Below are 72,089 nucleotides of genomic sequence, written 5' to 3'. Positions count from 1 at the left end.
GCTTCCGGCATAGTGATGAAGCGTCGCTCCCTACTTAAAATGGAATACCCTACGTAGTGCACTTCACAGTAACAGATAATGTGAATGAGACGCTCCTACAGAATCGGTGCTGATGGTTGAAAGACGCTTTCTGAACCGATCAGAGCTTCTGATTGTAATTGTTAGTAAGAAATGCTGTTATTTGCATTTATTCAGTTTGCGTCACACAGATGACGTGGTAATGAAACGCTCGATCGGCTTTCTAACCACTTCCTGTTTTACTTCACGACCGGGAAAAGTTTGGAGGTTTTTAATTATAAGCACATTTACAAAATAACGGATTCTGTTCCTAATGGGACGCACGCTTATAAATGTAATAGCATCTGGAAGAACAGAAGCTAAGGTAAGCAGCGGTTATGATTGTTTTTGCCGTGTTTGGGATTTTGGCCGCTGTGCCGTGATTTATCGAGCGCTTTTGTTCTGTAATGAAAACAAAACGTATCAGTTGAAGCTTTTAACTGGAACCTTCTTGTTACAGAAATTACATTCATTTACACAATGAGGAGGAAAGTAAAGACACGAAGTAAAACGGCTAAATACACTCGCTAATCTGTTGTTGTTTTTATCTGAACTTACAGATTATTTCTTTATTTCTACGCTACATTTACAATATATGTTTTGTGTAGATTATATTGACTCGTGACTCGACTCGGACTCGTATTTTGTGACTTGTAAACATCTCTGACTCCTGGTTGACTCCTAGTTTATCTTGATATGATTCTGGTGTGTCAGCAAATCAACCTCATTTTTTAACTCCTGCTAATGTCTGAACTTTTTAGTGTTTATTACTATATTTATAAAAAATAAGATTTACAGGCTCAGGAGCACACACTGACTACACTGACTATATTATTTATTACTATAAGTAGTAGTTGAAGTATTATTATTTTTATTATTATTATTATTATTATTGTTATTATTATTATTATTATTATTATTATTATTATTATTATTATTAGTGATGGAGGTAGCAGTAGAAATAGCTATAATAACAGATTAATTGTAGTATATTGTATTATTCTTATCAATTATTATTATTAATAAAAGTGGTGGTAGTTTTTTAAAAATAATAATTTTACAATTAGAATTGATTTCATTATAATTATTATTAATTTTATTATTATTATTAGGGAGGCTCGGTGGGTAGCACTGTCGCCTTACAGGTCCTGGGTTCGATCCCCAGGTGGAGTGGTCCTGCGGTTCTGTGTGGAGTTTGCATGTTCTCCCCACTAATGTAACCAAAGTGTGTAAAACATGACGTTAAAATCCTTATAAATAAAAAATATATATTATTGTTATTATTATTATTTTAATTTTAATCATTATTTTTTATTATTATTATTATTATTATTATTAATATTATTATTAATGTTATTATTATTATTGTTAATATTATTATTGTTATTAATATTATTATTGTTATTGTTAATATTATTGTTAATGTTGTTATTATTATTATTATTATTGTTATTATTATTATTGTTAATATTATTATTAATGTTATTATTATTATTATTATTATTTATTATTATTAGTGATTGGGGTAGTGGTAGATGTGATGATAATAGCATTGCTGTTGAAGAATATTTTAATATTTTTATTACTATTATTGGTAGTGATTATTATTATTTTTTATTGTATGTTTTATTTAGCTTACTGTTTTTCCATCAAGGCTTTGGCAACATAAGTGTGAATATTTGTCAAGCCAATAAAGCGCCATTGAATTAAACGGAATTGAGAGACGTCAGGCCATTGTGGGGCCCAGGTTATTCATGTCTATATGTAGATCCCCAAACCATGACTTTTTGATTCGAACCCTGAACCCCAATAGTAACGACTTAGCATATTTTTTTATGGATTTTAACTGCATTTGAGCTCATTTTTGCTGTTGGACTGTTGTGTGCTTGTGTTGGAGCTCGGTGTACATTCACAAAACAAGACGTCACCAGCTATAGTGACTCAGTTACACATAAATCCCTGCATCATGATACACGCGTCCTCATGTTTATACAAAACTGCACCTGAATAAATCAAAAAATCATTCATCATTTAGTTTAGTTCTCATGGTTTAGTGTTTGAGGGCTAGAAGACGTCAGGGATTGGGAGATTGGTGAAGGGGGTCGAGGTGACTTCTAAGAGGATTTTCACACTGTGAAATGCTGAGAGTCGCACATCAGACCCTGTCGTCCCTTAGGAGAGCTCGTGGCCGTCCACATCGAGGTCACTGAAGCAGTTTGTTGTTCTTCTCACCACATTTTTCCTCCCTTATGCTTCATCCAGAGTAAAATCAATCAGAGAGCCTCTGTATGCAGAAATAAACCTTGATGTTCTCCTGGTTAGCACTACAGTTCCATCCATTAGTGGAAGCAGATGTAAAATGTGCTGTTTTATTTTATTCTGAACTAGAGGCCATAATCACGGAGCTACACCGATCAGCCATAACATTAAAACCACCTCCTTGTTTCTACACTCACTGTCCATTTTATCAGCTCCACTTACCATATAGAAGCACTTTGTAGTTCTACAATTACTGACTGTAGTCCATCTGTTTCTCTTCACCCTGTTCTTCAATGGTCAGGACCCCCACAGAGCAGGTATTATTTAGGTGGTGGATCATTCTCAGCACTGCAGTGACACTGACATGGTGGTGGTGTGTTAGTGTGTGTTGTGCTGGTATAAGTGGACCTAGTCGGTCCACCTTGTAGATGTAAAGTCAGAGACGATCGCTCATCGATTGCTGCTGTTTGAGTCGCTCATCTTCTAGACCTTCATCAGTGGTCACAGGACGCTGCCCACTGGGCGCTGTCGGCTGGATGTTTTTGGTTGGTGGACTATTCTCAGTCCAGCAGTGGCAGTGAGGTGTTTAAAAACTCCAGCAGCGCTGCTGTGTCTGATCCACTCATACCAGCACAACACACACTAACACACCACCACCATGTCAGTGTCACTGCAGTGCTGAGAATCATCCACCACCTAAATAATACCTGCTCTGTGCTGGTCCTGTGGGGGTCCTGACTATTGAAGAACAGCATGAAAGGGGGGTAACAAAGCATCGGCCCCGTCCTGTTCTGTTCTCTTTTCTCCTGGAGCTCTTTATATGAGTTCATTACCTCCAGCTCACTGATCAAGAGAAAAACAACAAGCTATTAGATCAGATCCCTCACAGCGGCGTGGGTTCCATCATCATTCTGTCACTGGTGACCACATGAGCTGAACATGAGGAATCGGGCACATGGGCACACAGGGATGCCAGGGAGGCTGCAGATGCTCTTCAGTCTGTTTTCTCAACTGTTCTCTGATCAGTAAAACACAGAGGCATGTGAGATGAAATGAAATTTTTGTTTGTTATAATAAATTAGGTCTAAATTTAATCTGGATTTTAATGGTACTGGACAAATATATGCATGTATACATAAATAGATAAATATTATTAAATAAATATAAATAAAAATAAATAAATGCCTAAATATATCAATAAATAGAAATGATTAATTGAATAAATAAATATAAATAAATACATGCATACATATTATACAAATAAAAAAAATATATATATAAATAACTAAATATAAATGCATTAATAAATAAATAAATATAAATAGATAAATACAAATAAATTGGAATAAATAAATAAATAAATATATGCATACACACATAAATAGATAAATGTTGATAAATAATATATATAAATACATGAATATATAAATAAATATAAATAACTGAATATAAATTATTGATTGAATATAAATAGATAAATATAAATAAATATGAATGAATTAATAAATAAATAAATAAAAAGAAATAAATACAAATAATTGAATGAATACATTAATAAATATAAATGATTGAATGAATAAATAAATATAAATAAATAAAAACATGCATGCATACAAATTATATAAATAAAAAGAAATAAATATAAATAACTAAATATAAATGAATGAATAAATAAATATAAAAATACATGCATAAATAAATATAAATAGATAAATGAATAATTAATATGAATAAATAAATAAATAAATATATGCATACACACATAAATAGATAAACATTAATAAATAATATAAATAAATGCATTAGTATATAAATAAATACAAATAATTGAATGAACCCATTAATAAATATAAATAAATAAATACATGAATATATAAATACATATAAATAACTGAATATAAATGAATAATTGAATATAAATAGATAAATATAAATAAATAAATATATGAATATATAAATAAATATAAATAACTAAATATAAATAAATACATGAATATATAAAAAAATATAAATGTATGAATGAATAAATGAATGAATAAATAAATATAAATAAATAATTATAAACAAATAAATGCATACATACATATTATATAAATAAAAAAATATATAAATAAATAACTAAATATAAATAAATGAAGGAATAAATATAAATAAAACATTCACACTGCTACAGCTACTACAAATTTCTAAAATACGCCAACAAATACAAACAAATAAAAAAGCGTTTTACATGATTTTACGCTGCAAAATATATTTCTAATAAAAATATACATTTTATAATCAAGCAATGAATGTAAAGGTATTTAAAATTGGTACAATTGGTGGGATGTGTTAAGTGACGAGGTTTTTCTGAAGTAAAGCTGAGTCCATGTGGCTGCATTTATCTGAGCAGCATGATGATGGTTTGACATGCAGTGCTGCCCGAGGGCTCAAATAAAATAAATATAAAGACTTTATTTATACAAGTGAACTTATATTTAATCTCCTTTATCTTACGTCTGCTTGTTAAGTGAGAAACCATCATGAACAGGCTGCTAAAATATATGGACACCTGATCATTAGCCTGTCTGATATTCCATCCCACTCTAAAACCATTAACAATAAATCTGCATCCATTCAGTCAGAATAAGATCCTGGAGGTCAGGCGCTAATACAGTCCGTTCCCATTCATCCCACAAGTGATTCATGGATGATTGAGGTCAGTGAGGTCACACGCTCCACACATTTACTGAATTTCTGAACATCAGATACGATTTCATGTCCAGGCCGCTAATAAAAACGGGATTAATAGGAAGCAGCGGCGCGACATAGCGGCGTAATAAGATTTCTATTCACTGGAATAACGTGTAGCGTGACTGATGGTTAATGTAGCGGCGCGGCTAAACATCTCATCTCTGGAATGACATTCTCAGGAGCCGTGCGGTCGTCTGATTCTATTTCTCAGGGTTAGAATAAAAATTCTGGACTGTGGGAGGAAACCGGAGCTCCCGGAGGAAACCCACACAGACACGGGGAGAACATGCAAACTCCATACAGAAAGGACCCGGACCGCCCCGCCTGGGGAACGAACCCAGGACCTTCTTGCTGTCCACCCCTCGGTCCACCAGTATACACTATATATTCAAAAGTATTGGGACACAAACGGTATTAAAACAGAGCGACGTGTGTGTGATCCTTTCACCTGGAACAGGAGCCGCTCATCTGAGAAGCTTCTCACGAGACTTTAAAGGTGTCTGTGTGTGGGAATTTGTGCCCGTTCAGTCATGTCGGTGTTCCGATTCATCCCAGAGCTGTTGAGTGGGGCTGAGCTCAGGGCTCTGTGCAGGACTCTGGAGTTTCTTCACGTCTTTATAGAGAAAGGTCCTTCCCTAAACTGTTGCTGCAAAGCTGGAAGCATGTGATCTCCTTTATATGACTGATTTTTTACATTTACATTTTCAGCATTTAGCAGACGCTTTTATCCAAAGCGACTTACACAATGAGCGGAACACGATGAGCAGTTGAGGGTTAAGGGCCTTGCTCAGGGACCCAACAGTGGCAACTTGGTGGTGGCGGGGCTTGAACCGGCAACCTTCTGTTTACTAGTCCAGTACCTTAACCACTGAGCTATCACTGACCCCTGTAAGGGATCTCCTGACACCAGATAAATAAATAAAAACAAACATCGGAGCCCCGAGCTGTGAGAGCTGAATAACAGATTTATAAGAGCGATAACGCTGGACGCTTCTCTCTGCAGCCGGCCGCCATGATTCTTCATTAGCGTGAAAAAGACGCAGCTGTGTGTGACTCAGGCTGAATCACGCCACCTCGCCGCACTAACAGTCCTGTTTGTAGCTCGTAAATAAGATTACTCACAGATATCAGGTCTGATCTGGGTGGACGCGAGAGCTGCTGCGGCATGTAATCGAGCACGGACGACTGCAGGGGGTCTGAATACCACGGTTAGATCTTCATTCCTTCTGAGTTACTATAGTACAGACATACAGGGACAATCAGACAAGCACGAACCCTATGTGATGCCTAAAACACGCTCCAAAAAACCTTCCGGGGCGTTCCCCCCCTGTGTTCCATCAGTGTTTCTATTAATGAGATTTTTTAATGCTCAACGGTCCGTGCTCTTCTTCATTATGCACCATACAGTTTCAACAGGAGACAGATCTGGACTGCAGGCAGGCTGGTCAAGCACACGCACTCTGTGTCTATGAAGCCACGCTGCTGTTGCGTGTGCAGAATGAAGCCAGGTATCGTCTTGCTAAAATAACTACAGACTTCTGTTATTACACAATACAATGAACACGCTCCAAAAAGTCAGGACGGGGGCGTGTTCCCCCCCTGTGTTCCATCAGCGTTCCTATTAATAGGACTTTTTAATGCTAAACAGTCCGTTATTTATTTATTTTACTCCTTTTTATTTATTTATTTTACTCATTTATTTATTTATTTTACTCATTTATTTATTTATTTATTTTATTCATTTATTATTTTACTTATTTATTCATTTATTTTATTTATTTATTTATTTATTTTATTTATTTATTTTATTCATTTATTTATATTATTTATTTATTCATTTATTTGTATTAGATTGTTTTTAACTTATTTATTTTTCCTTGTCTCTCCCCTGGCAATGTTGTAGTTATAATTACAAAATATTATAATTAAATATATATTTTATATATATTATAATTACAACACACACACACACACACACACACACACACACACACACACACACATTGTGGAAAAATCTGACTGGCTGTTATTTTAAGGAAAGAAACAAAACCAAACAAACACTTTAATATAATAGCTGTTTCCCTGGACGCTTGTGCGCAACACTCCTCTGTCTATTTGAGTTTGTCTTGCTTTATTATAGGAGAAGTTTATTGATCACTTGTCACTGTCAGACAGTCCAAAATAAACAAACAAGTACCGAATGTACCAGGCGATGTGACGAGCCCTGATAAACACGCCGTCTGACGAACAGCATCAGTTCTCGGAGTAGAGCTGCTCCGGACGCTGATGGATGAGAAGATTAGTGAGGAAAAATAAATATGCAGATCAGTAACACGTCCATCCGTCTGTGTTAGAGCCCGACGGTGGGCGTCAGATTTACTCCTGGAGTTTAAACTCTGTACGTTTATGTGAGGCGCTCGTTCATTAGCTTCCAGACAGTGGCGGGTTCCTGCGGGTACAGGACAGCACTTTTTATCCTGAACTGAGTTCACGCTGTGCCGTCTGAGCTAAAACTGCGGTGATGTAATGGGTGTATCTCTGTGTAAGTAGAGCGTCTAAATAATCTGATCATGAGCTCCAGGTCTGATTAGAATCCTCTCTACTGAGGCAGCTGATCAGGTAGGTAGTGGGGAGCAGGGCGGGTCGCTAGGTTTTCACACAGACCCATAGAGTCCAGAAAATATCTATCATGCTGAATATCGAGACCTGTAAATATTGGTGACTGCCAATCCTGTAGTGTAAAAAGTATTGGGACTAGGTTATGACCAGCAGTGAGTGCCGCAAGACTCCAGCCAATGAGAATGCAGGATACGACGTGATGGGAAACCAGGGGAGGAGCTTAGAAACTATATTTTTCTGTAGCCGTTTATGCTTGTTGACATTTTTATCAGAACACATCAGCACACACACAAGCTTTACTTTCTTTGTAATCTTATGGTCCAGGTCGAGCCATAATACCTACGTTTTAATTCTTAAAATATTTATTTAACTCCGACTCTCTCTGCAGAGCAGAACTTTATCAGCCAACCGCTTCTTTTCACCTGCACCGGGCAGGTTCATACGGAGATCCGTATCGCACATGGAGAGTCTCTATAAAGACATTCTAACAGTGTCGTACAAAATCTAAACACTTTTCTCAGCCGTTCATCTCCACTGACTTCCATCCTCATAATAACGTCGATGTAAACTCTCAGCCTTTAGCCATGAGCCTCGCCGGGCACTGAAGGTTCTGCAGCTCGTTGTGTGCGTGTGGATTATTGAAATATTACTCTGGCTTTGCACGGCAGCAATAAAACTCCTCACCTACAATAACAATCTGTAAAAAAACGGAGTCAGCGTTAAACTACATGGTTTAATAGACTGGAGAGTGAGCTGAGAGACGCCGTGAGGTTCTGCAGAGCTTCTGTGATGATGGAAATTAGCATTAGCTGTTCCAAATACAGTATGTAGGTTTTACTTCTCATATCTTCAGGTAGATCTGAGCATTCAGGTGTCAGTTTGGATTTTTTTTAAATACCCACCGATGCTTCTCTCCTTAAGCTAAGCTAATAAAAGGGAGAAGGGAGCTGATTCACCGTGGGAGTCAACAAGTCAGTTTGGGAAATGAATAAATTTGAATCAAATGGCTTTATACCTGACAACCTTACAGACTCAAGTGGGCATTCAGGGTTTCCTTAAATAACCCTGATTTCAGGAGCTGATCCTGGTGCAGATTAGCGCCGCAGCTCCTTGGAAATGTTTGTTCAGATCCACAACACGTCAACCTGGGACCCGTTTTAATTAGGAGCTGGTTGTTACGTGTAATCGATTCTTCCGGACGTCGGGTGCAGCTGATGAGGGTTTATGTTTCATTCCGAGACAGCAATGTGCATTCGACGGCACGAGGCGCCTAATTAGAGCCGACAGGTACCGATTGACCTTTAACCTTCTCTGTTTTTCTTTCGTTCTGTGTTCCTGAGTCATGGGTGGACAGAGCGCCGCTTCGGTTTCCGGCCGGCTGAAACTCTCCGCCTCGGGCCACACAGGCGCCGTTCGAGATGACGGTCGCGTGATGCTCGGGGACACGTCCCTCCAGCCGAAAATCACTTCAGTCTGAGTGGAACACAAACGTCGGGTCTGGAGTAACACGTGGAGTCTGTTTTCCCGAGGGTTTGCTTTATTTTTGGCACACGACGAGCAGAAACCTGACGGCCCGGGCGAGACGAACCTCCGGCACCTCGGAGCTCATCTTCATTTCCATTCACGCCCTCTTGTTGACAGCCGGGTCTGAAGACGAGGTGAGGAAGGAAGGGAGCGTGCTCGGTGCAGCCAGCGTACAGATGAAGGGTCGGATGTGTCGTGAGAATAAGTTCAGTTCGGTGAACCTCACTGACAGGCATCTTCACTAGGTTTTGTTTGGGATGGAAGGCTTCTTATAGTGCAGAGGTTGCAGCTCTTTCAATTAATCAATGATTTAATCTCCAGTAGCCGCTCCATTCTGGTGAGAACCCAGTTATAGTTATATCACTGATTAGCCATAACATTAAAACCACCTCCTTGTTTCTACCCTCACTGTCCATTTTATCAGCTCCACTTACCATAGAAGCACTTTGTAGTTCTACAATTACTGACTGTAGTCCATCTGTTTCTCTACATGCTTTGTTACCCCCTTTCACCCTGTTCTTCAATGGTCAGGACCCCCACAGGACCACCACAGAGCAGGTATTATTTAGGTGGTGGATGATATCTCAGCACTGCAGTGACACTGACATGGTGGTGGTGTGTTAGTGTGTGTTGTGCTGGTATGAGTGGATCAGACACAGCAGCGCTGCTGGAGTTTTTAAACACCTCACTGTCACTGCTGGACTGAGAATCGTCCACCAACCAAAAACATCCAGCCGACAGCGCCCCGTGGGCAGCGTCCTGTGCCCACTGATGAAGGTCTAGAAGATGAGCGACTCAAGCAGCAGCAATAGATGATCACGTGTATCTTGTTCGACTCCCCTGTGTTGTTGTTTGTGTTGTTTGAAACAGAATAATTGGAAAGCACTTTATGCTTCTCTCTTCTCCTGCTCTCCCGCCGTACACAGAAACCAAACAGGTGACATTTTATTTAATGAGAGGGGCCAGAGGGGCGAGACGAGCCTCGCCTCAGAGCGTAAACACAACCTGAAAGCTTTCATTTAGTCTAATATCACGGAGTTCAGACACCAGGAGAGAAATTGGTTCATCGTTACACGAGTTCGTCAGGTGAAGCTGGTCATCGATTACAATTATTTTGCTACAGAAACTTCAAATCAGGCTGTTTTTATTATCACTGCCATCATTAATAAACAACTGATAACTAGGGTAAACTAGTCCTCTTAAATCTGACCAGACTGGTAATGAATCTAGAGAAACTTAGGGTGGAAAACACGGCATTAATACATTATTATTATTATTATTATTATTATTATTATTATTATTATTATTATTATTATCATTATTATTATTATTATTATTATTATCATTATTATCATTATTATTATTATTATTATTATTATTATTATTATTATTATTATTATTACTATTATTTTTTATGATTTTTTTTATTAGTAGTAATTATTTTTGTATTAATTATTATTATAATTTATTATTATTATTATTATTATTATTATTATTATTATTATTATTATTATCATTATTATTAATAATATTATTATATTTTTATTATTTTTATTATTGTTATTTTTATTATTTCAACAGTTATTATTATTATTTTTGGTATTATTATTTCTACTTTTTACTCATATTATTTTATTATTATTATTAATTTTATTATTGTTATTATTATTTTGATTAGATTACTTTATTAATCCCATATGGAAAGTCAGTAATTGCTACTCTTATTTTATTATTACTACTGTAATTACTATTATTATTATTATTATTATTATTATTATTATTACTATTATTATTATTATTATTATTATTATTATTATTATTATTATTATTATTATTATTATTATTATTATTTAAATTTCATTGTACCTGTGTATAGTGACAATAAAGATTATATTCTATATTTTATTATTTTTATTATTATTATTATTATTATTATTATTATTATTATTATTATTATACTGTATAAATCTATTGGCTTTAATCATCGATTCTAGCTGTGGGGTTTCTGAGAGCCCAAATAGAAGTGTATACATTTGCATAAAATTAGGAACAGTCGTGCAGGATCAAACTGATTAAAAATGACTCTGAATGTTTTCCGGGGTCTCAGGGACCCCAAACAGAACACGAGAGTCAAAAGAAAAGAGAAGAGAAGCAATAATCTAAAGGTAGAAGCAGCTGACTTTTAATTTACATGTTTTACATCCATCCAGAGTTACCAGGGTTTCATTATTTTATACTCGCTTCTATATCAGGAACAGAGAATAATCGCTCAGTAATTGGTCGCTAAGTCGTTTCTGGCTCTTGATTGTGCCGCCGCATTAATAGCAAAACCACGACATGTAACAAAAGGTCTGAATTATTCAGAAACGCAGCATTTGCATATGAAAATGTTCTTGTTGTTCCTTGGCTAATAGAGTCGATGCGGATCATGAGGAGACGTAAACTGGTATCCATCAGTTCAAGACAAAGCAACATGAGCTCAGTGTGTCCCAATAATTAGAGGATCACAGCGACTATGTATATTTATTTCCTTTCTAGCTACACTCACTGTCCATTTTATCAGCTCCACTTACCATATAGAAGCACTTTGTAGTTCTACAATTACTGACTGTAGTCCATCTGTAGACCCCCACAGAGCAGGTATTATTTAGGTGGTGGATGATTCTCAGCACTGCAGTGACACTGACATGGTGGTGGTGTGTTAGTGTGTGTTGTGCTGGTATGAGTGGATCAGACACAGCAGCGCTGCTGGAGTTTTTAAATACCGTGTCCACTCACTGTCCACTCTATTAGACACTCCTACCTAGTCGGTCCACCTTGTAGATGTAAAGTCAGAGACGATCGCTCATCTATTGCTGCTGTTTGAGTCGGTCATCTTCTAGACCTTCATCAGTGGTCACAGGACGCTGCCCACGGGGCGCTGTCGGCTGGATATTTTTGGTTGGTGGACGATTCTCAGTCCAGAGGTGACAGTGAGGTGTTTAAAAACTCCAGCAGCGCTGCTGTGTCTGATCCACTCATACCAGCACAACACACACTAACACACGACCACCATGTCAGTGTCACTGCAGTGCTGAGAATGATCCACCACCTAAATAATACCTGCTCTGTGGGGGTCCTGACCATTGAAGAACAGCATGAAAGGGGGTAACAAAGCATGCAGAGAAACAGATTGACTACAGTCAGTAATTGTAGAACTACAAAGTGCTTCTATATGGTGAGTGGAGCTGATAAAATGGACAGTGAGAGTAGAAAGAAGGAGGTGGTTTTAATGTTATGCCTGATCGGTGTATATGTAAATGTTTGCTTATGAGGTAAAAATCTGTACATTTCCTGCATATTGTTTTGTCTGTATATTATATGGAGCTACTAACAGCTGACAACAAATTCCCTGTGTGTGCAAACATATCTGGTGATTCTGATTCTGATTTGTTTTATTTGATGAGCTAAAACTGTCAGTGTGACAAATCTGCAGTAACAGGGATGATGAAAGAGTAAAATTAATTTTTTACACCTGTGTGGCTTAAAGCACCTTTGTGTTTATTTCTGAAGTGACTGTGGATGGACGGATCTGAGGTGTGGATGAGGAACGTTTTAAACCGGCCAAACAGTGTTGGCGAGCGCGAGCACGAGCACCGAGCGAGAGTCGACCGGTACAGATGGGTCGCAGATGGACGCTTTCTAAACACCATAAAACTCATGATTCAGCGGCTCTGTTCGCCAGCTATAAAGCAAACGTGCACCAAAATTTATTGGCAGCTCTGATGTTTAAATAGCAGGCGTATCCAGAACCGAGATACACAAAAAAACAATGAATCACGGAATCACAAGAGCGATAAACGCGGCGTAAACGCTTATTAATCAAAGAAGCGTCGTTATGTGTGATTATTTTAGATAATTACGGCGCAAGGTCGCATCGCCTGATGTCCAAGTAATGCGAGGCTGTTTAGCAGGACCAGGTGTTCAGCAGATGGATTTTATTTTATTTATTTATAATTTTTTGTACCACATGTTTGCAGAAATAACAGACCAATAAACAACAAAAAAGCTTCCTGATCACTGATGATGATGCCCCAGCGCGTGGCATTTCTGGGGGCATGGTGAAACCTGAACTTTGTGCCACACACGTTCAGTTTTGTGCCCGTGCGTCTTTGAGTTTAAATAATAACATTAAGCCGTCGTTTTTATCGCCGCCTGATAGACCGTGTGCTAAATGATGGATCCTTTATTGCACATCAGGACACTAGAATTTGTCACGTTCTCCAGTGAGTAAACACAGGCCTGGACGTATCGGGGCGTGATGATATCTGTGCCAGGTCAGCGCCCATTTATCCTGCAAAATTTAACACCGGAGCTCAACTGGAGCTCATCAGACATCAGGATGTCGGGCGGGAGGCTTTATTTTACTTTTTAAATGTTAAACGTTGGCAGGTTTTCTACCGGTCGGCTGGGTGCCCCATAGCGGGCACGATTTGCAGTGCAGACGGTGCAGCAGATAAAATCAACCACTAGTCTGCTGGGTGGGAAAAGACGGACAAAAAAACGTGGAGATCAGCGCGTGACTCTTCATGAGCGAGACCGACCGAAGTACGGGCGAATAAGAATGGGTTGCGTCGGAGGGAGGGCGTGTCGGGAGAATAAACCCTCTGAGTACGCCATTGGGGTCTCCAGCAGAGGAAGAGGAACTGGCTATGACTAAACTGGGAGAAAAATGAGAACATGCAGAAATAAAATAGTGAATTTTTTGTACCTTAACCACTAAGCTACCACTGCCCTACATGGTACGCACTTCATAAACCACTTTAACCACTGGTCAGGATCATGGTGGGTCAGGAGTCTCATTTATTTGGATGAAAAAGTGCCAGAATCCCAGTCCATCAAACCCTCACTCACTCACTCACTCACTCACTCTCACTCATTCACCCCTGCCCACATGCATGTTTTTGGGATATTGGAGGAAACATCAAGGATATTCAGTCAGATGTGGGATGAATCTCACACAGACTGAGACAGTGTGAGGAGGGTTAGAATGTAACACTGAAACCGACCTGCTGGGCCGCTGTGATGTCGCTGTCGTTGCCTTTATTAGTACCACAATATTGTTCAGGACTATATTATGCTACAAATCAATGCTAATAATTAATGAAGTATATTAATTGCTATAATAAAGAATTTAAGCTGTTTCCACACGTTGAGAGGTTGTGATTTCCTCCCGTGGTGTTTGATGCGTGTCGTCTCGAGCCCCGGGTCGTCGGCGCTGCCTCTGTAATTGGGCCGTGTTTGTTGTGCTCTCGTCGCGGGGGGTGTTAGTTCAGCGAGGATGATGCCGCTCTAATTGGCGTCGGCCTCCTCGTGCTTTGTGACGGGCTGGAATCAGAACCCGGCTCATTATCCGAACCACAACACCGAGACGCGAGCCGTGATGCGAGGGCCGGCGGTGAGTCCGGTGATCAGAGACGGACTGATGTGATGCTGCTGATCACGGTGCAGCGGCGATGAGAAAGCAAACGCTCCATCAGGAAATGGTTTTTATTTGTATTTTCTTAAATATTTGAGCAAACTGGCCTGGTAAATGTTTATTTTTAGACGTTGGGTCATAACTAAGGCCAAAGCTAACCCAAATTTAATGTTTGTGTTTATTGATTTAACATTTTGCACTGGTGCAGCGTTCGAGTGTCTCACGTTTCCTGGTTAATCTGCACTATGAGGCATCCTAGCGATCCTACAGCAATTCAGTTAGCAATCGCTAAGTCAGAATGTGAAGATGTGGAAGTCAAGCAGATAAAAACACGGGAATTTTGGTATTTGAGAAAGAACATGAAGCCTCGCACCGTCACTGGCTGTTCTAGGAATCTGGTATAATAATAATAATAATAATAATAATAATAACATTAAAACCACCTGCTTGTTTCTACACTCACTGTCCATTTTATCAGCTCCACTTACCATATAGAAGCACTTTATAGTTCTACAATTACTGACTGTAGTCCATCTGTTTCTCTACATGCTTTGTTAGCTCCCTTTCACCCTGTTCTTCAATGGTCAGGACCCCCACAGAGCAGGTATTATTTAGGTGGTGGATGATTCTCAGCACTGCAGTGACACTGACATGGTGGTGGTGTGTTAGTGTGTGTTGTGCTAGTATGAGTGGATCAGACACAGCAGCGCTGCTGGAGTTTTTAAACTCCTCACTGTCACTGCTGGACTGAGAATAGTCCACCAACCAAAAATATCCAGCCAACAGCGCCCCGTGGGCGGCGTCCTGTGACCACTGATGAAGGTCTAGAAGATGACCGACTCAAACAGGAGCAATAGATGAGCGATCGTCTCTGACTTTACATCTACAAGGTGGACCGACTAGGTAGGAGTGTCTAATAGAGTGGACAGTGAGTGGACACGGTATTTAAAAACTCCAGCAGCGCTGCTGTGTCTGATCCACTCATACCAGCACAACACACACTAACACACCACCACCATGTCAGTGTCACTGCAGTGCTGAGAATCATCCACCACCTAAATAATACCTGCTCTGTGGGGGTCCTGTGGGGGTCCTGACCATTGAAGAACAGCATGAAAGGGAGCTAACAAAGCATGCAGAGAAACAGATGGACTACAGTCAGTAATTGTAGAACTACAAAGTGCTTCTATATGGTAAGTGGAGCTGATAAAATGGACAGTGAGTGTAGAAACAAGGAGGTGGTTTTAATGTTATGGCTGATCAGTATATATATATATATATTAAATATAAAGGTGCTGGACTAGTAAGCTGAGAATGTAAATGGAATCAAAATAATAAAGTCCATCAGGTTTAATTCCATATGTCTCATCCCCATCTACCCAGTCCGTCAGTAACCGTGTCCTGACCGGTACCACTGGTCTCTCCTGACCTGTCTGAGTCTCAGTGCTGAACGTACATTAAGATATTGTTGTAGACTGATCTGCAGGCGCTCTCTCGATGCTCTCTCTCCAGAGTTATGAGGGGTGTAAATTTGGCAGGAGCTTTTGATGTCTGAGGTAAGTGTGTGTCAGCGTAACGATATTTCCACATGATTTTCCGAACTCAGTCTGCGGGGAGAGTAAAACGAGTGAATCCTGAGGCGCAGAGAGCTCGAGTCAAAGTGGAGTCGGAGAGTGAGACAGAAAATAAGACAGAAAATAAAGAGCTGTAACAAGTGGCTCCATTGGCAAGGATGTCAGTCTGATAAAGTTTCAGCTTTTTAAGAAAGTACTTTTAATTAGACTGTCAAACGGAGAGCTTATAAACTTCAAATCTCAGCTCGTCTACCGGCAGCTGATGGCTTAGCTGGGATCTCTTCTAAATACCTGGATACGTTATCACTTATGAGTCCTTGAAGAATGTTCAGCAGGCTGGCCACTCCTGAGTGCTTTAAAATGTCCCTCATTTAAACATGGTTTAAATCGTGGTTCAGTGGAGTCCTAGAGCTTCAGAAATGCTGCAGTAAAAGAAGAACTACCTTAGTTGAGACCTTAGCTGGGATCTTTTTAAGTTCCTGGATAAGTTGTCACTAAGCTCTTGAAGATATCTTGCAAGCTGACCACTCCTGGGTGGTTTTATCAGTGTTCCGAACTCCCTTCTGCTGGAGATACGAGCTCCCATTGTGGATTCTAACCCTCCTCACACTGTCTCAGTCAGACAGAAAGACAGATAGACAGGCAGACAGACAGACAGACAGATAGATGACAGACAGACAGACAGACAGACAGACAGACAGATAGATAAACAGACAGATAGACAGATGGTTTAGTGGAGTCCTAGAGCTGCAGAAATGCTGCAGTGAAAGAAGAAAACCCTTCTTAAGTGTTATAATTGAGGAAGTTGATGTAGTAAATGTAGTCAGTGTTATATATTTATATATGAAATATAAAATTGTGTCCCAGCTAACGCCGGACCGTCTCAAACAAAATTTGCTTACTAATTCCGTTTGGCGGAGCAGTTAATTGAATAACGGCGGACACGATCGCGGCGGTGTTATACCGTAAGCGCCTGTGTTGTGATTTTAACATCGGGACAAAAGCCTCTATAATTAATGTTGTAGGACAATCGAAGCAAGTCGGCTGTATCTTCAGAGGCGTTTTCATGCTAGGTAATCTTCATGATAATTAATACCGCTTGCACGCGCGTAATTGCTAATTCATCCCTCCTCGACCTTCAGAAGCAATCTAAGATGTTTGAATACAGCGTCTATTGCTTCATCGATATCCGCTCAGACAGTCATTGTTCCGTCCACTCGGCTCTCTCACGGATTTTTAAAAATCCGCTCCATGTTCTCAGGCAGAAAATTGGCTAATTAAACCTGCTCATCTCAGCTAATTTAAAAGGAACATTTCTCTATTGGTTGTTAGTCGGTTCATCCAAGACACGAGAAAGAGACATGAACCCAAAACGTGCCTAATATGCGTGAATAATCCATAAATAGTGCCGCCAGCGCACAGCCGAATCTGAGCGTCCTGGAGCCGTGGTTCTCAGATTTTGAGAACCAAAAAGCCGATTTTGAGAACCAGAAAGCAGATTTTTGGGGTTCATCACTTTTTACTATTTTTTTATTTATTTTTAATTCTTGAATTCTTGAAAAGCAACCAGGGGAATAATGTTGTCTTTACATCATACGGAGTAGGAGGTATGGACCTTAAAGTATGATGCTACCCTATAGGCTATATTGACCATGAGGTCAATCAAGCAGAGCTTGAGCGCCGGAGTACCCAGAGGGACGGGCGACTATCTGTTGACCAAGACTCGTTCTAAAATTCATGCTTTGATCTGTGCATTTTATTTGATTGAAGACATTAAATAATAAGAAGAAAAGGGAAACATCCTTAACAAATACCATAACAAAACGGTTCCAGGAGCTTTGATGCTTTTTGACCTGTAATCAAGACACCGCATGAGTGCTTTGTGTGCGTTATTCTGTTACCTGGCAACCCTTGCTTTGCACTACTGCTAAATTCACAGATAGGAGGTGCTGAAATTTTAATAAATCCTGATTTGAGTTTTCACTCTTTCATGTTTCTGGGTTTTGGTTCAGTGTCACCCCCGTGTTCGTGTGGTTTTCCTGTCAGAACTCCGGTTTCTAACAGCATCCCAAAACATATGGAGGGTCATAAATTACTCATGTTTGTGATTAAATGAGCAAATGTGTCAGCGTGTGCAGCACTCCTGCATTTACTGAACCCTGACCAGAGTAAACAGGAGAAACGAGGCAGTGTTCGTGGAGGCTGAAACGCACCAATCTGGCAACCCTGCTCATAAGACGCCGGTGCTGAATGCACAGATTCGGGAGCGCTGAGACCAAACCAAACTCCCCATCATCATCATCATCATCATCAGCCCTCAGATCTGTCCTGCACATCCAAGTTGGGTCTCTCTTCAGGATAACCTGCGTACACTCCTGCCTGGTGGGATCTTTATGGATCTGATGGTGATCTGAAGATCCTCTGGGAAGTTGATTAAATATTGCGCGGATGGATGCAGAGCTGATCAGGAGGAACCACATGGAGATCTAACACATCTGTGAACACACTGGATATTTTTTCTATGTATTTATTTTTCATTTTTACTCAGAATGACCAGAGGAAGGAGGAATTTGAGCTGTTTATGGGGAATGTGTTTAGAAATTCTGATCATCTGGGTCGACTTGGATCCGTCGGATACGTGGATCGTGAGCACTAATCCTTTCTGATTTGATCCCTTAAGATCAGGATTTACGGATTATTATTATTATCATTATTTTTTATCCTGTTTGCTCGGAATTTGGATTTTTTTTTACTTCATTTGTGATCAGAAAGCTGCTTCGCGTTTCGATCCCGACAAAGTGGAAGCAGAAATCTCAACCTGGTGAGTTCAAATAAACAAAATGTTTTTGCGCAATTTGCGACTATTGCAATAAACACAAAAATAATCATTTTATTGCAGGCAATGCAACTGATTCAGGGAAATGCATGCTTCTGAGTAGGTATCCGTTGCATAAAAGAATGCATTGCTGTTTTGTGTGTCGTACTTTGAAGAAAAGCTTGAGCCCGACGTTGCAAGATTTGCGGTTCGGTTTATTTTGCCGCTAATAGAACTACAGGAGTTCATCTAGCAATCTGCACTCATGTCTCTTATTTTTTTGGTTTGGTTCCTTTAATTTCACACACTCGTGTCACCTCATCATCACGACTTCAAACGTTTGATCACGATTTGTATTTATTTTGATGCTTTTGCGCAGAACTACGGTGCAACATGTTGCGCAATTGAGATAGATGCGGAGGGACCGCCGGTGTTCTGTCGATTTATCCTACCCATCGATTTGTCCTACTGAGCATGCGCACATCGGTTTTGACTCGTTGCGGGGAACGCCTATAATTCTGTGCTACCTTTGCCTAATTTATTTGTTCTAGCGGTTAGTAACGTATGGTTTCGTTTTAATTCTTTAAAAAGTTTAAAGTTTAAGTGTATGTAATGCTGTTATTATGTGACTTTAAAAAAAAAAAGCTATATAAAAATATTCAAAGTGCTTAAATGAGCTGTACTTGATTGATTACAGTTAAATAACTGTGTATCTTAATAATGCTGTGTTAACGTTGTATTTAACCACGTTTATACATGCCTTTGGTAATTTTAGATGCGTTTTTCATACATCTAGAAAAGCCAATCATTTTTAAATAACCATCTGCGACCTTAACATTATGACAACACAAAATGTATTAGGTTATTTTTCAGTTTTGTGCTTTATTAGCAGTTCAATATGTACAGTAACGGTTGTTTGAAGTTAAAGTTGAGTTTAAAGTGAATTACTGAATGAATATGTTGAGCATTTATTACGTTTTTTATGTACTCAGTTATTTGTATATGTACAACTATTTTTTGCTGCTCCCCTGTCAGTTTAGTTCTAATTATTTGAGATTAAGATGTTCTTCGGGTTAGAATATTATTTACTACAAAATCAAAATGTACATACATCATACATACATCATACACACATACACATATATATATATATATATATATATATATACATACTGTATATACATATAATACTCACTACATAGCCAACACTACATATACACACTACATAGCCAAAAGAACTCGCTTGTAGTTCTACAATTACTGACTGTAGTCCATCTGTTTCTCTGCATGCTTTGTTAGCTCCCTTCATGCTGTTCGTCAATGGTCAGAACCCCCACAGAGCAGGTATTATTTAGGTGGTGGATCATTCTCAGCACTGCAGTGACACTGACATGGTGGTGGTGTGAGTGGATCAGAAACAGCAGTGCTGCTGGAGTTTTAAAATACAGTGTCCACTCACTGTCCACTCTATTAGACACTCCTACCTAGTTGGTCCACCTTGTAGATGTAAAGTCAGAGACGATCGCTCATCTATTGCTGCTGTTTGAGTCGGTCATCTTCTAGACCTTCATCAGTGGTCACAGGACACTGCCCACAGGGTGCTGTAGGCTGGATATTTTTGGTTGGTGGACCAATCTCAGTCCAGCAGTGAGGTGTTTAAAAACTCAGCACTGCTGTGTCTGATCCATTCATACCAGCACAACACACACTAACACCATGTCAGTGTCACTGCAGTGCTGAGAATGATCCACCACCTAAATAATACCTGCTCTGTAGTGGTCCTGTAGGGGGTCTGACCACTGAAGAACAGGGTGAAAGCAGGTTAAAAAGTATGTAGAGAAACAGATGAACTACAGTCAGTAATTTTAGAACTACAGAGTGCTTATACATGATAAGTTTTTCAGGATGAACTCAAGTTCATATGCATGTATAAATAGCTGGAGGTAATATTGTTATTGAATATTTTAAACTAGTTAGAATTTTGCTAAACCAGATTTTGCCACTGTCTCCATTAATTAATAGGAATTATAAAGCCAAGTGAACTTCATGACAGCAGGGCTGAGTGGTGATTTAAGACAATGCAGAGGATTACTGCATAAGTTGCTCCATGCTGCAAGACAGAGCTGACAAGAGCATGATTGAAATGATAGATATTTAGAGCAGCTATATTATACAGATATACAGATATATTTTATCTAATTTTACCTTTATTATTAAAAAGTTATTGTGAACATTATTTACTGATTTGTACAGCATTGTTACCTGTTTTACTCAGGTGCAGTGTGACAGTAGATGGGTACATTTTAATGTGCAGAATATAACAAATCACACCCAAAATACATATGTAAAAAATGTAGACACATCCACCAGAGACTCAGGATGTGTTGTTGTTAATAAACTAGTTTAAAAATTACACAATTATTTGAGATGTATGGGCTGTATAGTGGCTCAGTGGGTAGCTTTGTTGATTCACAGCAAGAAGGTCCTGGGCTCCATTTACAGGTGGATTCTTTCTGTGAGAAGTTTGCATGTTCTCCCCATGTGTATGTGGGGTTTTTTTTCCGGGTGCTCTAGTTTTCTCCCACAGTCCAAAGACATGCAAGTGAGGTAAATTGAAGATACAAAACTGTCTCTGACTGTGTTTGATATTAAATGTGTGAACTAATAAATCTTGTGTAATGAGTAACTACCTGCCCTGTCATGAATGTAACCATGATGTTAAAATCCTAATAAATAAATTAAAAATTAAGATAAATGTCTGAGAGACAGGTCAATAAATCAAGTGTGCTACCTATCATTTGTAATAAAATATAAGCCCATCGAGATGTGCTAACACTATTTATAATAAGACATAGATCTATCGAGATGCGCTGTCTATTGTTTATAATAATATACATACCTATCGAGATGTCCTACCTATTGTTTATAATAAGATATAGAGCTATCGAGATGTCCTACCTATTGTTTATAATAAGATACATACCTATCGAGATGTCCTACCTATTGTTTATAATAAGATACATACCTATCGAGATGTCCTACCTATTGTTTATAATAAGATACATACCTATCGAGATGTGCTACCTATAGTTTATAATAAGATACATACCTATCGAGATGTCCTACCTATTGTTTATAATAAGATACATACCTATCGAGATGTCCTACCTATTGTTTATAATAAGATACATACCTATCGAGATGTCCTACCTATTGTTTATAATAAGATACATACCTATCGAGATGTGCTACCTATAGTTTATAATAAGATACATACCTATCGAGATGTGCTACCTATTGTTTATAATAAGATACATACCTATCGAGATGTCCTACCTATTGTTTATAATAAGATACATACCTATCGAGATGTCCTACCTATTGTTTATAATAAGATACATACCTATCGAGATGTGCTACCTATAGTTTATAATAAGATACATACCTATCGAGATGTGCTACCTATTGTTTATAATAAGATACATACCTATCGAGATGTCCTACCTATAGTTTATAATAAGATACATACCTATCGAGATGTCCTACCTATTGTTTATAATAAGATACATACCTATCGAGATGTGCTACCTATAGTTTATAATAAGATACATACCTATCGAGATGTGCTACCTATTGTTTATAATAAGATACATACCTATCGAGATGTCCTACCTATTGTTTATAATAAGATACATACCTATCGAGATGTCCTACCTATTGTTTATAATAAGATACATACCTATCGAGATGTCCTACCTATTGTTTATAATAAGATACATACCTATCGAGATGTGCTACCTATAGTTTATAATAAGATACATACCTATCGAGATGTGCTACCTATTGTTTATAATAAGATACATACCTATCGAGATGTCCTACCTATTGTTTATAATAAGATACATACCTATCGAGATGTCCTACCTATTGTTTATAATAAGATACATACCTATCGAGATGTGCTACCTATAGTTTATAATAAGATACATACCTATCGAGATGTGCTACCTATTGTTTATAATAAGATACATACCTATCGAGATGTCCTACCTATAGTTTATAATAAGATACATACCTATCGAGATGTCCTACCTATTGTTTATAATAAGATACATACCTATCGAGATGTGCTACCTATAGTTTATAATAAGATACATACCTATCGAGATGTGCTACCTATTGTTTATAATAAGATACATACCTATCGAGATGTCCTACCTATTGTTTATAATAAGATACATACCTATCGAGATGTGCTACCTATAGTTTATAATAAGATATAGAGCTATCGAGATGTGCTACCTATAGTTTATAATAAGATACATACCTATCGAGATGTCCTACCTATTGTTTATAATAAGATATAGAGCTATCGAGATGTCCTACCTATAGTTTATAATAAGATACATACCTATCGAGATGTGCTACCTATTGTTTATAATAAGATACATACCTATCGAGATGTCCTACCTATTGTTTATAATAAGATACATACCTATCGAGATGTCCTACCTATTGTTTATAATAAGATACATACCTATCGAGATGTGCTACCTATAGTTTATAATAAGATACATACCTATCGAGATGTGCTACCTATTGTTTATAATAAGATACATACCTATCGAGATGTCCTACCTATAGTTTATAATAAGATACATACCTATCGAGATGTCCTACCTATTGTTTATAATAAGATACATACCTATCGAGATGTGCTACCTATAGTTTATAATAAGATACATACCTATCGAGATGTGCTACCTATTGTTTATAATAAGATACATACCTATCGAGATGTCCTACCTATTGTTTATAATAAGATACATACCTATCGAGATGTCCTACCTATTGTTTATAATAAGATACATACCTATCGAGATGTCCTACCTATTGTTTATAATAAGATACATACCTATCGAGATGTGCTACCTATAGTTTATAATAAGATACATACCTATCGAGATGTGCTACCTATTGTTTATAATAAGATACATACCTATCGAGATGTCCTACCTATTGTTTATAATAAGATACATACCTATCGAGATGTCCTACCTATTGTTTATAATAAGATACATACCTATCGAGATGTGCTACCTATAGTTTATAATAAGATACATACCTATCGAGATGTGCTACCTATTGTTTATAATAAGATACATACCTATCGAGATGTCCTACCTATAGTTTATAATAAGATACATACCTATCGAGATGTCCTACCTATTGTTTATAATAAGATACATACCTATCGAGATGTGCTACCTATAGTTTATAATAAGATACATACCTATCGAGATGTGCTACCTATTGTTTATAATAAGATACATACCTATCGAGATGTCCTACCTATTGTTTATAATAAGATACATACCTATCGAGATGTGCTACCTATAGTTTATAATAAGATATAGAGCTATCGAGATGTGCTACCTATAGTTTATAATAAGATACATACCTATCGAGATGTCCTACCTATTGTTTATAATAAGATATAGAGCTATCGAGATGTCCTACCTATAGTTTATAATAAGATACATACCTATCGAGATGTCCTACCTATTGTTTATAATAAGATATAGAGCTATCGAGATGTCCTACCTATTGTTTATAATAAGATACATACCTATCGAGATGTCCTACCTATTGTTTATAATAAGATATAGAGCTATCGAGATGTCCTACCTATTGTTTATAATAAGATACATACCTATCGAGATGTGCTACCTATAGTTTATAATAAGATACCTATAATTTATAATATGATAGACATAATTTTAATAAGAACAGATCGATAAAACTTAAATATTTACTACAGGAATACATTTCGATAGGGTAGGACAAATCGACAGATAGATCTATAAATCTGCGCTACGGTAGGAAGTTTCGATAGGGTAGGACAAATCGACAGAACACCGGACGTGTTTTGCTTATGCGCAGTTTTTTTGCTCTCTCTCTCTCTCTCTCTCTCTCTCTCTCTCTCTCTCTCTCGCTTCATCCTTTAATCCTTTTCTGTTTTACCTCTTGATTCTATCCTCTCTTTCCTCGCCATCCTCTTCCTCTAATACACTGGCATGTCTGACTCTGCACAGCGCTGCTCAGGCAAACATGTAATCATTCGTTCGTTCGTTTTTTTGAGGAATGCTTCATCCTGGTCATGGTGGCAGGGGGTCCAGCACCACCCAGATAACACTGGGCGTGAGGCAGTAATACCTATCAATTGCACGTTTGTGCCCTGAGTCACTTACAACATGCAATACAACTTGGAACATCCAGCCAACCTTCTGAATGTTTTTATTGATTGATTGATTTATGGAAAGTAACACCAAGCAGCCGCCACCATTAATGAATCAATGGGGTTTATTGGTTGATCATCTCAGTTGCCTCTTTTTTCCATCTGCCCCCTGTTTGCCCCCTTTCATGAGCCATAACATTAAAACCACCTCCTTGTTTCTACACTCACTGTCCATTTTATCAGCTCCACTTACCATATAGAAGCACTTTGTAGTTCTACAATTACTGACTGTAGTCCATCTGTTTCTCTACATGCTTTGTTTCCCACTTTCATGCTGTTCTTTAATGGTCAGGACCCCCACAGGACCCCCACAGAGCAGGTATTATTTAGGTGGTGGATCATTCTCAGCACTGCAGTGATACTGACATGGTGCTGGTGTGTTAGTGTGTGTTGTGCTGGTATGAGTGGATCAGACACAGCAGCGGTGCTGGAGTTTTTAAACACCTCACCGTCACCGCTGGACTGAGAATAGTCCACCAACCAAAAACATCCAGCCAACAGCGCCCCGTGGGCAGCGTCCTGTGACCACTGATGAAGGTCTAGAAGATGACCGACTCAAACAGCAGCAATAGATGAGCGATCGTCTCTGACTTTACATCTACAAGGTGGACCGACTAGGTAGGAGTGTCTAATAGAGTGGACAGTGAGTGGACACGGTGTTTAAAAACTCCAGCAGCGCTGCTGTGTCTGATCCACTCATACCAGCACAACACACACTAACACACCACCACCATGTCAGTGTCACTGCAGTGCTGAGAATCATCCACCACCTAAATAATACCTGCTCTGTGGTGGTCCTGTGGGGGTCCTGACCATTGAAGAACAGCATGAAAGTGGGTAACAAAGCATGCAGAGAAACAGATGGACTACAGTCAGTAATTGTAGAACTACAAAGTGCTTCTATATGGTAAGTGGAGCTGATAAAATGGACAGTGAGAGTAGAAACAAGGAGAAGGTTTTAATGGTAATCCTGATCGGTGTATCCCTTGATAGACAACTTGGTAGCTCACTAGGTTCCTCTACTGTGTTGCCTAATCAGTGTTGGTGGTGTGGTATCAAACTGTACACAAGACAACGCACAATGTCAATCAGAACGACCTTGGTGCACTAGCATTTAAAACAACACGCTAGTTTGCTGAATTAACCAGAGGACGGCGGCGGCGGCATGATTAGCTAAACATAGCGCACCAAGCGTGACCATGCAAGAGAAAATCATCAGCTGTCTGCGTTCCACCCTCGAAGATTTTTACTCCTCTAGGATGAGGAGGAGGAAAGTTTATGACTGACCCCTCACACCCCGGTCACTCCCTTATCCAGCGGTTTCCATCTAAGCAGGATCCAAGATTGATCACACTACACGACTGGATCTCCTGCACTCGGGAGTCTTACAAGTCAGTGTGGATTTCACACTACACGACTGATCAGCGATAGGGGGTCACACACTACACCATCTATCACCAGAATGAGTCGGTCCGGTCTCCCAAACTACGTTTAGTCACGAAAACACACGTGAGAAGGTACGAGGGGTTTAATGATCCCCATGTAAAATCGAGTAGAAAAAATAAATGAATCTGAGTGAATTTGGCTACGGTCCTGTTTTATGGAGTGGATGCCCTGTCGACTGAATAATGGGGTACAGCGTGTGATTAGGGGTCCATCCACCCACCATCCATCCACCCCTCCATTCATCATCCATCCATCCATCCAGCCAATTACCCATCCATTGACTTACCCATCTATCCATTTATCTATCCATCCATCATCCATTTATTCACTTTTGTGACCTTCGGTCTCCAAGCTGCCCAAAAGCTTTTCAGAAGACCTGATGATCTTCCAGGCCCTTCAGTTGTTTGGTAGCAGAAGGGTCATTTTTGGAGCTCTGGAGCAGGTGAAGTCTGGGATTAAATCTGCTCCAACAGCTTGCAGCAGAGATGAAACGCAGACACAGACCGGCCGGGACTTCCTAAACGAGACGTCATTAATCTGCAGGTGGAAAGATGGATGGAGTTATGATTTACTGAGACTAAATGATGCCACTGCTGTCGGGGAGTGAAACCACCTTAAGATGAAGAACAGCTTTATTCATCATACATACAGATACACGTGTAGAGTAATGAAATTCCTTTACCATGTTTTCAGGATTGTTTGAAAGCTGGGATCAGAGAGCAGGGTCAGGTATTGTGCTGCACCCTTGGAGGAGACAGGGTTGAGGGCCTTGCCCAAGGGCCCAACAGTGGCTGCATAGCAGAGCCTGGATTTAAACCAACAATCTTTTGATTGGTAGCCCAAAGCGCTACCCACTAGGCTCCCACTGTCCCCAGTGAATGTCTCCTGTCTCTCACGACCAGTGGAGGATTGTTCCTGTCTATGGTTGGGCAGTTTGTTTTGGTTGCTTTCTGGGTGAAGCTTTATCCTTTCAGCTCTTATTGATTTAGCTAAAATACTGAGTGATATTTAAAAAAAAAAAAAAGAAGTTTTGGGTTTGCAGACTTTGCCTGGTGCAGTAAAGCTTGATATTTAAAAACCAGAAGCATGGAACAGTTGGTGTATCATATGTTTAAGGGTTGAGTGGCAGCCGTGAGTGAAAATTTGGTTACTAATAATTATATTTACAATTGCACTTATTACTTACTTTGGTTTGGATTGATATACTATATGTCCAAAAGTATTTTGACACCTGACCATGAGCTTGAGAGCTTGAGACCATGAGAGCGCCCTCTATATGATCATTTCAGCTAGAACAGCAGGCGCTCTTGGCAGCATTTGTATGGCTGGGCGCTGATTGATCAGTTGATGTTCCAATGCTCCAGTTATCCTGAGTGCATGTCTTTGTATTGTGGGAGGAAACCGGAGCACCCAGAGGAAACCCACACAGACACGGTGAGAATTTGCTAACTCCACACAGAAAAGACCCTGGGGAATCAAACCTAGGACCTTCTTGCTGGGAGGCGAAGGCTCTACCCACTGCGCCAACGTGCTGTCCTTATTTTAGCAATTGTATTATTTTGTACAGTGTAAATGATGGCAGCTGTGGTAACTCAGTGGATAAGGTACTGGAATAGTAATTGGAAGGCTGTGGGTTCGAACCCCACCATTGCCACTATTGGGTGCTTAGGCAAGGCTCTTAGCTGTTAATTGCTTGCATTGTTTTCAGTCAGTGGCAATCTGGTCCCACCGCGGTTTACAAGGTGTAACGTAAAGCCTCCACAAGGGGGCACTCGTGTACAAATTCATTTTTTAAGTGCCTGATAAAATTTGTTTATTTATTTAATTATTATTATTTATTATATATGTGAAAAACCCTGTTCTATGTAAATGACAGACATTGTGCTCCAGTAATGCTGGATTTTGTACTTAATTGCATCTAAGTGTGTGTTTATATAAACAGTATAGTATAGTGCATATATACTGTGCTATTATATTATATTATATTATATATTGTATAAGATTGCATTCCAAATATGGCCTGACTTTTAAACTGCGAAGCTTTTAAAACTTAAACCAGTTAAAGCCATGAAGATCAGCAAACCTAAATAAAACAATATTTAAGGCCTCGAGTTTCAGGATCACAGTGGTCTTGATTATTTTGAAGCAGAAGAAGAAGCTTGGCACAACCTTGAATCTTCCCGGAGTTGGCACCCCGACCAAACTGGGCGTCCAGACAATAAAGGCCAGGCGGGTAATAAAGAAGCCAATTAATTGTTACTCTAAACGAGCTCCAAGCTTCTGTGCCAAGTCATAATGGATCAACAACCATCTCCAGCACTAATGAATCAGGGTTTTATAGCAGGGTGGCAGCAGTGTGGAGATTCTCTGGTCTGGTGAGATGAAAGCTGGATTCTTTAAACAGAACAGCAAGCAAACAGATCACAAACAGCAAAATATGAAGGATGGTGGTAGCATCATGCCTCACATGTTGAGAGACACATAAATGGAGCCAGGTACAGTACTACCCCTGAATAAAACCCCCTCCAAAGTGCATTTACACTTGACTAAGGTTGTAGCTCAATATTCAACATTCAACGTAACAGTGATCCAAATCATACCATCAAAACAACACCGCGAGTCTTCGAACGTCCTCGAGTTCAATCTAATGTACAGCTTAAGTGTGTGAAAAGTCAAGGGGTCTGAATACTTTCGGAAACACCTTTGTATGATAACCTCCAGTCAACAGGTTATTTGCCAAAAGTATTTGGACGCCTGACCGTGAGCTTGTTGGACGTCCTAGAGTGACCTCTATGTGATCTATGAAGACCTTGAATGATCAGTCGATGTTCCGGTTCATCCCAGAGCTGTTGAGGATGATGCTGGAGCTTTTCTTTTCTTTTCCTATGAAATAATTAATGTTTCCCGTCTGTTCTGAATGTCTCAGGCCGGGCGTGGCACAGGATGGGCCCTCTGCTGGGAGCGAGCTGCTTGCTCCTGCTCGTCCTGAACGCCTCCGTCGCTCCAGCCTCCCTCTCACCCGAGGACTACGCGGCCGACGAGGCGGAGCGCAACGGCAACGACGTTCTGTTCGACGACTACCGCGGCAAGGGCTGCGTGGACGACAGCGGCTTCGTCTACAAGCTGGGCGAGCGCTTCTTCCCCGGCCACTCGAACTGCCCGTGCGTCTGCACCGAGGATGGGCCGGTGTGCGACCAGCCCGAGTGCCCCAAAATTCACCCCAAGTGCACCAAGGTGGAACATAACGGCTGCTGCCCCGAGTGCAAAGAGCTCAAGAACTTTTGCGAGTACCGGGGCAAGACGTACAAGATCCTGGAGGAGTTCAAGGTGAGGAGCGCTCTTGCTGATATATTTATTTATTTATTTATTTAATGAAACGCAGCCACACTTGACACGATCCAGCCGTGTAGAACGAACAGTAGATGCAGTTACATGATTAAAATGATCTTGTTGTGTACGGCCTCTCAGAACAGCTCTTATATTTTGTTGCATGAATAATAGAAAATGTTTGTTTACAATTTTGGTTTTTTATCATGTTTACCATCATTGCATCATTTAGTTGGAGTTTGCATGTTCTCCCTGTGTCCTGGGTCTGTGTGGGTTTCCTCCGGGTGCTCCGGTGTCCTCCGACAGTACAGAGACGCGCAGTCAGGATAATCGGATTGTCGGAGGGAGCGCGTCGGTGCCATCGGGATCTCCAGGAGCGTAAGAGTAACTGGCTATGACTAAATTGTGAGATAAAAGGAGAAAGAGACAGTAAGAATGAGCAGTGGTTAAGTGGTTAAGGTACTGGAGTAGCAATCATAAGGTTGCTGGTTCGAGCCCCATCAGCACCAGGTTGCCACTGTTGGACCCCTGAGCGAGGCCCTTAACCCCCAATTGCTTGAAATGTATTTAGTTTATAAGTATAAGTCGCTTTAAATGAAAGTGCTGTTGAAGTATGGACGGACTTGTTGTATGTGCTCTGTTGTGGGGTCACCTGTGGGGTTTATAGGTCGTCTGGGTGATTTTTAAAGGGTTTATATGGTAAAACGTCCCAGTATAAACGCAGCACCAGTTAATGATTCGACTACTGCGTTTTCTTTACACGTTTTAAATTCAGGATGCTGGTAAACTGGTTAGGATTAACCGAACCCAGCAGATTTACCCACACGCTCGTCCTACAGAGCAGCGACGATCAAACTGCCACCTCGTGCACCACGTAGGAGCTCATTCATCCCAAAACGCCAGATTTAATGTGTTCTCCCGGCCAAACAACAAACACCACACGCAGCACCACCCCGGTTAGTCCATTTAGTGGCCGCACTAAAGTCTGGCTGCTTTTCAGGACCCGCATTAAACCCTGTAATGAAGCATTTTTCACTGAGAGTGAAACGGGAACGCTGGTACGACTCCATCTGCATTCAGATAACAGCTTTCTTCATATTTACCTTCGACAGAACTCACGATGCTTTTAATCCAAGACTCTGGCTTTTGGATTTATGGCTTTGGCCCCACAGGACCACCACAGAGCAGGTATTATTTAGGTGGTGGATGATTCTCAGCACTGCAGTGACACTGACATGGTGGTGATGTGTTAGTGTGTGTTGTGCTGGTATGAGTGGATCAGACACAGCAGCGCTGCTGGAGTTTTTAAACACCTCACTGTTACTGCTGGACTGAGAATAGTCCACCAAACCCCGTGGGCAGCGTCCTGTGACCACTGATGAAGGTCTAGAAGATGAGCGACTCAAACAGCAGCAATAGATGAGCGATCGTCTCTGACTTTACATCTACAGTACAAGGTGGACCAACTAGGTAGGAGTGTCTAATAGAGTGGACGGTGAGTGGACACGGTGTTTAAAAACTCCAGCAGCGCTGCTGTGTCTGATCCACTCATACCAGCACAACACACACTAACACACCACCACCATGTCAGTGTCACTGCAGTGCTGAGAATCATCCACCACCTAAATAATACCTGCTCTGTGGGGGTCCTGTGGGGGTCCTGACCTTTGAAGAACAGGGTGAAAGGGGGTAACAAAGCATGCAGAGAAACAGATGGACTACAGTCAGTAATTGTAAAACTACAAAGTGCTGGAATAATCTTTAGTCAGTCTGAACAATACTGCACTTCGTCATCATTCATTAATTAATAATTAAGTATGCAGAACAATCCCAGATCGTTATTTAAACCTGATCAGTGAGGTGAGACGTGTCTGTATTTATTATACATGTATATAATCCTCCTCAGTCCTTCAGTAAATCATCTCTATCTGAAGCTCATCCATCACGTTAAACATCAGCTCCATCATCCTCACGCCACACTAAACAATCCGCCCGACAGAGCGATCCATCCACGTAGCGGTGAGCAGCTTCCTGTTTGTTTTATATTGATCTGATAGAGATAACGGGACGATCAATCATCCACAAACCCTGTCAGATTCAGCCCGACAGAGCAGCGTTCACTGTGTCTGGGTAATAAAGTGTTTTCCAGTCTACCTCAAACAGACGTCTGTTCTCATTCATTACTGCCACGAGCAGGAATATCACAGAGAACCAGAAACGACACCAAGTATGTTTCTGTAGTTCTATATTTATTTATTTATTTCTAGTTTTTATTTCTTTCTTTAGTTTTACCTGTATTTATTTCTGTATTTCTTCTTTTATTTATGTATTTATTTATTTATTTTTGCCTTTATGTATTTATTTAGACTTTTATGTATTGATGTACTCTCACTCACTCACTCACTCACTCACTGTCTTATCCGCTTATCCAATCAGGGTCACGGGGGGGGGGGGGGGGGGGGGGGTATGGAGTGCTGGAGCCTATCCCAGCTTTTCAATGGATGCAAGGCACACAGTAACACCCTGGACGGGGCGCCAGTCCATCGCAGGGCAGAGACACACACACACACACACACACACACACCTATAGAGCAATTCAGTGTCTCCAATTAACCTGACAGCATGTTTTTGGACTGTGGAAGGAAACCGGAGCTCCCGGAGGAAACCCACACAGACACGGGGAAAACATGCAAACCACACAAAAAGGACCCAGACCGCCTCGCCTGGGGATTGAACCCAGGACCTTCTTGCTGTGAGGCGACAGTGCTACCCACCGAGTCACCGTGCCGCCCTTGTATCGATGTAGTTATTTATTTATGTATTTCTACATTTATTTATAGAATAGAATAGCACAACGAAATTTGTTGAGCATCTCCTTGACGGAACATGTATGTATACACGATCATATATACACACACATGTATTTACAAATAAACATATACACATCTAGATACAAAAATAAGCGTGTGGTTTTAAGAACTTTACAGAAAAAAAGAAGAAGAAGGTTATTGCAGTCCCTATAAATTGCACATTGTTTCCTAGGATGTAAAGTTTAATAGTTTAGTGTTTTTATGGCGGAGGGGTAAAAGCTTTTCTGGAGTTTGGAAGTACGGGCCTTGATACTCCTATAGCGCCTACCAGAGGGCAACAAGGAGAACAGGTTGCAACAAGGGTGAAATAAGTCCTTAATGATGTTTGTGGCCCGACGCAGGCATCGGGTTCTGTAAATGTTCTCAGTGTTGATAGCGTTGATGTTGTTATGGCGGCACGGTGGCTCGGTGGGTAGCGCTGTCGCCTCACAGCAAGAAGGTCCTGGGTTCGATCCCCAGGTGGGGCGGTCCGGGTCCTTTCTGTGTGGAGTTTACATGTTCTTTCCGTGTCTGTTTCCTCCGGGAGCTCCGGGTTCCTCCCACAGTCCAAAAACATGCAAGTGAGGTGAATTGGAGATACTAAATTGTCCTATAGGTACCGCGCCACTAGGATGCATAAACCGGTGCACTGTAGTGCCGGTTCCAAGCCCGGATAAATAGGGAGGGTCGTGTCAAGAAGGGCATCCGGCGTAAAAACTGTGCTAAATCAATAATGTGGATCACGATCCGCCGGCGACCGCTAACGGGAGCAGCCGAGGAAACAGATTAATTTATGTATTTCTACATTCATTCATTTATTTAGACTGTTATTTATTGATGTATTAATACTTTTATTTATTTATGTATTTCTACATTTATTTATTTATTTAGGCTTTATGTATTATTTATTTATTTATTTATTATTTATTTAGAATTTATGTACCTATTTATTTACTTTTATTTATTTATTTATGTATTATTTATTTAGAATTTATTTACTTTTTTTACTTTTATTTATTTATTTATTTATTTATTTATTTCGTTAGTTAAACAAATTTTCACTTCATGAGTCTCAGCCACAACGGTCGCTAACAGGTGAAATAGATCACTGATATAGAGAAAATGACATGCTTCCAAATTTGCAGCAACAGTTTAGGGAAGGTCCTTTCCTGTTTCAGCATGAGAAACTCTATAAAGACATGAAGAAACTCCAGTGTCCTGCACAGAGCCCTGAGCTCAGCCCCACTCAACAGCTCTGGGATGAACCGGAACATCAACAGCCATACAAATGCTGTCATCTTTTAACTAAACGGGCACAAATTCCCATATACAGATGTACCTCAAAGTCTTGTGAGAAGCTTCTCAGAAGAGCGGTGGCTGCTCTAGATGAATAAATCAAAACAGACGTAACTCTGCTTTAACACGGTTTGTTTTTTATAATGGAACGTCCGACACGCCCGTGGTCAGGTCATCAAGGGGGTTCCTTCATTTCCCGGTTTTTGCACCCCTGATGTTTCCGTGAGTGTCGCCTCTGCATGGCTTGTTTAAGGCGTCGCCCCGTATCTGTTTAAAGCTGCTTTCACTGATAAACATAATTAGATGTAAACAAATGAAAATAGAAATTGAACCGTTCACAAAAATATTGATCAGTAACTGGTAATAATTTAGATAAGCTTCTTTAATTAACGGTTCGTCATCAGTCTCGTTCATCTTAACGAGATCTACGCCCGGAGAATGGCGTTATATATTTTGGGATTAAAAAGCGCGGTGGTAAAACATGCTAACCCGCTAGGGTGAAACAGCCTAGCCATTGGTTGACGCACCCAGGACTGGCGCCCCGTCCAGTTGAGAGCTGGAATAGGCGTTTATTAGACAGCAGGATCAAAAACCCGTTTATCGGTTGGCACACCCAGTGTCGGTCCCAAGCCCATCACAAATGGGAGGGTTACGCCTGGAAGAAACGGTTCCAAGTCTCGGTGCGAGAACCTGATCCGCTTTGGTGAGCCCAAAAAAATCCCCCATTTGATAAAACATGTCAACTTTAAAAGGTTGCCCATCTCCGCCGTGTTGGCACGGCTATTAGAGCGCTTAACGCTGCCAGGGTGCCAGCTCTCACTGCATTAAAAATCAAGCTTCAGTCTGACGGTTGGCGAAACCCCAACTGATACCAAGGTACGGCCAGCTCGTGCTTCGGTTTTGATTTGTATTTTTGTGTTTAATTAAATGCCAATCAAAACACCAGCGTAGGAGGTACATCAGTCAGCGCTGGCATGCTTTTGGGATGTGAGGAAACCGGCCTACCCGGAGGAAAGACAGCACAGGAAGTAAACAGAGATTTGAATGAAACCCGTGCCGTCAGTGCCACTCAGAAACCTTCGGTAATGTATGCGTACCCGTTCACAGCTTGATCAGAACCCCACGCAGGTGCCACGCGTAACCCGGCGAGGATTCGCACCGGCGGCGGTAAATAATTAGTCAGGGCCGAGTGACCAAGTGAGGCGCGACGCTCCTAATTAGCAGCTTTGGGAACGACTTTGTAAATGGAATGCTTAATCTGTTCCAGAGAGGTGTGTGTGTGTGTGTGTGAGCGTGTGTGTGTGTGTGTGTGTGTGAGCGTGTGAGTGTGTGTGTGAGAGTGTGTGTGTGTGTGTGTGTGTGTGTGTGTGTGTGTGTGTGTGTGTGAGTGTGTGTGTGAGAGTGTGTGTGTGTGTGTGTGTGTGTGTGAGTGTGTGTGTGAGAGTGTGTGTGTGTGTGTGTGTGTGTGAGAGAGAGAGAGAGTGTGTGTGTGTGTGTGAGCGTGTGAGTGTGTGAGAGTGTGAGAGTGTGTGTGTGTGTGTGCGTGCGTGTGTGTGCGTGAGAGTGCGTGTTGGGTTCGATTCCCAGGTGGAGGAGTCCGGGTGTGGTGTTTGCATGTTCTCCTCGTGTCTGTGAGTTGAACAACACTTCTAAAAACTGTATTAATAAAATATACTTAGTACTGTTGTGTTCATATTAAGCTATACATTATAGTGTTTATATACAGTAGTATGTAATGTTATATATACAGTACCAGTCAAAAGTTTGGACACACCTTCTCTTCAGTGGTTTTTCTTGATTATTTTTATTTTCTACATTTTAGATTAATACTGAAGACATCCAAACTATGAAGGAACACATATGGAATTATGTAGTGAACAAAAAAGTGTTAAACAAACCAGAATATGTTTTATATTTGTGTTTATACATGTGTTGAACACACTGACCTGTTAAAGCACAAGCCAGAGACGCCGACTGGAACAGGCTAAGTGAACCATTTAAGGATGGAAAACCCCCGTACACACCGTGGTGAGCGTCACAAACTGGCAGAAGAACATACGTATCTCGGTGCCAGGCATTAAGAATGCCGGGGGTATCGTCTCTGCGTCTGATCCAAATGTCAGTCCGTCTCTTTGAATCAGGCGAAAATCTCTGAAGTCCGAGCCGCCGCGGGAAGCTAAACGGCAGCGCGGCTCCTGAGAGCGCCCACAGTTAAGAAAAGCCGACAGGGTAACCTTTGGCGTGGGCCAAGCTGGCATTTCCTTTTGGCATTAACATGGCAAGCTGTGCACAGGCCTTTATTTAGCGGGCATGGCATACAAACACACAGCGCACAGAGGAGTCAGGGTCCAGACGCTGGCGAAGGCAAAGAGAGTAGCGAAGACTCGTCCGTAATTAACGCTAATTATCGTCTACTCTGTTTAACGAGGAGAGCAGGTTCTAATTAACAGTGGCATCAGGATTCAAAACATTGTGGACAGGAGTCAAAATATAAAAGTCGTCTAAAGGTAAACTGGTTCAAAAAGTGTTATTGGACCACAGACTGGTATCGAACGACAACGGAGAAAATTCCAACGATTAGCGTCTTCAGTTCCACACGCATTAAAACGTAGAAATTAATAGGAACGCTGATATATACATACACCGATCAGCCATAACATTAAAACCATCAGCTCCACTTACCATATAGAAGCACTTTGTAGTTCTACAATTACTGACTGTAGTCCATCTGTTTCTCTGCATACTTTATGTACTGCATACTTCAATGGTCAGGACCCCCACAGAGCAGGTATTATTTAGGTGGTGGATCATTCTCAGCACTGCAGTGACACTGACATGGTGGTGGTGTGTTAGTGTGTGTTGTGCTGGTATGAGTGGATCAGACACAGCAGCGCTGCTGGAGTTTTTAAACGCCGTGTGCACTCACTGTCCACTCCATTAGACACTCCTACCTAGTCGGTCCACCTTGTAGATGTAAAGTCAGAGACGATCGCTCATCTATTGCTGCTGTTTGAGTCGGTCATCTTCTAGACCTTCATCAGTGGTCACAGGACGCTGCCCACAAGGCGCTGTCGGCTGGATATATTTGGTTGGTGGACTATTCTCAGTCCAGCAGTGACAGTGAGGTGATTCACTCATACCAGCACAACACACTAACACACCACCACCATGTCAGTGTCACTGCAGTGCTGAGAATCATCCACCACCTAAATAATACCTGCTCTGTGGGGGTCCTGACCATTGAAGAACAGCATGAAAGGGGGTAACAAAGCATGCAGAGAAACAGATGTACTACAGTCAGTAATTGTAGAACTACAAAGTGCTTCTATATGGTAAGTGGAGCATCCTCGATAACTACCAATACTTTTTATCTAAGTGTATTTAATGGATATTTTTGGGGCATTCCGATGGTGCAGCCTAGACATTGGGAGGCATACGTAACAGTGCGCTCTCTCTCAGTGCAGGTCACAAGCTCAGGTAGAAATAGGAGGGTTGCGTCAGTAAAAACTGTACCAGGTCTGGTATATGGACCACTGATGGATATTCTTCTTCAAAAGCGACTTCAGACCATAGAGTAAATTACACACGTGTAATGATTTCGACCCTACAGATTTTGTCGAACGTTCTCTGGTTTTTCGAGGCGATTTTCTCTCTCCCGCACCGCCGGGTTCCTTCATATAAAAAATCTCGGCGATATCTGAAAGTAATTTCGGGGTATTGATTGTGGGATTTGTCGTAGGTCCGGGGTTGGTGAGATCACGACTCCGGTGGCCTGGATTCAGTTTCATTCTGCCGCATTGTTATCAAAGTGCCGAGCCGGGAGCCGCTAATCTGCTGCGGGCGTCTCACCCCCCGGGGAGTCGCTTAACACCCCGGCCCCGAGCAATAAAGAGTCCGGAGCCGTGGAGAGGGTTGGGATATTAGACAGAAGAGCGAGGGCTGAGCTCTGTAAGGATTTATGGGTGCTTGTGGGATCGGCGGTGCTGATTAAAGTGCACTACAGTCCCACTCCAGATAACGCTCCCATCTTTTATTCTTCTCCTCAGATGTGTTACGGGAGGTTTTAATTAAGCAAGACGAGAGTATTTCTGTACAGACCCGGGGAAAAGTATTGACCTTTCTCCTGATTCTATTATTGTATTTTATTTTTAACTAATATAAGACAAGACGAGGAAACACAAACACAGTTTCAAAATGATCGTTTTATTTATTAAAGGAAATAAATTACAGGGTTTAATATGATGTCGCCACCCTTTGCAGCTATAACAGCTTCAACTCTTCTGGGAAGGCTTTCCACAAGGTTTAGGAGTGTGTTTATGGGGATTTCTGACCATTCTTCCAGAAGCGCATTTGTGAGGTCAGACACTGATGTTGGATGAGAAGGCCTGGCTCACAGTCTCCGCTCTAATTCATCCCAAAGGTGTTCTATCTATCAGGTTGAGGTCGGGACAGTCAAGTTCTTCCACACCAAACTGGCTCGTCCACGTCTTTATGAAGCTTGTGCTTTGTGAACTGGTGTGCAGTCATGTTGGAACAGGAAGGGGCCATCCCCAAACTGTTCCCACAAAGTTGGGAGCATGAAATTGTCCAGAATCTCTTGGTGTGCTGAAGCATTAAGAGTTCCTTTCACTGGAACTAAGGGGCCGAGCCCGACTCCTGAAAACACCCCCACACCATAATCCCCCCTCCACCACACTTTACACTCGGCACAATACAGTCAGACAGGTACCGTTCTTCTGGCAACCGCCAAACCCAGACTCGTCCATCGGATCTCCAGACGGAGAAGCGTAATCCGTCACTCCAGAGAACACGTCTCCACCGCTCTAGAGTCCAGTGGCGGCGTGCTTTACACCACTGCATCCGGTGATGTGAGGCTTGGATGCAGCTGCTCGGCCATGGAGCTCTACACACTGTTCCTGAGCTCATCTGAAGGCCACATGAAGTTTGGAGTTCTGTAGTGATCGACTCTGCAGAAAGTTGGTGACCTCTGTGCACTATGTTCCTCAGCATCCGCTGACCGCGCTCTGTCATTTTACGTTTGTCATTTTACAATTGGTGCAGCACGTAACCAAGACTGAATAAACAATAACGACACTCGGTTCACCGCCACCGAGCGGCACTACACGATTTATTAATTTGCACTTATTAAATTTTTGTTATTTATTGCCCAGTCATCTTTGGAAGTTCAGAAGTTAAAAGCTCAGATCCAGAGGACTTCTCTTGCCCCTCGTGATGGCGTGAACACTTTCCTACATGTTCAGAACAGTTTTTACGACCTGGTTGAGAGCAGACATGCATGTTTGACTCTAAATCTCCTAAAATCCACCATAATTCCTGACAGTTTTCAGTACAGAAGCACGACTTCGGGGACTCTGGGAGCGTTTAGGCTCCTGCTGGATCTTTATCCGTGTTTTAAAAATAATTCGGCTAACCCTCCCCGTTCTCCGGGTGTTGAATTGTCTCGTCGGGGGTATCGGCTGATTTTCCAGCTAAAGAGCCGCGCGGCTTCGGAGTTCGGCCTCTCGGTGCAGACGGCTCTGTTTCACCCGAATGATTTTTCAATCTGGAGGCATTCACGTGAACACCAGAACAATGCGGCTTCGATCGCTGTCAGGAGACCGCAATTTCAGCACGCAGGCTAATCTAACGCTCGGCGGCGGCGGGAACACGGCGTAACGAGGAGGCAGATGATTTCCACCTGAGTGAAATGATAGACGACTCAGCGCCGAGTCAAAATGTCAGCGCGGTTTGCGCAGTAACCGCACGCACGGATGTACGTACCATACGCGACGCACCCACATCCGCCCGCCGGGCTTCGTCTTTCTCCGCGGTGCTCGAGAGAGCGCTCGCTAATTAGCGCTTAGACATGAGCTACATGAGCTGCTCCTATAAAAAGCACCTGGAATTAAATACTCCGAATGACGTTCCAGTTCACTGACTGGAGAAATAAACAGAGCTGTAATTTTATACACTGATGAGAACTTAACAAGAGGCACAACAACAAAACCGGAGTCTTCCTTTAAAGTCGGACAAGATCAAAAGCTAGAAACTGAACAAAATACTCAGATCAAGGATTATAAGTGACCACTTCGTACAGATTGAAGCCACAGGGGTCCATTTACATTTCGGCATCTAACAGACGCTCTTATCCAGAGTGACTTACAGAAGAGCTTCCACAGTAAACGTTACCTTACTTACGTTTAAGTAAACAACAGTCCAAGAACACAAATCTGCTGAACCTGTTGGAACAAAGGTGTTTTTTTTAATGAATAAAGAAATAAATTAGATGCTATAAAAGGTTAGTAAGGGCATGTTAGTCCTTTAATCGTCTTTTGAAGACATTGAGAGGTGAACAGACAGGGGAAGTTGGGTGCTGGATTAGAGAAGAGCCTTGATGCTCGTCTTCCTTGAGTTCTGGGTGGAGGATCAAGACGAACCAGACTAGTGGCCCGGAGGTTGCGTGGTACAAAGCAGGATTTTATTAGTTCTCTACAGTAGCTTGGACCAGCAACAGTGATAGTAAACAACAGTCCAGGGATACAAATCTGCTGAACCTATTAGAACAAAGGTGTTTTTTATAAATAAAGAAATAAATAAGATGCTATAAAAGGTTAGTAAGCGCATGTTTGTTCTCATTTCTTAATAAAGAGGTGTTGAAGGTCTTTAATCATCTTTTGAATATATTGAGAGAACACGAACAGACAAGGGAAGTTGGGTGCTGGATTAGAGAAGAGCCTTGATGCTCGTCTTCCTTGAGTTCTGGGTGGCGGATCAAGATGAACCAGACTATTGGTTTGGAGGTTGCATGGTACAGAGCGGTAGCTTGGACCAGCAACATTGTGATTACTCTCTTCACTACCTTGGTTTCCTTGTGAAAGTGGTACTGCATGCTGGTTTCCCTTTCTGGGATCCAGTCCTTGTACAAGGGACCGATCCATTAAAGACGTACCTACATCTAAAGGCGGTGATGAGAAGGAAATTCATCTTAACGAGAGGCACAACAACAAAACCGGAGCTGGGAACTGAAGTCTACCTTCAAAGTCGGACAAGATCAAAAGCTAAGAACAAAACAAAATTCTCAGATCAAGGATTATAAGTGACCACTGAATCCACAGGGGTCCATTTACATTTCGGCATTTAGCAGATGCTCTTATCCAGAGTGACTTACAGAAGTTGAGTCTAGTTTAAGTAAACAACAGTCCAAGAACACAAATCTGCTGAACCTGTTAGAACAAAGGTGTTTTTTAATAAATAAAGAAATATTTAAGATGCTATAAAAGGTAAGCGCATGTTAGTTCTCAGGTTAATTTCTTAATAAAGAGGTGTTGAAGGTCTTAACAGACAGGGAAAGTTGGGTGCTGGATTAGAGAAGAGCCTTGATGCCCGTCTTCCTTGAGTTCTGGGTGGAGGATCAAGACGAACCAGACTAGTGGCCCGGAGGTTGCGTGGTACAGAGCGGTAGCTTGGACCAGCAACATTGTGATTACTCTCTTCACTACCTTGGTTTCCTTGTGAAAGTGGTACTGCACTTTTTGGTGATACCATTTTTACTCTCAAGTCTTAACCCTTAATCTTTTTACGCACTGTCTTTGGAATATGGTGAACAGATAATAGTGTCTGTTTGCTTTGTTGTTTTAGCTCTGATATTTTATTTCATTTATTATAATTTTTTTAATATAATGAACGACACTTTAATCCCTGGGACTCATTAAAGATACACGGCGTAATTAAATCTTAATATTTGTTGGTTTAACATCAGTATTATTGTGAGAATGTCAGACTGAAGATCTGGCAGCAGATCAGCGACACTCACACAGCGCACCATTCATGTGATAATAAGATTTCTGGATTCACTGCGTGCTAAAGCATGACGACCGGGACAAATCTAAAAATGCACCAGTGTCATGTATACGTAAACGTGTTTGTCACATTAAAGCAAACTGTCAATCACCTACAAAAGAAGATTTTATTACTACGGTGAATCCAGAAAATCACATTCAGTTCATGTCGGTTTAGTTCTAGTGGGCTGAAAGAGATACATACACAGCAAAGTATATCCCCCCAATTTAGTCATATCCAATTACTTTATGGTGTTTTACCTTCACTCCTGACTGAGGAAAGTCGTTACTAACACACTCCTTCTCCATCATGTGTGCAAAACCGACTTCTTCTTTTCATTCAGAGATCTGTATCGTGCACGGAGAGTCACGCACTGATCTCCATTATCCCCCGTCTCTGTGCAGCACCATCGACCAGCCAGCAGAGGTCATAATTACAGCAGTTTTGATGAATCCCTACAGATTTTAATCTCTTGGAAGAGCCGAATATTGTCCGTGTTCTGTAGGTAATGTGGTGAGCAGTGCCAGCTCGCTGGGCTAGTAAGACTGGGCGTGGCTATCCTGGTGCTCCCCGGGATGCCCGTCGCCGCTCTCAGTGTAATTATAGTGTATAAAGATGTAAATAATAGTTTACATGTCTTGTATCTTGTGTTAATGTTATTAGAAATTATTTTACATAAGAATTGGTACTATATGTGTTATGATATTATGACGGTATTTGTGTCAAAACTAGTGTTGTCATGTGTCTTACTGGTTTTAGTCACCCTCGCCCCCTGATGAGTGGAGCAGGAGTTAAAATAAACCTCTGCTATAAATATAAACCAGGTTTTTTCAAACCCTGGGTCAAAAAATGTGTTGCAGAGAAAAATAATAATGATTAAATAAACAAATTTTAACAGGCACATAAAATAAATGAACTTGTACATGAGCGCCCCCTTGTGGAGGCTTTACGTTACATCATGTAAACGACAGTGGGACCAGATGCGCCGTTTCTGTTGCCTGGGTCGCAAAATGTGGATCGCTTGAAAAACCCTGTTATAAACAGTAATCTAGGGTGGGGGCCTTTATTTGCCATAAATAAATATTAATAATATTAATAATATCAAGTCTTTAGGCTTGAGTCCGAGTCGAGTCGCGAGTCTTTAGGCTAGAGTCCGAGTCGAGTCACGAGTCTTTAGGCTAGAGTCCGAGTCGAGTCACGGGTCTTTAGGCTGGAGTCCGAGTCGAGTCATGAGTCTTTAGGCTAGAGTCCGAGTCAAGTCACGGGTCTTTAGGCTGGAGTCCGAGTCGAGTCACGAGTCTTTAGGCTAGAGTCCGAGTTGAGTCACGAGTCTTTAGGCTAGAGTCCGAGTTGAGTCACGAGTCTTCAGACTAGAGTCCGAGTCAAGTTACGAGTCTTTAGGCTAGAGTCCGAGTCGAGTCACGAGTCTTTAGGCTAGAGTCCGAGTTGAGTCACGAGTCTTTAGGCTAGAGTCCGAGTTGAGTCACGAGTCTTCAGACTAGAGTCCGAGTCAAGTTACGAGTCTTTAGGCTAGAGTCCGAGTCGAGTCACGAGTCTTTAGGCTAGAGTCCGAGTTAAGTCACGAGTCTTTAGGCTAGAGTCTGAGTTAAGTCGCGAGTCTTTAGGCTAGAGTCCGACTTAAGTCGCGAGTCTTTAGGCTAGAGTCCGAGTCAAGTCACGAGTCTTTAGGCTAGAGTCCGAGTCAATTCACGAGTCTTTAGGCTAGAGTCCGAGTCAAGTCACTAGTAGTATCATATATATACAGTGTATCACAAAAGTGAGTACACCCCTCACATTTCTGCAAATATTTTATTATATCTTTTCATGGGAAAACACTATAGACATGAAACTTGGATATAACTTAGAGTAGTCAGTGTACAACTTGTATAGCAGTGTAGATTTACTGTCTTCTGAAAATAACTCAACACACAGCCATTAATGTCTAAATAGCTGGCAACATAAGTGAGTACACCCCACAGTGAACATGTCCAAATTGTGCCCAAAGTGTCAATATTTTGTGTGACCACCATTATTATCCAGCACTGCCTTAACCCTCCTGGGCATGGAATTCACCAGAGCTGCACAGGTTGCTACTGGAATCCTCTTCCACTCCTCCATGATGACATCACGGAGCTGGTGGATGTTAGACACCTTGAACTCCTCCACCTTCCACTTGAGGATGCGCCACAGGTGCTCAATTGGGTTTAGTCCATCACCTTTACCTTCAGCTTCCTCAGCAAGGCAGGTGTCATCTTGGAGGTTGTGTTTGGGGTCGTTATCCTGTTGGAAAACTGCCATGAGGCCCAGTTTTCGAAGGGAGGGGATCATGCTCTGTTTCAGAATGTCACAGTACATGTTGGAATTCATGTTTCCCTCAATGAACTGCAGCTCCCCAGTGCCAGCAACACTCATGCAGCCCAAGACCATGATGCTACCACCACCATGCTTGACTGTAGGCAAGATACAGTTGTCTTGGTACTTCTCACCAGGGCGCCGCCACACATGCTGGACACTATCTGAGCCAAACAAGTTTATCTTGGTCTCGTCAGACCACAGGGCATTCCAGTAATCCATGTTCTTGGACTGCTTGTCTTCAGCAAACTGTTTGTGGGCTTTCTTGTGCGTCAGCTTCCTTCTGGGATGACGACCATGCAGACCGAGTTGATGCAGTGTGCGGCGTATGGTCTGAGCACTGACAGGCTGACCTCCCACATCTTCAACCTCTGCAGCAATGCTGGCAGCACTCATGTGTCTATTTTTTAAAGCCAACCTCTGGATATGACGCCGAACACGTGGACTCGACTTCTTTGGTCGACCCTGGCGAAGCCTGTTTCGAGTGGAACCTGTCCTGGAAAACCGCTGTATGACCTTGGCCACCATGCTGTAGCTCAGTTTTAGGGTGTTAGCAATCTTCTTATAGCCCAGGCCATCTTTGTGGAGAGCAACAATTCTATTTCTCACATCCTCAGAGAGTTATTTGCCATGAGGTGCCATGTTGAATATCCAGTGGCCAGTATGAGAGAATTGTACCCAAAACACCAAATTTAACAGCCCTGCTCCCCATTTACACCTGGGACCTTGACACATGACACCAGGGAGGGACGACGACACATTTGGGCACAATTTGGACATGTTCACTGTGGGGTGTACTCACTTATGTTGCCAGCTATTTAGACATTAATGGCTGTGTGTTGAGTTATTTTCAGAAGACAGTAAATCTACACTGCTATACAAGCTGTACACTGACTACTCTAAGTTATATCCAAGTTTCATGTCTATAGTGTTGTCCCATGAAAAGATATAATGAAATATTTGCAGAAATGTGAGGGGTGTACTCACTTTTGTGATACACTGTATATATGATGCTGACTTTTGTTGTCCACGAGTCATTTTTTGCGAGTCACAAGTCGAGTCTGAAGTCGCTGTGTGTGCGACTTACGCGCGACTCGGATTCAGGTTGCCATCTCTGGGTCAGAGCGCAGAATCAGGTGCAGTACGGCGCCCCCAGAGGCGAGAGGGATAACGATATTGCTCAAGGCTCCAACAGTGGCGGCATTTTCCTAATAAAATAAAACTCACAACCTTCCACAACCTGGTAACCCACGGCTCTACCGACTAGCCACCGCTGTCCCAAGTTCTCCCCACCGTTCATTCACATCAAGCACAATTATTTTATTTTCCTAATAAAATTAAATAAGGAAAAGTCGTCCTTGACTTCGAAGCCGCAATAAGGTGTATGACAGTATGAGAGGAAGATTTTAAATCGGCTCGTGTTCCTGTCCACTAATCTGACTCAGAAATCGAATAAAGAGTTTATTTAAATATAAATCTGATGTGTGATTTGCATAAGAAGCTGCAGGATGGCCGGAGATCATCGCTTAAAAGAAGGATTGAGGCCGTGATGAGACCAGACTACCGTCCTCGAGGCAATACTTGATTGACGTCACTCGGTCACTGTATATCTTTCGGAGCCTCGGAATTTACACCGGTGACCTTTTACAGGGTGGAGTGTTTAAGTCTTTATTCTGCTAGTTAAGGACGGGTGATCGTGAGGGTTTAACCTGTTAAATATACAGTACACGGACAAAAGTATCCGGACGCCCTGTCTAATTTTTGGATATACTTTTGGCTACTTTTGACTTTTCAGACTTTGAAGTATGCTTGTGTGTGGGAATTTGTGCCCATTCGGACCGTCCAGCAAGTCGGAACATCAACTGATCAGACAGTTCCCAGCCGTACAAATGCTTTGTTGTGCTACTGAATGGGCACAAATTCCCACACACAGACACACTTCAGTAGTAAAGTCTTGTGAGAAGCTTCTCAGAAGAGCGGCGGCTGTTCTAGCTGTAAAGGTCACACAGAGGTCACTCTGTTTTAATATAGTATGTTTTTGAACTGGGGCGTCTGACAAGCTTACGGTCGTCCAGGCGTCCGAATACTTTTGGCTATATAGCGTCTCATTATATGGAAATAAAACGGACATTTTGATCTCCTCTCGACTCTTTATCTCAGCACTGAGCTGCTCATGATTAAGGCGGTTCCACGCTGGGCGAGTTCACACGGCGCGCTCTCGCCAGACTCGCTGCCCTTATCAATGCCAAGCAGGCGATTATTAGCGCCTAAGTTCCTCCTCACAGTGCCAATTACACAACGTTTTCAGATTGAAGGGCCCGACTACGGGTTGGCTCAGAGGCCAAGCGCCCATAATTCCCCGGTACGGCACGATGACCTTCAGATTCTTTTAAACGCTGTTCCTGCTGCCAACGAGCTGCCAGCGCCGGTCAGCACGAGCACCGAGCCACAACCTAATTACAATAATTGGCACGGTGTCACGTTTTGACGAATATTCAAAGCTGGAAAGGGCATCAGACCCTGCAAATATTTACAGTGTGAAGTTAAAGATGAACGTTTTTATAACGGGGTGTCAGTACCAGGGTGTGTCATGGTATGAGGTGTCAGTACCAGGGTCTTTCATGGTATGGGGTGTCAGTACCAGGGTGTGTCATGGTATGAGGTGTCAGTACCAGGGTCTTTCATGGTATGTGGTGTCAGTACCAGGGTCTTTCATGGTATGGGGGTGTGTCAGTACCAGGGTGTATCATGGTATGGGTGTGTCAGTACCAGGGTGTATCATGGTATGGGGTGTCAGTACCAGGGTGTGTCATGGTATAAGGTGTCAGTACCAGGGTGTGTCATGGTATGAGGTGTCAGTACCAGGGTCTTTCATGGTATGGGGTGTCAGTACCAGGGTCTGTCATGGTATGAGGTGTCAGTACCAGGGTGTGTCATGGTATGAGGTGTCAGTACCAGGGTCTTTCATGGTATGGGGTGTCAGTACCAGGGTCTGTCATGGTATGAGGTGTCAGTACCAGGGTGTGTCATGGTATGAGATGTCAGTACCAGGGTCTTTCATGGTATGTGGTGTCAGTACCAGGGTCTGTCATGGTATGAGGTGTCAGTACCAGGGTGTGTCATGGTATGAGGTGTCAGTACCAGGGTCTTTCATGGTATGTGGTGTCAGTACCAGGGTGTGTCATGGTATGAGGTGTCAGTACCAGGGTCTTTCATGGTATGTGGTGTCAGTACCAGGGTCTGTTATGGTATGAGGTGTCAGTACCAGGGTCTTTCATGGTATGGGTGTGTCAGTACCAGGGTCTGTTATGGTATGAGGTGTCAGTACCAGGGTCTGTTATGGTATGAGGTGTCAGTACCAGGGTCTGTTATGGTATGAGGTGTCAGTACCAGGGTCTGTTATGGTATGAGGTGTCAGTACCAGGGTCTGTCATGGTATGGGTGTGTCAGTACCAGGGTGTGTCATGGTATGTGGTGTCAGTAACAGGGTCTGTCATGGTATGGGTGTGTCAGTAACAGGGTGTGTCATGGTATGGGTGTGTCAGTAACAGGGTGTGTCATGGTATGGGTGTGTCAGTAACAGGGTGTGTCATGGTATGGGTGTGTCAGTACCAGGGTCTGTCATGGTATGGGTGTGTCAGTACCAGGGTCTGTCATGGTATGGGTGTGTCAGTAACAGGGTGTGTCATGGTATGGGTGTGTCAGTAACAGGGTGTGTCATGGTATGGGTGTGTCAGTACCAGGGTGTGTCATGGTATGGGGGTGTGTCAGTACCAGGGTGTGTCATGGTATGGGGGTGTGTCAGTACCAGGGTGTGTCATGGTATGGGGGTGTGTCAGTAACAGGGTGTGTCATGGTATGGGTGTGTCAGTACCAGGGTCTGTCATGGTATGGGTGTGTCAGTAACAGGGTGTGTCATGGTATGGGTGTGTCAGTAACAGGGTGTGTCATGGTATGGGTGTGTCAGTACCAGGGTGTGTCATGGTATGGGGGTGTGTCAGTACCAGGGTGTGTCATGGTATGGGGGTGTGTCAGTACCAGGGTGTGTCATGGTATGGGGGTGTGTCAGTAACAGGGTGTGTCATGGTATGGGGCGTGTCAGTACCAGGGTCTGTCATGGTATGGGAGTGTGTCAGTACCAGGGTGTGTCATGGTATGGGGGTGTGTCAGTACCAGGGTCTGTTATGGTATGGGGTGTCAGTACCAGGGTCTGTCATGGTATGGGGTGTCAGTACCAGGGTCTGTCATGGTATGGGGTGTCAGTACCAGGGTGTGTCATGGTATGGGGGTGTGTCAGTACCAGGGTCTGTTATGGTATGGGGGGGTGTCAGTACCAGGGTGTGTCATGGTATGGGGGTGTGTCAGTAACAGGGTGTGTCATGGTATGGGGCGTGTCAGTACCAGGGTCTGTCATGGTATGGGGGTGTGTCAGTACTAGGGTGTGTCATGGTATGGGGGTGTGTCAGTAACAGGGTGTGTCATGGTATGGGGCGTGTCAGTACCAGGGTCTGTCATGGTATGGGGGTGTGTCAGTACCAGGGTCTGTTATGGTATGGGGTGTCAGTACCAGGGTCTGTCATGGTATGGGGTGTCAGTACCAGGGTGTGTCATGGTATGGGGCGTGTCAGTACCAGGGTCTGTCATGGTATGGGGTGTCAGTACCAGGGTGTGTCATGGTATGGGGGTGTGTCAGTACCAGGGTCTGTTATGGTATGAGGTGTCAGTACCAGGGTCTGTCATGGTATGGGGTGTCAGTACCAGGGTCTGTCATGGTATGGGGTGTCAGTACCAGGGTCTGTCATGGTATGAGGTGTCAGTACCAGGGTCTGTTATGGTATGGGGTGTCAGTACCAGGGTCTGTCATGGTATGGGGTGTCAGTACCAGGGTCTGTCATGGTATGGGGTGTCAGTACCAGGGTCTGTCATGGTATGGGGTGTCAGTACCAGGGTCTGTCATGGTATGGGGTGTCAGTACCAGGGTCTGTCATGGTATGGGGTGTCAGTACCAGGGTCTGTCATGGTATGGGGTGTCAGTACCAGGGTCTGTTATGGTATGAGGTGTCAGTACCAGGGTCTGTTATGGTATGGGGTGTCAGTACCAGGGTCTGTTATGGTATGGGGTGTGTCGGTGCCCTTGGTAAAGGTCATTTACTTATCTTTGATGCAGCATTGATGAGATTTTAGAACAACACATGCTTCCTTCAGGATGGCATCTTTTCCACATGTACAAAGGCGTGGCTGTGGTAGAACAGGGTACAAGTGCTGGACCAGGCTGCCTGCAGTCCTGACCAGTCCCCAATAGAGAACGTGTGGAGGATTTTGAACCCCAGTAAGACGTGTTTGCAGGAGAAACGGGACAAAATAACGGAAACACATCAACACTTTGTGTTCTCGGTGCCTAAATGACTTTTTAAGCGTCCCAACTCTTTTTGGAACGTGTTGCAGGCCTGAAATGCAGGAATGGATGTTTATTATCAATTAAATAAAGCTGACCAGACAGAACATAAAACATCTTGGATTCATCCTGTCTGCAATGAAATAAAAGTCAAATGAATAAATAATGCATTTTATTTATTTGCGATTTCCATACTGTCCCAACTTTTTCTAATCATACCGTGAATTAAAAGCTACTTGGAAATAGGTGCACACAGTCCTCAGTCAAGCAGGTTTGACATAACTCAAGCAGGAAGTTGATTCTGTTGTATAAAGGGACATGGCGACCCCTCGTCGGGAGCTCATATTTACACGAGCGAGCAGCACCGATGCATCACTAATCACATCAGGAGATGCGTTTTCTTACACCGCAGCACAATGATAAACAACACGCAGTCTAAACAATCGCTTTTACATTCACGCCGTCGCGGCTCGCACAGCCGAGGATTGTTTACATCCATTATCCTGAGGTGAAAGACGACGTTATTAGAGCAATAACGAAATATTCTCCCAATCCGGGCGGGTGTTCGGGGCTGATAGAATCTCGGCCAAACACAATCAGTGTGTTGTTTTTAAAGATTAGATCAGACTGATCTCACAGATCATAGAATATAAATGACGCACTTAAAGGAGAGAAGATTAAAAAAATTTTTAGATTTTGTTCAATCTAATGTTTTGTTTAATGATTTGAATTGAAAGCGAATAAAAAAAACACCAATTATTTTTCACAGCGCTGTTTTCACAGGCCGGCAAGAAGCTCTTGGGTTCAATTCCCAGGCGGGGCGGTCCGGACCTTTCTGTGTGGAGTTTGCATGTTCTCCCTGTGACTGTGTGGGTTTCCTCCGGGTGCTCCAGTTTCCTCCTACAGTCCGAAGACGTTTACATTTCACATATTCGGCATTTAGCAGATGCTTTTATCCAAAGCGACTTACAGTATACAGTCAAAGCAATTGAGGGTTAAGGGCCTTGCTCAAGGGCCCAACAGTGCCAACCTGACAATGGTGGGGTTTGAACCAGCGACCTTCTGCTTATTAGTCCAGTACCTTAACCGCTAGGCTACAACTGCCCTTTTATCCAAAGCGACTTACCATTGTGACAGTTTACTATCTAAGCAAGAGAGGGTTAAGGGCCTTGCTCAAGGGCCCAGCAGTGGCAACCTGATAGTGGTGGGGCTTAACCCAACAACGTTCTGATTACTGACCCATGCAGTCAGGTTAACCGGAAATACTAGAAATAACCTCAAGTGTGTGTGTGTGTGTGTGTGTGTGTGTGCCCTGTGATGGAGTGGCGGGGTGTTTTCTACTGTTCGCCCAGTGAATTGCACCCACCGCAACCCTGACCAGGATAAAGCGATGGTAAAAGAGACAGTGAATGAACCTGAAGCCATAAAGACAACCCAAGGCGACACTAGAACAGTTTTAACTCGCCTCACAGTCGTAAAAATAAACATGAAAATATAAAATGGGCCCAAAATGTAAATAAAAGAAATAATATTCAACATTCTGCCAAAAATAAAATCCGATATAATAAAATAAATAAAATTAAGAAGCCTTTTTAAGGCCCCTTAGAAGTAGGAAAAACAAGCGTTTTATCTTTCTAAAGGCTCTTTAAGCAGAAACGGTTCCTCCTATAACCATTAAACATCCAGAGACCCTCGTAAACCCCGGCCGCTCGCCTCTGTGACCCGGTCGTGTTCCGCTTTAGTTGTAATTTACTTTGGATAAAAGAACCTGGCCAGAGAACGGTGAGTGTGTAAGAGTCGTTACTGTTCAGTCGTCTTTATAGCCGAGCTTAAAATCCACCAGGAAACGACGATCGGTGTCCTTATATAAAAAATATTCACGTATTCAGACACTTCTGTTCTGTAGTGATTAAATCTGCTTTGGGTTTAGAGACGTCATACTTATAAATATAATCAAGAAAGTATTTCATTTACACCCATACACAAATGTACATATATAAAATATACACCCATATTTGTGCAAACTATATGAAACCTATTAGAAACTGGAACAGTTTCATATATTGACATACACCGATCAGGCATAACATTATGACCACCTTCCTAATATTGTGTTGGTCCCCGTTTTACAGCCTTTCTATCAGAACCAGCATGAACTTCTTCAGCAGTTTGAGCTACAGGAGCTCGTCTGTTGGATCGGACCACGCGTGCACCAATGAGCCTTGACCGTGCATGACCCTGTCGCCGGTTTGGACTACTTTTGATAAATACTGACCACTGCAGACCGGGACACACCTCACAAAAGCTGCAGTTTTGGAGATGCTCTGACCCAGTCGTCTAGCCGTCACAATTTGGCCCTCAGATCCTCACGCTCACCCATTTTTCCTGCTTCTAACATCAACTTTGAGGATAAAATGTTCACTCGCTGCCTAATACACTCCCCCCCCTCCCCAACAGGTGCCGTGATGAAGAGATAATCAGTGTCATTCACTTCACCTGTCAGTGGTCCTAATGTTGTGCCTGGTCGGTGTAAAGTGGGGTCAAAAAGTCAGCCACTGATTGTGCAGGTTCTCCTACTTAGAAAGATGAGAGAGGTCTGTAATTTTCATCATAGCTACACTTCAACTATGAGAGACAAAATGAGAAAAAATACTTATTTTATATTATAAGAATACTTATTTTCCACCATAATTTACAAATAAATTCTTTAAAAATCCTACAATGTGATTTCCTGGATTTTTTTTTCTCATTTTGTCTCTCATAGTTGAAGTGTAGCTATGATGAAAATTACAGACCTCTCTCATCTTTCTAAGTAGGAGAACCTGCACAATCAGTGGCTGACTAAATACTTTTTGGCCCCACTGTATATGTGTGGCCCGTAGAAAGATGTATGCTCATGTATGTGAAATACATTTTTGACATATATGTAACATATATGTTAAATAATGCTGTTTTCTTTGTATACATTACTCAAATATATGAAATAATTCCACCTATTTAGCCCGGTCTTTCCCACCCAGCAGACTGGAAGGCAATTTTTGTCTGCTGCAGACATTAGCCAGTTATGCCCCCTAGAGGGCGCCCAGCCGACCGGTAGCAGTAGATTCGAACCAGGGAGCTCAGAATCTCATAGCTAGTGTGTATATATATATATATATATGTTATAATAATATATCACCTTACAGGTAACATATGTGGAAAAGCCATTATTGATATAGGTGCATATATATATACAGTGTATCACAAAAGTGAGTACACCCCTCACATTTCTGCAAATATTTCATTATATATTTTCATGGGACAACACTATAGACATGAAACTTGGATATAACTTCGAGTAGTCAGTGTACAACTTGTATAGCAGTGTAGATTTACTGTCTTCTGAAAATAACTCAACACACAGCCATTAATGTCTAAATGGCTGGCAACATAAGTGAGTACACCCCACAGTGAACATGTCCAAATTGTGCCCAAAGTGTCAATATTTTGTGTGACCACCATTATTATCCAGCACTGCCTTAACCCTCCTGGGCATGGAATTCACCAGAGCTGCACAGGTTGCTACTGGAATCCTCTTCCACTCCTCCATGATGACATCACGGAGCTGGTGGATGTTAGACACCTTGAACTCCTCCACCTTCCACTTGAGGATGCGCCACAGGTGCTCAATTGGGTTTAGTCCATCACCTTTACCTTCAGCTTCCTCAGCAAGGCAGTTGTCATCTTGGAGGTTGTGTTTGGAGTCGTTATCCTGTTGGAAAACTGCCATGAGGCCCAGTTTTCGAAGGGAGGGGATCATGCTCTGTTTCAGAATGTCACAGTACATGTTTGAATTCATGTTTCCCTCAATGAACTGCAGCTCCCCAGTGCCAGCAACACTCATGCAGCCCAAGACCATGATGCTACCACCACCATGCTTGACTGTAGGCAAGATACAGTTGTCTCGGTACTTCTCACCAGGGCGCCGCCACACATGCTGGACACCATCTGAGCCAAACAAGTTTATCTTGGTCTCGTCAGACCACAGGGCATTCCAGTAATCCATGTTCTTGGACTGCTTGTCTTCAGCAAACTGTTTGCGGGCTTTCTTGTGCGTCAGCTTCCTTCTGGGATGACGACCATGCAGACCGAGTTGATGCAGTGTGCGGCGTATGGTCTGAGCACTGACAGGCTGACCTCCCACGTCTTCAACCTCTGCAGCAATGCTGGCAGCACTCATGTGTCTATTTTTTAAAGCCAACCTCTGGATATGACGCCGAACACGTGGACTCAACTTCTTTGGTCGACCCTGGCGAAGCCTGTTCCGAGTGGAACCTGTCCTGGAAAACCGCTGTATGACCTTGGCCACCATGCTGTAGCTCAGTTTCAGGGTGTTAGCAATCTTCTTATAGCCTAGGCCATCTTTGTGGAGAGCAACAATTCTATTTCTCACATCCTCAGAGAGTTCTTTGCCATGAGGTGCCATGTTGAATATCCAGTGGCCATTATGAGAGATTTGTACCCAAAACACCAGATTTAACAGCCCTGCTCCCCATGTACACCTGGGACCTTGACACATGACACCAGGGAGGGACAACGACACATTTGGGCACAATTTGGACATGTTCACTGTGGGGTGTACTCACTTATGTTGCCAGCTATTTAGACATTAATGGCTGTGTGTTGAGTTATTTTCAGGAGACAGTAAATCTACACTGCTATACAAGTTGTACACTGACTACTCTAAGTTATATCCAAGTTTCATGTCTATAGTGTTGTCCCATGAAAAGATATAATGAAATATTTACAGAAATGTGAGGGGTGTACTCACTTTTGTGATACACTGTATATATATATATACAGTATATATATATATATATATTTAGATTTGGGCATCGCCACGGCAGATCTGGTCCTCATACCAGGCACAGTTTTTACCCCGGATGCCCTTCCTGACACAACCCTCCTGTTTCTATCCGGGCTTGGGACCTGCACTGGCGAGTGCACCTCACAATGACTGGGCTGTTTCAGCCCTCCACCCCGGACTAGCCAATCGTGTCCATGCAGGTACCTGCCTGGTCGATAGCACAACTGAGATTTGAACCCTGGATCCCCAAACCAAGTGCAATGCGCATGAGAATTTAAACTGCATTTTAATCTATAACATCTTTAATATTTTTGTTTGTTTTTGCTTATTAATGTATATAATTTTGTTCATATTAAGTAACAAAATATGAAACTCTGAAGCACATAAATGTAGCAGGAATATATACATAAAAAGTAAAAGTGGTTCAATACATATTCTCTGTGGCCAAAAGTATTCGGACACCTGACCTCAAGCTTGTCGGACGTCCCACTTCAAAAACAAATGGTATTAGAACAGAGCGACCACTGTGTGATCTTGTCAGCTAGATCAACAGCCGCTCTTCTGAGATATATATCATATATCATATACCATCATATACCATATATCGTGAGTCTGATGCGGTTTGGTTTGGTGTGTTTGTCTCCAGCCGTCCCCCTGCGAGTGGTGCCGCTGTGAGCCGAACAGCGAGGTGCACTGCGTGGTGGCCGACTGTGCCATTCCTGAATGTGTTAACCCCGTCTACGAGCCTGAGCAGTGCTGCCCCATCTGCAAAAACGGTAAGAACCACCTTCTTTTACTTTTACTTACACGAGGAGGAGAGGACGGAGGTCCATGCTGAGTCTGGTTCCTCTCAGGGTTCCTTCCTGTAATTTTAAGTTTCCTTGCCACTGTCGCCCTTGGCTTGCTCAACAAGGGGTTTTTATGGGGTTTTTGGTCTGTCGGTCCTGGATTCTGTAAAGTTGCTTTGATACCCTAAGTACGAACGTCACATACTGACAGAAACAACCGAAGTGAATAAGCGAGACAGCAAGGTGGCGTAACAGGAACTCTACGACAAATAGATTCCCAGGAATGTGTTTAAGAAGCTTGGACTGTTATCTTCATGTTTGTGGAGGTTGTCTGGGGTACTTCTGCACCCCCTCTTCCCAAAATCATGCGAAGGGTGCATCGGGTGAGGAAGTGGAAGTGTGTATGGTCAGGTGTCCACATACACACATCCAGCCTCTCTGTGCTCACGGAGCTCATGTTTATGTGCCACGCCCCTGTCTCCTGTAGCACATGTTGGAGGTGGTTTTGGTGATGGTGTTAAGCCGACTCCCTTCGTCATGATTGGTCCAAAGCTAATGATCCACAGCTGAACCTCATTGAAGGTTTAATACTCGAGGTATTTAAGGACAGGCTTTTTTGGATCGATACTTTGACTTTGTTACGCTTGTCGTGTTTTGATGAAACGCTGTACACCAACCAGGCACACAGTGGATTCATAACATCGTCATCATATTCAGAACCCTCCGACACGTGGGCAGCAGCCGTATGCATCTTATCACCTACACTTTGACGAGTGCAGCTCAGCGTTGTGTACGGAGAGACTCCCCCTGACAGCACTCTTTTTTTAAATCTCTGTGCAGGCGCCATCAATCAGCCAGCAGAGGTCATAATTGCACCAGTCATGAGAGAGACCCCATCCAGCTTAGTCCCGCCCATATCTGAACAACAGGCCAATCGTTGTTCATGTGGCCGCTCAGCCTCAGCCGGCAGGCAGAGCCGAGATTCGATACGATGTATTCCAGATCCCAGCTCTGGTTCCAGCGTGTGTTTTCACCGGCTTTTTAAAAACAGCATAATTTCGAGTGATTATGTGTAGTTTGATGGGTGAAAGTGGTAATTATTTACATTCAATCATAAATAAATACACCTGCACCAGGCTGGTTCATACAGAGATCCGTATCACGCACGGAGAGTCACGTGATGTCCATTATCAAACAGCCAGCAGAGGTCATAATTGCAGCAGTTATGGGGAATCCCTGTGGACCTGTATGTGCGCCCGGCAGGTCGGTAGCAGACCTGAGATTCAGATTGGCGAGTTTGAGATGTCAGTACTTCTGGGCTGGCGTGTTTTTACCGCTGCACCACCCGAGCACCCCAGTTTTTTAACTAACTTGTGGCAATAATATTATGTCGAGTGCCCAGAAGCTAATTGTTTGTTTACGCTTAAATTCAATCAAGGAAGGACGGCTAATTAAATAAAGTAGAATATAATGTACAAGTAAAAAATTAAAACGTTTTTAAGAGCCTCAGACAATTCAGGTCACTACTGGATTGTCACGGCGCAGGTACATTTTGTTTCTGACTGCAGCAGGTCAACATATTAATTAAGCTCAAATAAAAAATAATTAGTTGATGTACATCCAAATTAGCAAGACGTTAGCTTGTAAAAACACAACAACAATGCTTTAAAATCTGCTTAACTCTGGATGAGCTGAAGAGATCGTAAGAGTTTATCATGTTGGGATTACTATTTTACATTCCTTATCGTACTTGATTTATAAACGATGCTTTTACTGGTGAAGTCGTGTGTTGTGTATTGACAAAACCCGCAGTCACCAAGTGCAGACGGAAATTAGCAGGATGGACTCGATCGACCCGCGTTGTCGTGAATGTAAACAGTGAAGCGCAGGCCAGAGAAAGAAAAGCCGTGTCTCGTTCAGACTACAGATAATATATAAGGTGAATTATGGCAGGAATCATTAGCGTATTGATCCAGGCCGTGCTGAGTAGGATTAATTAATCTGTAGGGAGCGCTCCATCTCTGATGTCCTTGTCAGCGAAGACCAAACCCAAAATGAGAATTATAGGATTCCGATGTTCGGCCGAAACGCAAGGGCAAGACGGTATTGCACAAGCCGTAATCGAACCGTCTGTGTTTATCTGTGCCCAGACATTCAGGGGGGCAAACGAACAGTAGAAACCTCTAATGAGAGTAGTATGGAAACAAAGCAACGTTCCCTCAGAACTAGGAACAGGGAATATGGAACACAACTGCAAACAACACAATATACACCGATCAGGTATGACGTCCATTTTATCAGCTCCACTCACCATATACAAGCACTTTGTAGTTCTACAATTACTGACTGTAGTCCATCTGTTTCTCTACATACTTTGTTACCCCCTTTCACCCTGTTCTTCAAAGGTCAGGACCCCCACAGGACCCCCACAGAGCAGGTATTATTTAGGTGGTGGATGATTCTCAGCACTGCAGTGACACTGACATGGTGGTGGTGTGTTAGTGTGGATCAGACACAGCAGCGCTGCTGGAGTTTTTAAAAGTCCACTCTATTAGACACTCCTACCTAGTCGGTCCACCTTGTAGATGTAAAGTCAGAGACGATCGCTCATCTATTGCTGCTGTTTGAGTCGCTCATCTTCTAGACCTTCATCAGTGCTCACAGGACGCTGCCCACGGGGCGCTGTTGGCTGGATATATTTTTGGTTGGTGGACTATGCTCAGTCCAGCAGTGACAGTGAGGTGTTTTAAAACTCCAGCAGCACTGCTGTGTCTGATCCATTCATACCAGCACAACACACACTAACACACCACCACCATGTCAGTGTCACTGCAGTGCTGAGAATCATCCACCACCTAAATAATACCTGCTCTGTGGGGGTCCTGACCATTGAAGAACAGCATGAAAGGGGGTAACAAAGCATGCAGAGAAACAGATGGACTACAGTCAGTAATTGTAGAACTACAAAGTGCTTCTATATGGTAAGTGGAGCTGATAAAATGGACAGTGAGTGTAGAAACAAGGAGGTGGTTTTAATTTTATGGCTGATCAGTGTATATATACAGTATATATATAAATATGAATACAATACCACCAAACCTGTGATCTCACCAGTCCATGAGCCATTCTCATTGTTTATCATTGTATCCATTAAAGTGTTGATAGTCTATAAACAGTCGGTGTGGCTGTATATTTTTATACCAACCACGCAGGGACTATAATGATTACAGAGAAAAGGTTTGAAAGAAGAGAGATATGTAGATGGGCGAATAGGTGAGTGTAGTGAATTCCAGAGAATGGGGGCAGTGACATTAAAGTACCTGCTACCCATAGTGGAAAGCCTGTACTTAGGAACAACTAACAGACTAGAATCAGAGGACCTTAAGACGATGTAAGTATGATGGTCCATGTGGATGTAAGAATGTTGGGCGATAAATAGGAGGCAATGCCATGCAAGGCTTCAAAAGTTAACAGCAGGCTTTTCAGGGCTCTAGAGTGCGACCGCACATGCGACCTAATTTCTCAATGGTGCGACTGAAAAAAATCTGAGGTCGCACCGGTGCGACCAGCCGTTCGAGGGGAAAAAAAGAAGTCTCTGTGACTCTGAAAGTCTCCGGTGCAACAACAGTGACGTGTTCGTCTCAGTTGTTGTTTTCTTTAGTTCACTGACGTGAGAAGAGTTTTGCGCTTCGCTTTCACCGCGACTCTCGACGTAAATAACCGATTTGCTCAGCGCTCGACTCGAGAGATAAAACATCATTAAAGTTCCATGATACAAACAAACATCTGTGTGAAATAACCATCAAACCCAGTCTAACAGCTCCACATGTATCTGTGTTTAGCTGGATTTACTTCACGTGGGATGTTTATATTCACGTTAAACGTTGTTCGTTCTGTCCGGGTCACTTTTACCACCTCACATCACACAGTTCATGATTTTTTTAAGGCACTTTAAAAATATCAGTGGCAAACTTACTCAAAATGTAATAATGTCATGTCATGTAGCCTATGTCAATAATATGCGTCTCGTTACTGCATCAACCATGTGCAATATTCTTATCATTAAATGAGATGTGCAATTTGAAGTCCTTAAAACACCTTGCACTTTTAATTTAGATTTCCTTTTTATTTCATTTATCTTGAGTTTAAATTTCAGCTTAGTGAAGCACTTTAAGCACCAACACTTTTTCAGTAAGTTACCTTTCTTGTAGAATTGTGCTTCAAATAAAGAACTTTATCTTGACCAGATTGTTAGTTAATGATTTAGTCAATATTGCCTGTATGGACAGCGATTAAAAAAAAAAGTGAACCTGTAAAACTGAGGTGTTAAATGCGATGCAGTTGAAAATTTGGGTGCACCTAACTTTTGTGCTGGTGCACCTAAGAAAAAAAGTTAGGCGCACCAGTGCAAAAAGTTCTGGAACTGGAAGCCAGTGTAAGTGATGAAGGTTGGGACTGATACCTGCACTTTTGGTGGATGGATATACTGTAAAGCGCATAGAGTTTTAGAGCATAGCTCAGAGAATTACAGTAATCTAACCTGGATGTAATAAAAGCGTGCACCAGGATCTCGGCATCTTTAAAAGAGAGCGTAGGGCGGACTAGCAATATTGCAGATATGAAAAAATGCTGGCTATGTGGAACGAAAGTGAGACAGGAGTCAAATTTTGCACAATGGAGGACCGGCGGACTGGAATATCATTAAAGGTAGGATGCGATCTGAATAGGAAATTCGGGGGGGGTTTAGCTTTTAGTATAAAGAAGTTAGAGTTTAGTGGAAGGTGGGAATGATTCTGTGATAAGCATAAACATAAACAATAAAAGGTACAATCTGGACTCAATAAAGTAAAGGGATAAGACCTAAAGACAAGTGTGGTGTTGGCCAGGACATGGTGAAGAATAAGAACAAACAACATACAATCCATCATGAAATACAGCTTGGCTGTTTCCACAAATGAAACGAGACCATGTTTAAACGACTAGATGCCCAGTTTGGCCGAACGGCTAAATCCAGGTACGAGTTTCATTTAAAAAACATTCAAAAATTAAAAAGTATGTGCATTTTACCCACCCGAAGTTGAATCCTGCAAGTCGAGACTGCCGTGCCAACAATGCTGCTCCTGCTAGATGTGATGGTTATCATGGCGTGTTTGCACCTAACACATCAAGAACTGGCTACGGACTTTATCACAGGCTGGACTGAATAATGAAGAACCCCAATGATTTTTAGCTATGCAAACTGAATAGGAAAGTCAGGGTTTTTTAGCTTTTAGTATAAAGAAGTTAGAGTTTAGTGGAAGGTGGGAATGATTCTGTGATAAGAATGGAATGACCCCATTTTATAGAAATAGCAATACCTTCTCAATGGTTTTAACATCCTGCCAACTCAGACTAACCTAATTCAAGTGGAAGTGATGATTTAATTGGTAGAAATAAGGTTCGATGTTTTAATACAACACCCTTGTTCTGTGCTGCTCTCCCATCAAATGCTGCCCAGATATTAAAGTTGAATGGCTCATTTTCTTTGTTCCTAATTTGCCCTAAGACCTATGTTAGGAAATAAAAATATGATGAACACTTGTTTTCTAATTGGATAAAATCAAGTCCTGCCCTCTAGCACATGCTGACCTACGTTCCTGCATGTTTTTTCATTGAATTAATTAGTTTATTTATTTATTTCTTAACAGTCTTAGGCGTGTTGGAAGGAGTGGAGGTGAGAAAAAACCTTGTTGACCATCTGATCCATCACACAAACAGTACAGCTTTGCCTAAAGCTAGCTGAGGTACGTGATGTGGGCAGACTGGACACCGTGACACAACGCTGGCACTGCAGGGCAGCATGGGAATGAATATTTTAACTCTGACATCCTACTAATGTGTTCCGTGATAGCAACCTGTAATTATTTTTTTCCATCTTGGTTAATCTCATCAAGGCTCGCGTTGCCACGTTAGTTACGGCCTTCCTCAGGTCAGGAGCCTGCAGTAGGGGCAGAAATACAAATCGGCTAATTGGATACGACTAGATTGGTAGGAAAGCTGCAAAAAATAAAAAGAAGTCTATGCTGCTACGTCGGAAAAAGAAAAAAACAACATTTTTCTCAGCCAGCTTACTGCAAGCTGTCGTTTAATCACAGCAAGATTGCCTTCTATGGAGGTGAGACAGCAAACACCAAGAGACACTCATCAGGGCTTTGGCAGCGCTGACAGAAGATCGACACAGACACAGAGAATGCCAAACCTCAGTCAGTCACAGCGTTCAGACATGACAGCGGCTTCTTTCCCAGCTTAGCTTCTCATCTCCCGCTGTGAGATAGTCAGATACATCTCACACACACCTTACAAATATACACACCTTACATACTGTTTACCTCACACACCTTACAAATATACACACCTTACATACTGTTTACCTCACACACCTTACAAATATACACACCTTACATACTGTTTACCTCTCACACCTTACAAATATACACACCTTACATACTGTTTACCTCTCACACCTTACAAATATACACATCGTACATACTGTTTACCTCTCACACCTTACAAATATACACACCTTACATACTGTTTACCTCTCACACCTTACAAATATACACACCTCACATACTGTTTACCTCACACACCTTACAAATATACACATCGTACATACTGTTTACCTCACACACCTTACAAATATACACACCTTACATACTGTTTACCTCTCACACCTTACAAATATACACACCTCACATACTGTTTACCTCTCACACCTTACAAATATACACATCGTACATACTGTTTACCTCACACACCTTACAAATATACACATCGTACATACTGTTTACCTCACAAATCTTACAAATATACACATCGTACATACTGTTTACCTCACACACCTTACAAATATACACATCGTACATACTGTTTACCTCACACACCTTACAAATATACACACCTTACATACTGTTTACCTCTCACACCTTACAAATATACACACCTTACATACTGTTTACCTCTCACACCTTACAAATATACACACCTTACATACTGTTTACCTCACACACCTTACAAATATACACATCGTACATACTGTTTACCTCACACACCTTACAAATATACACACCTTACATACTGTTTACCTCACACACCTCACAATTATACACACCTTACATACTGTTTACCTCTCACACCTTACAAATATACACACCTCACATACTGTTTACCTCACACACCTTACAAATATACACATCGTACATACTGTTTACCTCACACACCTCACAAATATACACACCTCACATACTGTTTACCTCACACACCTCACAATTATACACACCTTACATACTTTCTACCTCACAAATCTTACAAATATACACACCTTACATACTGTTTACCTCACACACCTTACAAATATACACATCGTACATACTGTTTACCTCACACACCTTACAAATATACACACCTCACATACTGTTTACCTCACACACCTTACAAATATACACATCGTACATACTGTTTACCTCACACACCTTACAAATATACACACCTTACATACTGTTTACCTCACACACCTTACAAATATACACACCTTACATACTGTTTACCTCTCACACCTTACAAATATACACACCTTACATACTGTTTACCTCTCACACCTTACAAATATACACATCGTACATACTGTTTACCTCTCACACCTTACAAATATACACATCGTACATACTGTTTACCTCACACACCTTACAAATATACACACCTTACATACTGTTTACCTCACACACCTTACAAATATACACATCTCACATACTGTTTACCTCACAAATCTTACAAATATACACATCTCACATACTGTTTACCTCACACACCTTACAAATATACACACCTTACATACTGTTTACCTCACACACCTTACAAATATACACATCTCACATACTGTTTACCTCACACACCTTACAAATATACACACCTTACATACTGTTTACCTCACACACCTTACAAATATACACATCGTACATACTGTTTACCTCACAAATCTTACAAATATACACATCTCACATACTGTTTACCTCACACACCTTACAAATATACACACCTTACATACTGTTTACCTCACACACCTTACAAATATACACACCTTACATACTGTTTACCTCACACACCTTACAAATATACACACCTTACATACTGTTTACCTCACACACCTTACAAATATACACACCTCACATACTGTTTACCTCACACACCTTACAAATATACACACCTTACATACTGTTTACCTCACACACCTTACAAATATACACACCTCACATACTTTCTACCTCACACACCTCACAAATATACACATCTCACATACTGTTTACCTCACAAATCTTACAAATATACACATCTCACATACTGTTTACCTCACACACCTTACAAATATACACACCTTACATACTGTTTACCTCACACACCTTACAAATATACACACCTTACATACTGTTTACCTCACACACCTTACAAATATACACATCGTACATACTGTTTACCTCACACACCTTACAAATATACACACCTTACATACTGTTTACCTCACACACCTTACAAATATACACATCGTACATACTGTTTACCTCACACACCTTACAAATATACACACCTTACATACTGTTTACCTCACACACCTTACAAATATACACACCTTACATACTGTTTACCTCTCACACCTTACAAATATACACACCTTACATACTGTTTACCTCTCACACCTTACAAATATACACACCTTACATACTGTTTACCTCTCACACCTTACAAATATACACACCTTACATACTGTTTACCTCACACACCTTACAAATATACACATCGTACATACTGTTTACCTCACACACCTTACAAATATACACACCTTACATACTGTTTACCTCACACACCTTACAAATATACACACCTCACATACTGTTTACCTCACACACCTTACAAATATACACATCGTACATACTGTTTACCTCACACACCTCACAATTATACACACCTTACATACTTTCTACCTCACAAATCTTACAAATATACACACCTCACATACTTTCTACCTCACAAATCTTATTAATGTACACACCTCACATACTTTTTACCTCACAATTTTTTTAAATATACACACCTCACATACTTTTTACCTCAGAAATCTTATAAAAATACACACCTCACATACTTTTTACCTCAGAAATCTTATTTATGTACACACCTCACATACTTTTTACCTCAAAATTTTTTTTAATATACACACCTCACATAAGTTTTACCTCACAAATCTTACAAATATACACACCTCACATACTTTTTACCTCACAAATCTTACAAATATACACACCTCACATAAGTTTTACCTCACACATCTTACAAATATACACACCTCACATACTTTTTACCTCACAAATCTTACAAATATACACACCTCACATAAGTTTTACCTCACAAATCTTACAAATATACACACCTCACATACTTTTTACCTAACAAATCTTATAAATAAACACATACATACTTTTTCACTCACAAATCTTACTAATGTACACACCTGACATACCTTTTAATAGGTTCTTAAACTAGTAAATATAGATCTATTCTAGTAAATAGATTTTTACACAATAAAAATGTGCACTGCTCTTTATCATAATTAAGAACATACACAAACCATTCAGGACTGTTAGCATGACAGTGTGTTAGTGATAAATGGTTATCCCTTGTGTTCCAGCCATGATGAAGGCTGCTTGACTACTGCTCTTGATCCAGTGGTGACCTACCAACAACCCCATACCCCAGCCCTCCTCCGGTGAATGAGTAATTGCCACTTCAGTTGCCCGAGATTTTGCTTTATGTAGTTTGCTAGATATTTTTTTCTATCTACACAGTGTGTTACGTTTGGAGAGCTACATTGGGAACTTTTTAGTACTTTTTAAAGAGCAATTTGTCCTTTAGTGCAGCTTCAAATGTTCCCTTAAATTGTGGACCCATAAATTCTGAACCTTTATGAGGCTGGAATTACAATGACTGCACTTCAGAAACCCCTGACTGACTTAAACACAGTGGAATGATTTTCTTCAGCAATAAACTAAACTAAAACTAAAATAACATTATTCCTCATGTTTTTTAAACTGTTCTTTTATCTTGAACTCAGCGCGGGTGAAATGGAAATTCAGCGCTATCCAGTGAAATGAAAAAAAGATGGTACTACAACGCTAGTAGCTAATGTGTTGACATTGAGTGATATTATTTCACTTAGACTAAATGACAGGCTGGGTATGAAATATATTAGCTTTGTCTTTGTTTACCCTGAGAGATGTTTTTTAACCGTAATTCTATTTTCCTAAAAGAATTTGATTCAAATTAAATTAGACTGGACTGCCCCATCGATCAGATTACTAAACTGTGAGCAGTATGAGATGTGGATTTATGTATTTTCTAATCAAACTGAGCATCGTCTCTCGACAGAGACCTGATCTCAGAATCAAGTTTCAATTTCTCTTCTTCTTACTCTTTGTGTTTGTTATTTAAATGCTATTTGTTATTACGAGTGATCATTAATCAAGTTTTATTTTTTGACACATAGACGATATGGACAAAAGTATCGGGACACCCCTTCTAACTCCTGTGTTTCAGACACAACAGTTCTAACAGGTGTAAGAAATCAATTATATAATGGAAATTACATACTTCCAACTTCGCATCGATTTAGGGAAAGCCCTTTCCTGTTCCAACATGACTGTGCCCCTGTGTGCAAAGCCTAAAGGCCTCAGCATTCTTCATGCAGAGACGACGTTCGCCGGGCTTTGGCGACCGATGTGACGTAATTGTGGAGAAAGCGAACAACCACGGACTTCGAGCAGAGGCTTCGCTCACCTTGTCGTGCACACGGAAGCTGGGCGAACTCCGCGGACGACAACACTCGGCGACAACGCTGGTGATTGGTCGGTAAAAAAAGAGGCGTGCCATGAAAACAAACATGGACGATTTTGAGGAGCGTCTCGACTGTGATCATCGGCTGTGTCCGAAATCGCATACTGTTATACTGTACAGTACGCAGGAGTGGGTAGTGTGTCCGAACACGCAGTATTTATTTATAAAAAGTACGCGGATAATCTACTGCTTGGGCAGTCATTTTTGTGTATGCAAACACAGCACACTTGCGTACTGAAAGAGCGTACTTCAGTACCGCCCGAGCAGTGCGCACTGCCTCTAATTTAGTACGTACTGTTTAGGTATGCAGCCATCGTTTTTCGGTAGTCATGGAACTAAGTTTCGCAGGAAGTATGCGAAGGTCTTAAATCTGTAAAGTCTATAAAGACACTCCAGTGTTCTGCGCAGAGCCCTGACCACAGCCTCACTCATCAGCTCTGGAATGAACTGGAACATCAACTGAAGCTTTCTTGACCACCATCAGTGCCCAGCCATATGAACTGAACAGGCACAAAATCCCACAGACATACTTTAAAGTCTTGTGAGAAGCCTTGTCATAGAGGTCATTCTATTTTAATGCCATTTGTATTTCTGACATGCTCATGGTCTGGTGTCCAAATACTTTTGGCCATTGGGGATCATATACAAGATGCAGATATAATTGGCCTCTAAGATGACTTAGTCCTTGGGCAGCCACATTTTTCTTTGTTATTTAATTGGAATTTACACGCCGCAAACCACTAATTAACTAATCAAGACCGGGCTGTTATTTAAAGCCAAGCAGTAATGCACTATTGATCAAAAACATTTTGAATATGTGTGTTCTGAATAAAAACACAGCACAGAAAGTCTGCTTTGTAGTCCCAATTTCGATTGATCCAGCTCTGTGAGGGATGTTTTTTCGTCAGTCCATTTAATTTTAGCTTCATGTTTTACCAGCTCTGTTATCCTGTTTAGGGTTGCGGTGCGTCTGGCTTCCCTGGGATTGGACGCCAATCCGTCATGGGGCCTCGGCCATCACACCCAGACACAGCCAATCATGTCTGTGTGAATTATAATATGCAGTTTATTTTAAAAGGGTGTATGTCATGGCAGTCCTGGATGGTTTTCGTGACTGTTTAACATGACTGTGCCCTTGTGCACCAATGAGGTCCATAAATACATGGTGTGATGAGTTGTGCAGGAACTCCAGTGGCCTGGACGGAGCTCAGACCTCACCACACTATCAGTGCATGACCTTGTGTACACAAATTTCCATGGACATGGTCCAAAGTATCTTGAAATATCCCAACAGAAGGGTAGAGGCTGCAGGATGGATTGGGGAATTCTATATTAATGGTCATTGTTTTCTAATGGAATGCCCAACAAGCCACATAGTGAACTGGGCGCAGTGGTAAATCATGCCAGCACACCAGAGCTGGCATCTCAAACTTGTGAGTTCGAATCTCAGCTCTGCTACGGAGTCTGGGCGAGCCAATAATGGACAATTGTTGGCTCGTCCATCGGGGTAGTTGCCGGTGCCTGACACTCTGTGCATGAGGCCGAGCCCTATATGAAAGGTGAAAAGAAGTGGTTGGTATTGCACACGGCTCTTCTCAGTCAGATTGGGGGTCAGCAACAGTAGACAGAAGGCAAAACACAATCTGGTAATTGGATACGACTAGATTGGGAGAAAAATTGAACTAAGAACTGAGGTGTGTGTGAGTGTGTGGGAGTCACCCGATTCTCTAGCGCATTAGAATGCAAAGCATTTCTGTGGAGAATCGGGAGACAGCGTGAGAGAGCAAAAGTGGGTGCGAAAGAGCTTTCGTATCGCGCAAACAAGCCCATCGGTGCATGTCCATGAAATGAATCTGCTCAACTTCAAACCTCCCCTGAGCGTCTTGAGCCTTTCAGTCCTCTCAGAAGAGAAAAAAAAAGTTTCCCGAGGTCAGCTTCTCATTACTGTCTCTTTATCTCTCCTTCTCTTCCTTCCCCGTCCCTCATCCCTCCCCCGAGACAGGTCCCAACTGCTACGCCGGATCCACCATCATCCCTGCCGGCATCGAAGTGAAGGTGGACGACTGCACGATCTGCCGCTGCCACAACGGGGACTGGTGGAAGCCCGCGCAGTGCTTGAGGCGCGAGTGTCTCAACGGACAGACGTCGTAAAGGAAAGGAAACCCTTCGGAGACGTGTCTCGAGGAGTGAGACGTCGTAGTCGTAGACGGTGCCGAGCAGCCTTGGACCTCCCAGTTTGGGTTGTGGCATGAGCACAATACACCCGGTTGACTAAGAGACCTAAGAGACCATGCTAATACACTGCACACCTTGGAGGTGATCATGAGAAAGCGGATGAGATTTTTTTTGGCCATAATTTTGCTTTATTATCTCACTTATGCTGCTCAAACACAGTTTATATATTTCAAGTCACTGCGAGATGTCATTTATTTAAAAGCACTGTGTGTACTGCTGGTTGATTTGCAAAACAAGGTTTCATGTTGAGTATATTCCATTGAATATCGGGTGGCTCCAAGCACACAGTACCCATCTTACTCTGATGTCCCGTTGTTAGTCATTTTGGGTGTAGAAATTTAGGTTTAATTGGTTTTCATTGGTGCTGCTGTTGCATAAGGATCATTAAACGGAAGGATTTCATTAAAGGCAAGTCAGACGAATTGCTACCGAGCTTAAACGTTAAGCATCACTGATTAATGATTCTTAGCTGTAGGCCGTCAATGGTAGGAGGGAAGAGCAAGAAATCTGCTTAATTACTCATCAAATTATGCTCCTTACATCAGCTTTTAATTACAGTTCAATGATAAATCCATAAAAGCTGCACAGCGTTGGCGTGCGGTCCAGGTTGCCCTCCTGTCGCCTTCGTGTTTGGTTCACCGTGACACCGGGTACGATACATGGTACACGACAAAAACGCTTTCTGCTTGAAATAAAACACACTATTAGACAGTGTTCGGACAGTACTGACGGTTCATTCACATGCAGATTTGGATGAAATGAAACGTTCTGGCGGTGGTCGGCATTTGGAGACGCGAGAGGATGAAGATGGGTTCATAAAACTTTATTGTTCCAATCAAGGACAAATCATAGCTGTTTATTACATTTTCTAGAAGAGCTACGAAGTCACGACAAGCAATTCCAGCACTGGTAAACTTAGGATTGCTACGTATCTAAAATGCAAACCCGGTCTCCACATTTCACGGCTCGCTACTCGCCACGGCGTATTCTCACAATACTGTGGTTCTAAATGATACTGGAGTCAGTTTAAGTGCTTCGCTTCTGTCTACATCATACAAACTATTGCATTGGCGGCGCTTTAAAAAGGTCAGCAACAAATCGGGTCAAAATTTCACTCAATTGACCTTTAAGTGCAGCGGCAAGCTGTAAAATCGAGCGCCAAAGCGGTAAATCTGTATGGTGCATGATGATGAAGGTAGGGCAGCGGGCAACTCAGGAAAATACCACAGTCGGCAGTAGGGAAATCCCGGGGGGTTGGGTGGGACTTCCAAATATCATTGTAAAAATAACTATAACAATTTTTAAACACTACAGTGTGCCATCTACAGGCCGTTCTTGGTAATATTGGCTGAATGTTCAAACTTGTCTCTTGTTCCTCAGCCTTTGTCCCGTTTTTCGGTTACGGGGTCGGCATTTCCGGCTTCTTCCCGTTAGGGGACGCCGGCGGGATTTGGCACAGTTTTTACGCCGGATGCCCTTCCTGACCCGACCCTCCCTATTTATCCGGGCTTGGGACCGGCACTACAATGCACTGGTTTGTGCATCTAGCGGCTAGGTATCTATAGGACAATTCAGTGTTTCCAGTTAGCCTGGTGGCATGTTTTTGGACTGTGGGAGGAAACCGTAGCACCCGGAGGAAACCCACACGGACACGGGGAGAACATGCAAACTTCGCACAGAAAGGACCCGGACCGCCCCACCTGGGGATCGAACTCAGGACCTTCTTGCTGTGAGGCGACAGTGCTACCCACCGAGCCACCGTGCCGCTCTGAATGTTAAAACTTGTAGCCTGTTTAAGTCATTTCGCACCTTTGTGCCTCTCCTGAGAAATGCATAAACGTGATTGGCTAATTTCTGAGGGAGGGAGTGATCGAAACAGCCTAGCCATTAGGAGGCGCAATTGTCAGTGCGCTTTCAGTGCAGGTCCCAAGCCTGGGTAGAATGATGAGGCTTTCATTATAATACAGAAATATAAAGACAAGTAACATTTGTTTACAGAATCCTGCAGAAGCTGAAGTGGTGTCAGAATGACCTCGATGAATACAGTCCTTCAGATGGCTAATTTGAGCTTGCTCCCCAAAGCCCTGTGAGATGCAGCACCGTGAAATCCAGGCTGTTAAGCTCCAGAGTTACATGAAGCTCCACAAAAGAGCAAAGCCAAAACCCACAGCTTTACCTGAGTGACTCTAAAACCACTGTGAACGTCCCCTGAACACTGTGTTGGTATGTATCTGGCTGATTGAATACACAGAATTCACTGCTCAAGCTCGAATCTCGATCATGACCAGAAAGCAAGATTACAGCAGCGTTACATTTGACTGTTAGTCACGCTTTTAATGTATTTGATATCTTACAATAAATGTTGCTTAGTCCTTGTGAACGAGCGATTGCTGGGGAAGAGTTAAAATAACATAACATTAAAACCACCTCCTTGTTTCTACACTCACTGTCCATTTTATCCACTTACCATATAGAAGCACTTTGTAGTTCTACAATTACTGACTGTAGTCCGTCTGTTTCTCTACATGCTTTGTTACCCCCTTTCATGCTGTTCTTCAATGGTCAGGACCCCCACAGGACCACCACAGAGCAGGTATTATTTAGGTGGTGGATGATTCTCAGCACTGCAGTGACACTGACATGGTGGTGGTGTGTTAGCGTGTGTTGTGCTGGTATGAGAAGATCAGACAAAGCAGCGCTGCTGGAGTTTTTGAACACCGTGTCCACTCACTGTCCACTCTATTAGACACTCCTACCTAGTCGGTCCACCTTGTAGATGTAAAGTCAGAGACGATCGCTCATCTATTGCTGCTGTTTGAGTCGCTCATCTTCTAGACCTTCATCGGTGGTCACAGGACGCTGCTCACGGGGCGCTGTTGGCTGGATATTTTTGGTTGGTGGACTATTCTCAGTCCAGCAGTGACAGTGAGGTGTTTAAAAACTCCAGTGTTCGATCCACTCATACCAGCACAGCACACACTAACACACCACCACCATGTCAGTGTCACTGCAGTGCTGAGAATCATCCTGCTCTGTGGGGGTCCTGTGGGGGTCCTGACCATTGAAGAACAGGGTAAAAGGGGGTAACAAAGCATGTAGAGAAACAGACGGACTACAGTCAGTAATTGTAGAACTACAAAGTGCTTCTATATGGTAAGTGGAGCTGATAAAATGGACAGTGAGTGTAGAAACAAGGAGGTGGTTTTAATGTTATGGCTGATCTGTGTATGTAGAGAGAACGCTAAGTTTAAGACAGACCCTTAGTCGAAATCAGTACATACTAGACTCAAGGAAGTATACACTGCTCGGCCGGTAAAGCAGTAAGCAAGTGTGCAGTATGCATGCAACCTCGTACCTACTACATCTGCCATCTTACCAGCGTCTCGTGATACACGACGCCTCATCGCCACAGTTATAACAATTTTTAAATCACACAAAATTAAGTCTGTCGTTCTCCAC

The 72,089-nt window shown here is 42.0% G+C and overlaps 1 protein-coding gene across 1 annotated transcript; it reads left to right on the top strand.

Moving 5' to 3' along the window:
* Positions 1 to 29,726: 29,726 nt before the first annotated feature.
* On the top strand, positions 29,727 to 68,705 carry vwc2l (von Willebrand factor C domain containing 2 like). The gene is made up of 3 exons (XM_063006561.1): positions 29,727 to 30,110; positions 55,334 to 55,463; positions 68,398 to 68,705. The coding sequence occupies exons 1-3, from the start codon at positions 29,727 to 29,729 to the stop codon at positions 68,544 to 68,546; spliced, it is 663 nt and encodes a 220-aa protein (XP_062862631.1). The 3' UTR covers positions 68,547 to 68,705.
* Positions 68,706 to 72,089: the final 3,384 nt, after the last annotated feature.

The sequence above is a fragment of the Trichomycterus rosablanca genome, chromosome 12 (assembly GCF_030014385.1).
Source record: "Trichomycterus rosablanca isolate fTriRos1 chromosome 12, fTriRos1.hap1, whole genome shotgun sequence".
Lineage (NCBI taxonomy): Eukaryota > Metazoa > Chordata > Actinopteri > Siluriformes > Trichomycteridae > Trichomycterus > Trichomycterus rosablanca.
Note: the sequence above shows the minus strand (reverse complement) of the source record. Positions and strands in the feature narration are given on the sequence as shown.

Excerpts from the sequence above, each read along its gene's own strand:
- vwc2l (XM_063006561.1), top strand. The coding sequence starts at position 29,727 with ATGGGCCCTCTGCTGGGAGCGAGCTGCTTGCTCCTGCTCGTCCTGAAC. Across the intron at positions 30,111-55,333 it reads AGATCCTGGAGGAGTTCAAG|CCGTCCCCCTGCGAGTGGTG; the intron begins GTGAGGAGCGCT and ends GTTTGTCTCCAG. Across the intron at positions 55,464-68,397 it reads CTGCCCCATCTGCAAAAACG|GTCCCAACTGCTACGCCGGA; the intron begins GTAAGAACCACC and ends CCCCCGAGACAG.